General features: G+C 37.7%; 8 protein-coding genes and 1 long non-coding RNA gene across 14 annotated transcripts; 8 read left to right on the plus strand and 1 right to left on the minus strand.

Annotated features, from left to right (window-relative positions):
• Positions 1–1,586: 1,586 nt before the first annotated feature.
• On the plus strand, positions 1,587–7,889 carry LOC121974608 (probable potassium transporter 11). Its single transcript, XM_042525754.1, has 9 exons — positions 1,587–2,424; positions 3,164–3,389; positions 4,019–4,264; positions 4,679–4,729; positions 4,927–5,187; positions 5,299–5,351; positions 5,427–5,541; positions 5,615–5,869; positions 6,439–7,889. Exons 1-9 carry the CDS (start codon positions 2,305–2,307, stop codon positions 7,479–7,481), a joined length of 2,370 nt encoding a protein of 789 aa, XP_042381688.1. The 5' UTR covers positions 1,587–2,304; the 3' UTR covers positions 7,482–7,889.
• A 993-nt stretch (positions 7,890–8,882) lies between these two features.
• On the plus strand, positions 8,883–13,942 carry LOC121974609 (glyceraldehyde-3-phosphate dehydrogenase GAPCP1, chloroplastic-like). 2 transcript variants are annotated; one of them, XM_042525755.1, is made up of 14 exons: positions 8,883–9,100; positions 9,198–9,280; positions 9,358–9,428; positions 9,528–9,566; positions 9,982–10,082; positions 11,081–11,193; positions 11,551–11,650; positions 11,741–11,887; positions 12,156–12,216; positions 12,521–12,618; positions 12,699–12,841; positions 13,213–13,296; positions 13,384–13,473; positions 13,562–13,942. In XM_042525755.1, the coding sequence occupies exons 1-14, from the start codon at positions 9,020–9,022 to the stop codon at positions 13,614–13,616; spliced, it is 1,266 nt and encodes a 421-aa protein (XP_042381689.1). In that variant the 5' UTR covers positions 8,883–9,019; the 3' UTR covers positions 13,617–13,942. The 2 variants fall into 2 exon arrangements, with proteins under 2 accessions (XP_042381689.1, XP_042381690.1); XM_042525756.1 differs by having other exon boundaries at positions 8,883–9,076.
• A 2,401-nt stretch (positions 13,943–16,343) lies between these two features.
• LOC121974610 (protein SUPPRESSOR OF FRI 4-like) lies at positions 16,344–22,419 on the plus strand. 4 transcript variants are annotated; one of them, XR_006110058.1, is made up of 8 exons: positions 16,344–16,688; positions 17,234–17,331; positions 19,271–19,397; positions 19,542–19,930; positions 20,773–20,930; positions 21,046–21,721; positions 21,794–21,868; positions 22,000–22,419. XR_006110058.1 is itself a non-coding variant. In XM_042525757.1 (7 exons), exons 1-7 carry the CDS (start codon positions 16,498–16,500, stop codon positions 22,069–22,071), a joined length of 1,089 nt encoding a protein of 362 aa, XP_042381691.1. In that variant the 5' UTR covers positions 16,344–16,497; the 3' UTR covers positions 22,072–22,419. The 4 variants fall into 4 exon arrangements, 1 of the variants encoding a protein (XP_042381691.1); XR_006110056.1 differs by lacking the exon at positions 21,794–21,868 and having other exon boundaries at positions 21,046–21,099; positions 22,000–22,144; positions 22,213–22,419; XR_006110057.1 differs by having other exon boundaries at positions 21,046–21,868.
• A 935-nt stretch (positions 22,420–23,354) lies between these two features.
• Positions 23,355–27,239, plus strand: LOC121974612 (ribosomal RNA large subunit methyltransferase I-like). 2 transcript variants are annotated; one of them, XM_042525758.1, is made up of 8 exons: positions 23,355–23,731; positions 23,980–24,205; positions 24,274–24,408; positions 24,684–24,906; positions 25,198–25,384; positions 25,662–25,846; positions 26,221–26,358; positions 26,868–27,239. In XM_042525758.1, exons 1-8 carry the CDS (start codon positions 23,587–23,589, stop codon positions 26,994–26,996), a joined length of 1,368 nt encoding a protein of 455 aa, XP_042381692.1. In that variant the 5' UTR covers positions 23,355–23,586; the 3' UTR covers positions 26,997–27,239. The 2 variants fall into 2 exon arrangements, with proteins under 2 accessions (XP_042381692.1, XP_042381693.1); XM_042525759.1 differs by having other exon boundaries at positions 23,606–23,731; positions 24,050–24,205.
• Positions 27,240–28,463: 1,224 nt separating this feature from the next.
• LOC121974613 lies at positions 28,464–38,533 on the minus strand. The gene is made up of 2 exons (XM_042525761.1): positions 38,294–38,533; positions 28,464–32,029 (listed from the first exon to the last, which is right to left on the minus strand). Exon 2 carries the CDS (start codon positions 31,812–31,814, stop codon positions 28,758–28,760), a length of 3,057 nt encoding a protein of 1,018 aa, XP_042381695.1. The 5' UTR covers positions 31,815–32,029; positions 38,294–38,533; the 3' UTR covers positions 28,464–28,757.
• On the plus strand, positions 34,790–35,555 carry LOC121974614. Its single transcript, XR_006110059.1, has 3 exons — positions 34,790–35,073; positions 35,158–35,236; positions 35,419–35,555. It is a non-coding gene; the product is annotated as an uncharacterized LOC121974614 (long non-coding RNA).
• An 8,291-nt stretch (positions 38,534–46,824) lies between the features above and the next one.
• Positions 46,825–47,752, plus strand: LOC121977348 (CASP-like protein 1D1). The gene is made up of 3 exons (XM_042529930.1): positions 46,825–47,109; positions 47,223–47,349; positions 47,441–47,752. The coding sequence occupies exons 1-3, from the start codon at positions 46,841–46,843 to the stop codon at positions 47,660–47,662; spliced, it is 618 nt and encodes a 205-aa protein (XP_042385864.1). The 5' UTR covers positions 46,825–46,840; the 3' UTR covers positions 47,663–47,752.
• Positions 47,753–56,305: 8,553 nt separating this feature from the next.
• LOC121977349 (CASP-like protein 1D1) lies at positions 56,306–57,171 on the plus strand. Its single transcript, XM_042529932.1, has 3 exons — positions 56,306–56,594; positions 56,708–56,834; positions 56,926–57,171. Exons 1-3 carry the CDS (start codon positions 56,329–56,331, stop codon positions 57,145–57,147), a joined length of 615 nt encoding a protein of 204 aa, XP_042385866.1. The 5' UTR covers positions 56,306–56,328; the 3' UTR covers positions 57,148–57,171.
• A 9,276-nt stretch (positions 57,172–66,447) lies between these two features.
• Positions 66,448–67,526, plus strand: LOC121977350 (CASP-like protein 1D1). Its single transcript, XM_042529933.1, has 3 exons — positions 66,448–66,820; positions 66,934–67,060; positions 67,156–67,526. The coding sequence occupies exons 1-3, from the start codon at positions 66,555–66,557 to the stop codon at positions 67,375–67,377; spliced, it is 615 nt and encodes a 204-aa protein (XP_042385867.1). The 5' UTR covers positions 66,448–66,554; the 3' UTR covers positions 67,378–67,526.
• The last annotated feature ends 1,527 nt before the right edge of the window (positions 67,527–69,053 follow it).

Raw genomic sequence — 69,053 nt, forward strand, 5'->3', positions numbered from 1 at the left:
TGATATCGAATGACATGGAAATCGATAGTTACCTAATTCAATTCCCTCTTCAGTCAACATCTTCAATGATAAGGATTATAATGCTGGCGGCTGCACATTGGAATACTGTCACCCGAATACGTGGAGCTGTCTCGGATGTGTCGCTAAGATGACAATTTCATATTTTGCTCCAATAATATTAGCGATTGCATATTCGAATATTATAATCAGAATATCCGTGGAGTTAGGGAGTCGTGGTTGACTGTGTTTAAAATGAGTATTCAATTAAAAGTAAATTAATTAAATAGAATTGAATTGAAATTGAAATTAATTACAAATAAGTTCTAGGTTTGAAATGATTAACCGTGTCGATAATATCAATTTGAGAAACGAGGACGTGATCCTTAATAATTTAAAGTAAAGGTGTTATCCGATATTTCCCCTCCCATCGTGATCGTGCCAAATTATTCTTCCTCAACAAATTAATGACATTACCCCCGACACACCATCCGCCAACCACTACCGCTGTGGGCCCCACCACCTGATGAAATTATTTAGACACGTCTCTCCTCTGTCGCTGACACGTAGGCCCTGCCGGGGCCCACATTTTTATTTATTTATTTATTTTTTTAACACGGACGTGGTCGATCTTTCGCACATCTATAAACCATATAAATAAGCCCTTGCGCTTATCGGAATGAAATTTAATTAAGATTATAAAATTTATTACAACTATTTTTTTCTCAGTGTAAAAAAAAATAAAATTATTGTGGAGCTCTGTTTTCATCTCTGCTGTTCGTCACCAGCACCACAAACGTCGCGATAATTTTCCATTTTTTTTATTGAATAATTATTTCAAAATAGTGTCGCAAATCAGTACGAACATTTATTGTTTACGTGATTAGATCCAAGATTTCATTAAATTTTTTATTCTGAGAGAGATATTATAAGTTTTTTTTCCCCTTTTCATGATTGGCAAAGTCAACCCATTAGCGATGGATCAAAACGGCTCGTTTCAAATCCAAAAGTCAATTTCATTATAAGAATTATTTCTTTTTTTAAAAAAAATAAATGTAATCATTTCTAGGACAAGTTGACAGACACACATTGATAAAAATGATTTATTTTATTAAAATTATTTTAAAAAAACTTGCCAATTTCAACAATTACATCAACCAATACAATATGATTTTATATTTCACTTTTAAAAGAGTATTACGAACTTGAAAATAAAAAAGTAAAAGAATGAATAAACTTTTTTAAAAAAACATTATATATATAATTTTGAGGCGAAGACATCATTAAACTATTTTAGTTAAATACCTCTCCGATAATCTCATATTGCCAATTCGATCCATTAATATATTTTTAAACAAAAAAAGAAAACTATTAAGGTAATCTGCCTAAATATCTTAATGAACTTTATTGGTCAAAATTTAAAAAGTAAAACAACAAATAAATTTCCTAGAGTATTGTGATTATATTATTATTTTAATCACTTAAATAGTATGAAAATATTTGAATGAAATCAAATTAAAATAGTAACCTTCGAGGGTCCTTTGGTAAAATGTACGATTTACTTGTTTACATAAACGCCATTAATTCGGAGCTAAAAAGGCAGGGAAGTTGAGGACTTGAAGTATCTTCTTCCTCGCGTCTCGCTCGATAAATTGGAGAAAATCACAGCCAACGGCCGAGGAATTCCTCTCCGACTCTCTTCCTCCTTCCCTCTGGAATCGCCACACCAACGCCCTCCGTCGTTCCGTCCTCTCTTACCCGGCTTCCTAGATTCCGATTCCTGAATTCGCCCAATTTCAGTGGTGTCAGCTCGCCGCCCACCGAACCCTTTAATGGTATCGCCGCCTCTCTCCTAGACGTTGGTAGGCTTCTCTAGAGACTCCGGGGACACTTGGCCTATGAGTACTGCCGAAAAGCTGGATTTTTGGCATCTTCCGGAAAAAGGAAAATTTTGAAATCTATATTTTTTAACTCCAGCTTCGCGATCGAACTCGAGGAGCATTTTTCGCGTCGGGTCTCACTGGTTTATGCTGCCTTGATGTTTGTGAACGCGGTGCTCTGTGGATTTCACTTCTAGGATTGCCGGTTTACGGCAGTACTTTGTTTAAGTGTTCCAAAAAAGCTTCCTTGGTTTACGGATTCGAGCTCAAATAAGGAAGATGCTTTTTTTTTCTTTCTAATTTGTTCATTTGATGGTAAAGGATATCGCTTTTTAGCCAAACTGGGAGGTTGAAGTCCTCGGTATTTGTTTGGACTTCCCATAAATATCAGGAAATTGCACATTTTTGAAGATATCAGTAGTATTTGATGGCATCGGGTTCTGGAAATGAAGAGACGAATAGGGGGAGCATGTGGGAATTGGATCGGAATCTTGATCAACCCATGGATGAAGAAGCTGGCAAACTTAAAAACATGTACAAAGAAAAGGTGTGCCATTATTGATTTGAGTATTGTCAAAATATTTCTTTCTTTCTTCTTTTGGATGCTTCTTACATTCGACTCTAAAGATAAATGATCAAGCCATATCATACGCATCATCTTTCATCGTTTTTCTCTGCATCCCTAGTCGAAATAGATTTTTTTTTTCCCTGAAAATATCCGCTATCCAGGGGTCTCACTACCTTTTTGACAATTAGTTCAGTCCATTTCTGTCGAGGCATGTGATGATCAGTAATTAATAGTAATCCTTCATGTCACAGACCACGCTCCAATTAGATGTATAAGATTGGCAAAAGGGATTCTTTTAATCTGTTTCCACTTCCTAAGTAATTTGGACTTTAACTCTGAGAATTTATGGTTCTGTTTGGAATTTGATCATCTTTTGAGGAATTCTCTAAGCTTTCTCCTTTTGCTTAACCTTCTTCCTTCTTTTTTTTCAAGAAAAGAAAGATTGGCTAGGCCCATCTGTCATGGATTATCAATATTTTTCTCTCTTTCTTCTGATAATGATTTGGAGATTAAATCAAATTTGTGAGAGAAAAAAATAACACTTGCTATTCTCGAGTTTCTTCCTTATGTATTAGATTAAAGGAGCATATAGTCATATCACTAGTACAGCATCAGCACTAGGCTTATATTCATCTTTGCTTTATTTACTCTTGATGATGCAGACATGCATTGATGTTTTCATTTAGCAATTTGAAGTGATGATTATTCTTTTGTGCAGAAATTTTCAGCCATGTTGGTCACCAGACTTGCCTTTCAGAGTCTTGGGGTTGTGTTTGGAGATTTAGGAACCTCCCCACTCTACGTGTACTATAATACATTCCCTCGTGGTATTAATGATCCAGAAGATGTTATTGGAGCTCTTTCTTTGATCATCTACTCGCTCACACTAATACCCCTTCTTAAATATGTTTTTATCGTGCTTAGAGCAAATGATAACGGTCAAGGTAAGCTAACTCTGAAAATATTTTTTAATCAAATTTCTATATTAAGTAACATGATTCCCAATAAATTTTAATATCTGTGATAGCCATATTTGCAGAAGCTCATGTTTATCAAAATGGAAATATCAGAATAATTAATCTAACAAAGAGGAATGTGGAAATAGAGTATTACTCTTAAATTATGTACTAAATATTTGTAGTTATTACATGGTTGCCTTTAGTTTAGCTCATATCCATAGTTCTGTAATTTTCTGCGTGAAGTTCTTTCTTACTTTTATTCACAGTTTTTTTCATGCAGTCACACACATCAAATCAAATAGAATATAGAAGTTCCTTTTAGGAGATTTACTCCACATATCAGAATTATATGAAAATTTTCATTGTATTCTTTCATAACAGTAATGCTGAGTAAAAATCAACATAATTGTTTTATATGGGTAAACATTCTCCATTGCTAATATGTCCATTGATTTTGAACAATCCTGTAATTTCCACTTTAACATGTCAAAGAATGCATAGAAAAAACAAAAAGTCATCTTAGGATTAGTTATTATTTCATTGCAATTTAGTGTTCTATCCTGCTTTTTTATGTATCCTTTATAAATATAAGATTTTTTTACTTCCATGTACAGGTGGTACCTTTGCACTCTATTCACTACTTTGCCGACATGCAAAAGTGAATACTATTCCTAACCAGCATAGAACTGATGAACAACTCACAACTTACAGTCGCCATACATTTGACGAGAAGTCACTAGCTGCAAAAGTCAAGAGATGGTTAGAATCACATCCATTTAAAAAAAATGCTCTGCTTATTCTTGTTCTCGTTGGCACTTGTATGGCGATTGGTGATGGAATTCTCACTCCCGTCATCTCAGGTAAACTAATTCTGTATCATATCTTTAGTTTCAGAATATTTCTCTATTTGGATAGGATCCCTTTTAACTATTTATTTTTATTTATGCATTCGTTGCAATGATTTTCTGCCTTTCCTTTTGGTATTTTGCAGCTGATTCTTTTTGGTGTTCCCGGTGTAGCATTTTTTCTCTGTAAATTTAACTTATCGTGAATTGAAGAAGTATAATCCCTTTTACTGCTCATAATTTCCTATACAAAAGTTGGATTCTTTGTCATTTCATCTTTGTAAAATTAACTTCATCTCGAATTGAATATTCTTTATTAATTATTGCACTATATCACATCTATGGATGGAAATGAAGAATAAAATTTGTATGATAGTTACAATACATGTGATCTAAGTTGCATGCTAAAATGCTTGAATGCTTTTGCAGTTCTTTCTGCATCAGGTGGCATAAAGGTTAACAATCCAAAGATGAGCAATGGTAAATCTGCAACCTTGAGAATTTTTATTCCCAATCTTTTTCTTGTATCAGATGCTAAATCATAGATCAAGACATCTGTTTTAATTGAAGGCAAAATTCAAAAAGAATCTGTATTTAAGTAATTTGATCAAACAGGTGCTTCTGGACGTTTCACCACAAGCATCTTCATTAATTTCTTTTCTCCCTCAATGTTTCAGATGTTGTTGTGCTTGTTGCGGTGGCTATTTTGGTTTGCTTATTTAGTATGCAACACTATGGTACTGATAAAGTCGGATGGCTTTTTGCTCCTGTTGTGCTAGTCTGGTTTCTGTCAATTGGAGTTATTGGCATTCTGAATATATGGAAATTTGATAGCTCAGTTCTGAAGGCTTTCAATCCAGTTTACATCTGCAGATATTTTAGACGAGGGAAACAAAATAGTTGGGTTTCACTAGGTGGAATTCTGCTCAGTATAACAGGTTGCTCTGTGCAGATTCATTTCACACATGATGCACATTGATGCTAGATATTATAGACTTTCTGATTATGTTTAGAAGATCACTTTAGTCCGTCCTCTTTTTGTTTTGCAGGAACAGAAGCATTATTTGCCGACCTGTGTCATTTCCCTGTATTAGCTGTTCAGGTAAGTAGTAATTTTCTGTAATAATCATAGTCAATCTGCTGAGTTTCCTTTTACTAATACGATCTTTTCATGCAGATTGCTTTCACTACAGTTGTTTTCCCATGTCTTCTATTGGCATACACTGGACAAGCTGCATATCTTGTTCATCACACAGACCATGTTAATGATGCTTTCTTCAGATCCATTCCAGGTTTCTTGGCCTTTAATCTACCATTTGATTCCATGATTTTCCATGTGTTTGTCATGACATTTTGTTTTTCTAGATGGCATATACTGGCCCATGTTTATCGTAGCTACAGCAGCTGCAATTGTTGCTAGTCAAGCCACCATATCTGCAACATTTTCTATAATCAAACAAGCTCTTGCGCTTGGTTGCTTTCCGAGGGTCAAGATCGTGCACACGTCAAAGAAGTTTCTCGGTCAGATATATATTCCTGATATCAATTGGATTCTTATGATCCTCTGTATAGCGGTTACTGCTGGATTCAAAAATCAAAGTCAGATTGGAAATGCATATGGTAATCTGTTGCACTTTTATATATCATTCATTCATGAATGGAAACTACACGTTCTCTATTTGCCTTGAACGAAATGTCTACCTACTTTGTAAAATGTTAAAAGGTAGATGTTACCAGAGACTAATGGCACAACAAATATTTAATAAATGCACTGATCATCTGGGTAAGAGCGATAGCTTTGAAAATACTATTATATTGTTTCTCAAGAGTCTTTGTCCAGTAGCAAATGGGTGTTTTCAGCTCTAGTAGGTTGATGTATCTTTGCTGATTGATGCAGCTATGGTTGATTATCTTCATGCCGTAAATTATTGGTGAAAAACCTTACATTCTCTGTGGCACGGTCTCTAGTTCCTTGTCCTCTAAATCTGTATTTCTGCTTCAAAGTATCTTTGTTCTGTATCGCATATTGATTTCATTTTCTTGAATTGAGAATAGGTATGCATTTAAATGATTCTCATCATCTTCCTACATCAAGCTTCTCAAAGTAGTTTTATTGAAAGTTCTTGCTAACCTTTTTATTTGAAAATTATCACTAAAATATTGAAAACACTTTTTCTCATGGAAAACAGGAACTGCAGTTGTGATTGTTATGGTGGTGACAACATTTCTTATGATCCCAATCATGCTGTTGGTCTGGCGAAGCCATTGGTTCCTAGTCTGCATTTTCACTGCTTTATCTTTGTTGGTGGAGTTTCCCTACCTAACTGCTGTGCTTTTTAAGATAGATCAAGGTGGTTGGGTACCTCTTGTTATCGCTGCCACATTTCTCGTAATAATGTATGTCTGGCACTACGGCACAGTTAAGCGATATGAATTTGAGATGCATAGTAAAGTGTCCATGGCATGGATACTAGGCCTAGGACCAAGTCTTGGCTTAGTTCGTGTTCCTGGAATAGGATTTGTGTACACTGAACTGGCAAGTGGTGTCCCCCACATATTTTCCCATTTCATCACCCACCTTCCGGCCATCCACTCAGTCGTTGTATTTGTTTGTGTCAAGTACCTCCCAGTCTACACCGTGCCAATGGAAGAACGTTTCCTTATGAGAAGGATAGGGCCGAAAAATTTCCATATGTTTCGGTGTGTTGCACGATATGGATACAAGGATCTTCACAAGAAGGATGATGATTTTGAAAAGATGCTATTCGATAGCCTCTATCTCTTTGTTCGTTTAGAGAGCATGATGGAAGTGTATTCAGATTCAGAGGACTACAACGTACCAGCGCAGCGGATTGAAAATTCCTCTGACTTAACAACAAGAGAGAATGGCAATGAGAACACACTTTCCTCAATCATGGATCTCAGTTATGCATCTTCTAGTGATCTCATCCAACCTGCTCAATCCCAAGGAAGTAGTCTGGTGAGGTCATCGGGTCATGCAAGCGGCATGACCAGCGATGAATTGGAGTTCATGAACAGGTGCAAGGAGGCTGGGGTGGTGCACATTCTCGGGAACACTATCGTGAGGGCTCGTCGAGAATCCACAATCATAAAGAAGATTACTGTTGATTACATATATGCTTTCCTCAGGAAGATCTGCAGGGAGAACAGTGTGATCTTCAATGTTCCTCATGAAAGCCTACTGAATGTTGGACAGATCTTTTATATATAGTCATAACGTTCCAATTACGGTTCTTCATCAGACCTGATACCCTGCCAGTGGATGTGGAGCGAGCGTAAAGATTAGCGGAGGCACCTAGCTGATGCTATCGATCGATGCACATGTTGGCTATAAGATCCCAGAAAGCTGGAACAGCAGCAGATCAGAGCCTTAGTTATTTGCTTGGAATTCTAGTTTTTGCCAGTAAGATTAGTTTTGCCAGTATTATTTGTATGTTGGGTATGTAATTTTGAGATTATCATAGGAAGACGAACTCAGTTTATGACTGTACAGAAGAGGAGAAGTGTTTCTACTAGGACTTGCAGTTTTGTTGTGAGCTCTATCAAATAGGCTTCTATCTTTTGTACTATTATTGGTAATGGTTTTAATATCAATAAAATGATCGACTTCAATCCAAAATTTAGTTCAACTTGTTAAGTGTGATTCAACATGTCAATCCAAGATGATCGCATATCTTCTTCAGAACATATTCCTGGTGCGATTGTGAAACAGAAGCAAATTTATTCAAGTGCTAAATGTAAATGAAGAAAAGAATATGCGAAGTTAAAGTGCTTAATTGGACGGTCCTGGTCGTTCAAGCATCCGATTCCATGGGACCCATTTTCTACCCCAATGGCAAATGCCGGGTCCGTTTAGTTAAATCGGATCCGGGGCAGTGCATTCCATTTCGACTACGTTTGGTACGGTGTAATCTGTCTTATAATGTAATCAGGATTATATTACAAGGCTAATTACTTTGTTTGTTTTAACTTTAAATATATAATGTAAAGTAATCTCGATTATAAAAAGTAGTGAAGTTTTGTAATATGGATTACAAAGTAAATACTATGTAATCCGATTACATTACGAGGTCACCGTTTAACCAAAATTTGAATGCCGAATATATCCCTAATCCACCGTCGTTGCCGGCCGCCACCGTCGATCGCCGGCCGTCGCCGCCGATCGTCGGCTGGCTGCTGGTCGTCGGCTGGCCGCTGGTCGTCGGCTGACCGTCGGTCGCCGGTCGACACTGTCGCTGGTCGTCAGCTGGTCTTCGGCTGTCGTCGATCGTCGCCGTCGCTGGTCGCCGATCGTTGTCGGTCGTCGGTCGTCGCCGCCGCTGGTCGCCGACCGTCGCCGGTCGTCGGCCGTCGTCGTCGTTGGTCGCCAACCATCACCGGTCGTCGATCGCCGATGACTGCAAGCTCTGACAAAGTGCAACGACGGTCGATAGAAGTTTTTTATCATTCTATAATAATATGAATTATATTCCTTATAAAAAATAATATATACCAAATAAAAAAAATATAATCATCCTTATAATCAAATATTACATACATTATATTACTAGACATGATAATATAACCAAAATTACATTACATTATATTACAAATTTTATTACATTAGCCTTCATGTCGTTGCTTTCGAAAAACGAGAGAGAACATAAGACCTGGCTTGCTTTGTTCTTTCCTCCACCGCCTGCCATTGCGTTGGCCTCTAGTGTTTGTTAGGTTTGATCCGGAGAAAGAGGCGAGCTTTGGAAGTCTTTGATGGCGCACTCGGTTCTTCTCAGATCTGCGTCTCCCTTGATCGAAAGATCGCGAGAGGTATTAGCTTCCGATTCTGACAGGGTCTGTCTGATTTCGTTACTGTTCTTTCCAATTTGATTCTGTTTTTATTCTTATCTTGTTATTTAATTTTTGCATCTGTGATTTTGTTCCTGTTCAGGTGCCTGGTATCCACTCTTCTTACTCGGCTCAGACTCGGGCAAATTTTTTGGGTTCTGGAGTGACCTCTCCGCGCCGTTGTTCGTCAGTGATCATCATAGTCATTGCTGTCGACATAGACAATCTGAAGTTGTTGATTTGTTCTTTATATTTTCATGCAGTAAATATAATGGGAGCAAAAGCATTCAGCCACTTAAAGCCACAGTGACTGAAGCCCCTCAAATTGTTAAGGGTAACTCATGATATGGAGCGTTTTAGTTATAAACCAGTCAATTCTCTAGTCCGTATTTAACAATGCCAGGATTTCTAATCATTCATTTTTTGTATGTAGGATCTTCAAGTAGTGGAAAGACAAAGGTCGGAATTAATGGTGAGCTATCCTAGGATCTCTGACCTGTTTAGTTTGACTTTCATGTTAGTTCTTCAATTCCAACCGTTGTGATAATTTTTTGTTACTATTGACATGGAATGGATAAGTAGCCATCTAAGTTTCAACTCTACAACTAAAAATACGATGATGGAAAGTGTCTTTTTGTATATGCTACATTTTACTTTGTTATTGCTGTTGTAAGATAATAACTTTTTTTGTATTCCAAATCTTTCAAAATCATGTTAATCAAACAAATTATTCATGTTCCTGGATTCCTGGACCATAATCTTCATTTTATCTTAGCCTTGAATTATTGCATTTTAGTCTTCTGGATCATTGAGAGGTGATTCAAGATGGAAGGTAAGTCTGTCTAGACAGTGCTCAGAGTGATACTGAAATCTTTCTTGCACTGCAGGATTTGGTCGCATTGGTCGGCTTGTATTACGAATAGCAATGGCTAGAGATGACATCGATATTGTGGCTGTGAATGATCCCTTCATTGACTCTAAATATATGGTAAGGGTATTTTTCAATTGATTTAATAAATATTTATTAGGATAGGAATACTAAGTACTTTTGTTTCTTGACTCTAAAAAGTTATTTTGGTGGATAAATGTGTATACATGGTTTGTGTTTCTGAATCAAGTTTGACCTGAACAAAAAGGAGTGAAAATAAAAAATCGTGAGTTATATTTTTAGATTGATCATGGAGATTGATATTCAATTCACCTAACTTTGTTTAGAAAAAATAGATGAAACCTATAAGACCATAGTGTTGTTGAGTGGTTGTTTGGTGAATGGGAATGAAAGTTGAAAGTTTTGAGTCATAATCTAATTTTCTCACTTGGATTACCTACATTTGGTCTTAACAGAATAACCAACAATATGACTGCAATGCTCATGAGTGAACCTCTGGCTTGATGTTATTATATATTAATAAATTTTTAAGTGGGAATCATTTGAATTCCAAGTTTGTCAAATAAGGTTATCTTTTAATTGATTACTTCTTGTGTAGAGGACCAGACTCTTTTTAAAATGATTCTTTACTAACTTGTCTCTGGTATTTGTGGAAAATGCCAAATCATGTGGGAATTATGTGTATTTCTCTTTTTTTTTCAGCTATTATTTGTATCACTTTGTTGTATCAAAAGCTTGATATTTCTATAGCATCAATTTAAACTAATAAAGGACATGGAAGTATGCAATCAGTTAAAAGCTTCAAAACTGACACAACTGCTCTGGTATATAGTTTTCTGCTTCCACTAAGATTTTGCATTTACCTTTAGGTTCGATAAAATATGTGACTATGTAAGCAATTTTCCATGGAAGAAGAAGTAACCATATTCTGCTATGTATTGATGAAAGATATTTGAGGATAAAATTTTTGAAGATTTGATTTGTTGTTCCTTGATATCTTTATCATAGGAAACTGATTTCTGGTTTGCCTACAATTTTTTCTATTCTTAGTCATTATTATATTTCTTTCAATATAATGATCATATTCTTTTTGTTAGGCATACATGTTAAAGTATGATTCAACACATGGTACCTTCAGCGGATCCATCAAAGTTGTGGATGAGTCCAACTTAGAAATCAATGGTAAAAGAATTTCTGTTACTAGAAAAAGGTATTGCATTAATCTTTTCAGGCTAACCTTTGTCAATATCTTTATATTTTGATGTTAAGGTTTCTGAACAATATTTTATACCTTGGGTTCGTAAAATTTGAGTGGCCAGAATATAATTTGATGTTTTGTTGGATACAAATTAGATGGTCAAGATTGATGAAGGAATGTGTTCTTACTTGACTCTGAAAACCAATGATTTTTTTAATCTCATATAACATCTAGTAATCATTGTTACTGATGATCTATGTTTTATTTGTGTATGATTTGGTACATTATTGAATCTTCCAGTGTTTTGAGATATAATCAATCAAAGAGAACAAGGAAAGTAACCTAATTTTATGCATTTTTTTTTATCAGGGATCCAACTGAGGTTCCCTGGGGTGATTTTGGAGTAGAATATGTCGTTGAATCTTCTGGTGTTTTTACAACGATGGAGAAAGCATCAGCCCACCTAAAGGTATATTCTTCATATACTAGTTTCTCATATATAGCTGATTCACCTTTCTTGTATGAAAGTTTTGTTGATTATTTTGTCAATATTCAATAGGGAGGTGCAAAAAAAGTGGTAATATCAGCTCCATCTGCTGATGCTCCTATGTTTGTGATTGGTGTAAATGAGAAGACATATGAGTCCGGCATGAGTATTGTCTCAAATGCAAGTTGCACAACCAACTGTCTTGCTCCTCTTGCCAAGGTTTCATACTTAGAAGCATAATTGCTATAAAATCTATATCCTTCCATCCCCAAGGTCTATGGATCAGACATTAATTCTAATGCCCAAGTCAATAATTATTGAATGCACATGGAATTTCAATTTCCCAACTTCTCATTATGCTCTAGATATACCTTTTTTAGGCTGTTAGCGTGTACATGAATCTCTCTGTGCCTCGTAGGATGCCCAGTTTCATGTATCATGGATCATAGATCTCTTATGGGATAAATAACTATTGTCCTTCTTGAAGGTTGTCCATGAGGAGTTTGGCATTGTTGAGGGGCTCATGACTACTGTTCATGCGACCACAGGTTTTTTCCTTTCACTCTAAATTCTAAGATACTGAAAGAATAAAAAGGGTAGCTCGGTGCATGAAACTCCCGCTAATGCGGAGTCTTGGGAAGGGTCTATTGTACGCAACCTTACTTACTTTGCAAGAGGCTATTTCTAAGACTCAAACTCGTGACCTCCAGGTCACATGACAACAATTTTATCATTGACTAAGGCTCCCCTTCATAAGATACTGAACGCACGCTTAACATTGCACATATTATTATACTGTCATGCCTTGCATAATACCTTCAGACTGATTTTCTGAGACTGATGTCTTTACAGCGACACAGAAAACTGTTGATGGCCCTTCAATGAAAGATTGGCGTGGGGGGCGTGGTGCTGGACAGAACATCATCCCCAGTTCAACTGGTGCAGCTAAGGTGAGGTCATGGTGACAGTGATCAAGATATTACATTCTTCTGCTTAGTTTTAAATTTGAACTGATTCAATCCTGGATTAGGCTGTTGGAAGAGTCCTTCCGGACCTAAATGGGAAGCTCACTGGAATGGCTTTCAGGGTTCCTACACCTAATGTTTCTGTTGTAGACTTAACTTGCCGACTTCAAAAAAGTGCATCATACGAGGATGTCAAGGCAGCCATCAAGTGTGCATTTCCTTTTTTTTTTAAAAAAAAAAAAAAAATTATACTAGAAAGTTTCTTACAAATGTATAGTTGTTGAAATTTGATCCTTGGTTTTAGCCTATTTTTTCCCCTGAAGTTCCAATTATGCTACTTCAGCTGTTCAAAAGAAATCAACTATCTCAATGATTTCATCCAAATGCCCAAATTGTATTAGTTCAGCTACCATGATAGGGGGTTTGAACAAAATTGAGGCAGCCTACTGACTACTGAGCAAGCCCACCATTATAGTTCAGCTCATCTGTTTTATTTTAACTGAAGTATCTGTATGTTAGATTTTTTTTTTTTCTTTTTGCCCTTTAAATTTTATATTGTTTACTATGAGCACATTTCAGGTTTGCATCAGAGGGTACCCTGAATGGCATTCTTGGATACACTGAAGATGATGTCGTCTCAAATGATTTGGTCGGTGACTCAAGGTAAAACTTTCATGTACAAAATATCACAACCTTTTCTTCACTTTCATTACACTCATTTTCATTCTCTTTATTTCTGTTACATTTCAGATCTAGTATCTTTGATGCTAAAGCTGGTATTGGCTTAAGTGCTTCTTTCATGAAGCTGGTCTCATGGTATGACAACGAATGGGGCTACAGGTTTCAATCTTCTCCACCTTTCATCTCCATTCTCCACAAGCAAAGCAGACCATTTCCATCTTATGTACCACCTCTTTATTCTCTACAGCAACCGAGTGCTTGACCTCATCAAACACATGGCTCTGGTGAGTGCTCGCCATTGAATTGCGCCTGAAAACTTACCTAACGACATGCTGCTTCTTATGGATTGGAGACTTTCTAGTGCATGGAAAACCGATTTTGATGTGGTTGGCTGTTTTACATGTTGTTTTTAGTTGAATAAATGTAGCATGGGAACCTCATTTTGACATTGCTACGATTTACATAACAAGTGTTATGCCAATTGCCATGGAAGTTAAGATTGCTATGGGCAATTGGGAATATACGATGTAATTATTTATTATGGTTGCTAATAATCAAGGGTAGCAACAGCTGAATTTGGAAACATGAACATTGTATTACATTCAATGGGATTATTCATTGTAACAAAGTATACAGGAGTTGTATTTGTTTTTTTTTTAAATGTAGAATATATACTAAAATGATACGAAATCCATCACTCCAAATTATCTCATTAATTTTGAGTTAAACATAGATAATATATATTGTTTATATTTTATTTGTTATATGAGCTAAAAATATAGATCAAAATATGACCATACTCTTTGTTGGATAACAGAGAAGTTGCCCATTGAAATCTAGTGATTAGGAAAGCATCAGACTTGCCCGATTCAGCTTTGGGTTTTTACATACTTTTAGGTGCGTTTGGTTGGAGTTATCTTTAATAATTTTGGTTATTTATTTAAGATTATCAATGAAAATCCTATTTGATTTAGGTAATCGATATTTCTCGAGTAATGTTCCATATCTGACATGTCAACAAAAGGGACATGCAATCCGGAATCGGAAAATTGAAGTTTTATTTTAATTTCGGAGTTAATAAAATTTTTTTTACTAAAAATACTCTAAAATAAGTGAAAAATGTGATAAAAAAGAAAAATATAAATAATAAAATAAAATAATAAAATAAAATAAAAAACTTTAAAAAAATTTAAAAAACATTAAAAATTTTAAAAAAATAGAAAAAAAACATAAAAATATTTAAAAATAATAAAAAATGGGGGAAATAAAAAAATCATAAAAAATAGAAAAATTGTAAAAAATTTAAAAACATAAAAAATAATTTAAAAAACGTAAAAAATTTAAAAATATATATAAAAATATAAAAATAAAAAAATAGAAAAAGCAGAAAAAACATTAAAAAAAATTTTAAAACAAAAAATATAAAAAATATAAAAAATATAAAAACTTTAAAAAATTTTAAAAACAAAAATAAAAAATAAAAAACATATAAAAATAAAGGAAAACCTGAAAAAAAATATATAGAGTTTAAATAATAATAATAATAATAATAATAATAATTATTATTATTATTATTATTATTATTATTATATGATTGATTTTATAACTAAAAGTGATATAGTAAAATATTAAAGTAAATTATTCATTAAAAATTTTAAATAAATAAATTTTTATTTCATTATCTAGATTGAATCAAACAACATTTGGTTATATTTTATTCTCCGTAATTTTGATTATGTGATTACTCATCCATAATAATTTGAACACCCTTAAAATTTGAATTCAGATTCAAATTGCATACAGCTAGAAGCAATTGAAAATTTTTGATAATGTAATTTTTTAAACATTATATATTAAAATTTAGTTGAATGTAAAAATAAAATTAGTTGAGACATCGAGTTCGATATCCAGCTATCATTTTTTTATGATTTTTTTCAATGAGTAGCACAAATAAAAAATATTGGATAGAAAATTTTCGAAACTGAATCGATAACCTTAAAAATAATCATTAAGGTTAGTTAAAATTATCATTTATGTGGATTTAATAAGAGCGGCGCTAATTATTATTTTCTGAATCATTTAATATTTGAACCCGACGACCACGCATAATCATGTTTTCTGCGTCCATCGACCCCACAGGTCATCCGAGTTGGTATGTGATGGGATGCTTACCATATGAGGTTGCGGGGTCGAAATTCAGGGTAGTCGGGGCGTAAATCCCCGGTCTCTGTGCAACTCACCCCACCTGCCACATGCTCGCTCAGGATGGTGTGATTTACCTCCCTCGTGATGATCTTGGGTCGGGTGCGGCGGGGCGCTGGGGGCGAGCGATTTCGCCTTTTGCCATGTGTTTTCTGCATCCACCTCGTTATTTACTTGAACGGCCGGTTGCCTCCTTTCGTTTAGGGCTGTAAATAAATCAAACGTTCGTGAACAAGCTTGGTGTTCGCCTTGGTAAGAGATTGTTTATATTCGTTCAATATACATTAGATTAATTAAGCAAACAAGCTTGAACAACTCGTTAAGCTAAACAAACAAGCTTGAACATATATGTGTTCAGCTCGTTAACGTTCGTGAACAACATTTATGAACAATGTTCACGAACAATATTTATTAATAAAATTCTTTTAAATATGCTAAATAAACAATAAAATAAAATAAAATAAATAAATAAATTTAAATTATCAATCTTAATAACCAATCAAACAATCAAACAAGCTTGAATTTAGAGCTTGATAACATCTAAACGAACTAAGCTCAAACCAAACTCAAGCCAAGCCAAGCTTGAATTGAGAGCTTGATAACATCTAAACGAACAAAGCTCAAGCTCAAGCCAAGTTTCAAACAAGCTCAAGCTCATAAAAAATAAACCAAGCTAAGCTTGAACACTCATTTCAAAAGTTTGGTTCATTTTAAGCTCGGCTCGGCTCGACTCGATTATCTTATCAAACAAGTTTGAACATCCCAAATCTCGGCTCGGCTCGGCTCGGCTCGGCTCAGCTTTTCTACAACCCTACTTTCGTTGATCGGGTCCGTACTTTTTTATCTTCCATAGGCGACGAGCTTCAGAACCCTAACCTGGTTCTGCTTCCGCCATAGCTACGTTCGCTGCTCGATCGGAGGTGCATCGAGTAAAACTGACCTCTACAGGGCAAGGGCTGTGATCGCGCAGGGCGAGCGGCGATGGGGAAGAAGAAGAAGCGACCTTCGAAGGTGTGGTGCTACTACTGCGACAGGGAGTTCGACGACGAGAAGATCCTCGTCCAGCACCAGAAAGCCAAGCACTTCAAGTGCCATGTATGCCAAAAAAAACTCTCTACCGCTGGAGGCATGGCCATACACGTCCTCCAGGTCCATAAGGAGGCTGTGACCAAGTATGATCCATACTATACCAATCCCCAAACTTGAAGTTAATTGTATTTTTTTGTATGCACTGCCGGATTAGGTTTATGTATTCTTTTTTTACGATTGATGATCGCTGAAATTTTTCCGTGTTCGTGGGGTAGATCAAATACCTTCATTTATATTGGTAGCGTGGATGATGGTCGACGGATGTACCTGTTGGTTCTTTTCGCGATACAAGAAGTCTTGTTCCTGATTGACCATGGAAAATATTGACAGTATTTTTTTTTGGACCAAATGTATTCAAGTTAGTCTTTTACATTCTCATGAAAAACCATTTCCTAACGGTTCATGCTTGCCTTGAGGTTTCTAGTGTAGTCATTTGTTAGTGACATTTCCTAACGGTTCATGTTTTACATTCTCACTTTGTATATTACAATTGACAATGACCTTTTATGCCACTTCCTACATGGCTTAACGTTCGTTCCCCTTGTTTTTTGTTGCAGTCTTTTGTTAGTTTAATCATGGTCTCCCATTCATCTTGCATGTTTTTCTGATGTCATTTGCTTTAATCTAGGGTTCCTAATGCTATGGCTGACAGAGATTCAACAGACATTGAGATTTATGGTATGCAAGGAATTCCTCCTGATATCTTGGCAGCTCATTATGGGGAAGGTAAAATTTTTTATGGCTTTCTTTTCCTCTTAGCTATGCTTGCCCCAAATAATTGAAACTTTTTTGTTGTTGTCATTATTGATGATGTCTTCATTTATCATGCATCGCACAAATTGTCATTCTATGTCAATACACATATGTTCATATATTTGTTCAATGATACTAGAGTTTTTTTTTTTTTTTTGGCTCTATTAGATCTTTCTCTGTAGGAGAGCCTTGGCGCAATGGTAAAGTTATTGCTTTGTGACCAAAAGGTCACGGGTTTAAATCCTGGAAACAACCTCTTGCAAAAAGCAGGATAAGCCGGCATACAATGGATCTTTCTCGGACCTGCATAGCGGGAGCTTCGTGCACTGGGATGCTATTTTTTTATTAGATCTTTCTCTCTCCTTCTTTCACTTTAAGATTTTTACTGATATATCTTGTCTTCAACACACACAGGGATTCTTTTCATAGATCATACGATCAATTAATTGTGCATTTAGTTCATTCATTCTTTGACCCCACATCTTACATGGCAATACCTATGCCCAGGCATCATGCTTATGATCCTTTCAGTCTAATGGTTAAAAGTTGATTGGTTTCTGGTTTATGCCCACTTCTCTCTTCCATTCATTAATATTACTCATCTTGAAAAATGGTACTCTGTGCCTTAAGAGAAAGTTCCAACTATTATGGTGCTTTAAGTTTACATTGTGGTCCTGGTGAGCTGAAAAATTCAAACACCAGTATCATTTTGAAAGTTGGCTGGTTTCATTTTTAACTTTTGGATGTTGTCATAATAACATAAAAGCAACCCTACTCAACATGAATTTAATAATAATAATAATATGATATAATGAATATCTTTAAAAGAACCTAATTTGGCATAAACATATTGTAATAAAAGGGCAGCCGGTGCACAAAGCCTTTGCCAATGCAGGGTCGCGGGAAATGGTCTATTGTACACAGTCTTATTTTGTTTTGCAAGAGATTATTTCCAAGACTCGACCTGTGATCTCCAGGTCACACGGCAACAACTTTACTATTGTGTCAAGTCTCCCTCGGCATTAACAGATTGTAATATCATTTAAAAAAAGAAAAAAGTTGTGTGAGAAACAAATCAAAGAACTCATAAAAAGAGTTTGATTCCATGATTCCGTGGATAGGAAAATTTGAAACTCCAATGACAAAGATAATGTTTTTTCAAAAAATCTTTAGGTTTAGATTTGAGATATTTTCTCTTATTTGAAGGACACCAGCCTGGTTTTCCTCCAAACTAGACCTGACCTTCTAAAAGATCTCTTGGCAGCATGTATTCATTTCTCAACTAAAAGTTTATTATGATTCTTTAAATGCACGTGACATCAATATGCAGAAATCAGAATGGTTTGTTTAACAATTTATGGATTTGATTTATTTAAGTTGTTGTCTTTTATTGAAGGGCAAACTTCTTTATATTTATTTGATTTGCTGTAATACTGTTACTCGTAATAGAGCTTCGTTCATATACATGCTTATGCAATTGTTCAGAGAATCTCCGTGTTGTAAGCTGTTTCCAACTGCATGCTCAAATTTCACTATGTAAAAGCGAGTTATGCTGATTCATTATCTTTGTTCATTTCACTACTTTTATGCTTTCTGAGTGAGATGATCACCTTTTCACTGCCACCTTAGGCTTCTAGCACATGCCATTTGTTTGTACAAGCATGCACTGGCACTTACAGAGCATGATGTTAAAGCATACTTAAACCCTGTCAATATTGTCTCATTTGTTATGCCTCCTGTGAAATCTACTAGTATATGGGCCATTGCCAATCATTTTGCTCAGTGAATTGGATTCCACTTTGTGTGCGCATTTGAAGGATGCATTGTCAATTAACCTGAGCATTATTGTGTATTATCTGGATGCATTTTTTTTTTGTTTGTGGCTTGCTTTATTCAGTTAGTTTTGGTGCAGATGAAGATACAGTGGCAAAGACAGCTAAAGTGGAAGTTCCATCTACTGGTTTTGTTGGCGGAGCAATTCCTGGTGCATTTGGCATTAGATTTCCTCCCCCACCTGTATATGCTGGCGTTCCTCCTGTGTATGTGTAGATTATTGCATTGATCATTGGAAATTTAGTGTTTTTGAGTTTTGAATTAGTGTTTTTGCATGCAGTTTAGCTTTCAAGTTTTGCTGCTTTTGTGGTCTTATCGCTCATGTGCTTCCACGTTTCATTTTTTGTCAGTTTTAATCCAGCCCTTCCATTTCAGCGTCCAACATGGCCTATTCCAGCTATTCGTCCAAATCCTTGGTTTCCTTCACAAGTATCTGTTCCATTTCCCCCACCTGTTGTTGCTACACAGCAGCCCCTGTTTCCTATCCAGAGTGCAACAACTCCTTTGGCCTCCACTTCTACCTCTGGACTCCCGACACCTCCTCAAGCTGGTCCGCCCACAGCTACACCGCCTTTGGTATCTCAACCTCTATTTCCAATCAATAGTCCAGCTGGTGTACCTGCAAAATCATCACCAACAATCTCTTCAGCCTCCCCAACAATGTTGAAAGGTGTAGCTGATGCAAATTCAGGATTGCATACTGCTATAGAAGGTGGTTATGCCACTCAAAACAATCCAGGTGCAGTAACTTAAAAGGATCTACATCAATGTCATTTGTTGTGATTTACAATGTGATTATAGTTATCTCCCTTCCAAGTTTGATGATTAAATTGTTTATGCAATAATCATCAATGCATTTCTTTGATATATTTTTGCTAAATGGTTGCTCTACTCTCTTTGGCGTTTTATCAAAATGGTGGCCAATTGTACTGTCTCCCATATAAGCAGCAAAAAATCATCAAATTTTTTGATAGAAAGTCCAAATAAATTTCAAATACACTAAAATTTGGCATACAATTCGTCATGCACATGGTCAGTAGAGAGGTTTATGTTCAAATATGTCATAAATACAAAATTAGTAACTCAAATTGTACTTTTGCTTCCAGGTTGAATCAATATTGTTCTCTCTCAGAGCATCCATAGGTAGCCAACCTAAACATTATTTGTTTTTTTTTATTGAAAGTTGATGTTTTTTGAAGATATAATTTTCTTTAAAAAAAGTGAATAAGGTTCTGTTTTGTTAAAGTTAAGAAAAATTGCATTTCTTGCATAACATCAAATAATATAATGCCACAACATTTTGCTTTAATGATGTGTTGAGCCATGACACATGATAGGACATGCAGAGGATGCAAAGTGAATCAATTACAAAGATTTGTTAGAAGTTCACTAGTGTTTCTTTGTGGTGTTTGTTCTTATCTGTTTTCACTATTGAATCTCTGTTTCTTCAATATTGTATTCTTCCTGCAACATTTGCTATTGTTCGAAAAGCCGGATGCAATTTGTGACTTATTCTCATGCAGCCTTAGCATGATACGACATTTACATATATGTTCCAAGTAAATATTTTTGCTTTTTTAGGTGGTGTTTCATATGCAAACTCACATATGTATGCTTCTGGTCCAAATACTGGAAACCCTTCAATTGGGCCACCTCCTGTGATGTCAAATAAACCCCAAGCTTCCCATCCTACTACAACTGAGGTCTACTTGGCCTGGGATGACGAGGCAATGTCAATGGCAAGTTTCTAACTACTGCTATCAGTTAATTGGTTGAACATTTTTGTTTGGACCTTCCTACTAGATGCAGCATTATTCTTTATTAATATATGATTAATATGGAATTGTTGAGCAGGAAGAAAGAAGAATGTCCCTAACAAAGTATCAGGTGCATGATGAAACTAGCCAGGTAAGTTATTACTGGCTTCTGTTATTCATTCTTATTTATGTCAAATAGATTTGCAATTAGGGTGCAGATTCTGAAGGTAGGAACAAAATGAAAACTTTTTTTTTTAACTTCTTTGTGCTATATATCATGTTCTTATTGTTGGGTTAATCCCATTCCAATTTAAATGGTACACTCTAATATGTATGAATAAAGCTTTTATGGACTACGGCCCTTTGTAATAAGTTTTCTTACTAGGTAGTGTCAATTTGAAGAGGAGCCTTGGCGCAACGGTAAAGTTGTTGCTTTGTGACCAAAAGGTCACGGATTCGAATCCCGGAAGCAGCCTCTTGTAAAAAGCAGGATAAGACTGTATACAATAAATCCTTCCCCGGAATCTCGCATGGCGGGAGTTTTGTGTACCGGGCTATCATTTTTTTTTTTACTAGGTAGTGTCAATTTAATTTTGACCTTGGGATGAGTAAGAAAAACATATCTTGATTTCTTACCAATTCTTTGGAACCTCCAAAGTTTTCAAATACCTTTTCACATTATTTCTTCTGCAAGTAAGTTTTACAAAACTAACAAGCTTGTGCTGCAAATCAACGAGGGGTCTCAACCTAGCACCAGGCCTATGCGAAAATGCGTATGTACCAAGTTCTGATTTAGTTTTTGATTTTCTGTGTTGTATTTCTTATCGTTATTGCTTTTCAATAAGTGTGGGGCTTGAGTGGGACAACAAGAATTTCTTGTTTACTGTTTTTGATCACATTGGCGACCAGAATTGGTTCAGGTCAGCATTCGTTCAGAAGCAAGTTTGCTAACTGCAGTGTTGTTTGGTTGCTAAGCATATAGAATAGCAATAATCTTCTTGATGCTTTCTTAACCTGCCTGATTGATTTTTATGGATACCCATTGAACTAGATGAACTCCATTGATGCGGCCATAGACAGAAGGATATCTGAAAGCCAACTTGCTGGCCATATGACATTCTAAACCCCATGTTATCGTGGGGAGTTAGCGAGATTACTTGGCATTCTCAGAACAGCTCAAATCATGGAGCTACAAGGTGTGTTTTCTATCCAGTGTTAGATGATCAGATTACTTGGAGGCTGATTGGGTTTGTGCCTTCTGCAGGCATTCATACGAAGAATATAGATTCCAATTTGATGTCTATAATCTAGAATAGGTTGTTGCTGAAAAGATTGTTTCTGTTGTGAGTTCTTGAGTAAGGTGTCTATTCTTAAATTTGTCTCGTCATCTTATATAAACCGCAGGTTAGGTGCTGAAAATATTTTGGAATGGCTGGTAACTGTGATTGTAATACATTTCTAATTTTCCTTTTCTGGCCCGTTACAAATCTTAGGCGGTTCAAATACAAGAACACACGGAGCTAATTTTACAAATTCTTAATATCTTATAAAAATTTCTATAAATATATTATAGCTAAGAATTGAATCGATGTCGTATCGACTTTAAAGCAGGCAAGATAATGATTGAGATTCATTTTTAGAAAAAGGCTCTTTTTGTTAATAATATTATATTGATATTATCAAAATTGATGTATGTTCATATGTTGGGCATCACGATGAATGATAATTTTATTATATATATAGAGAAAATTATATTTCTATCCGTTAATTGAAGTTATTGTGTAAAAGTTTTAAAATATAAAATTTTGAAGAGCAATCATAAAGTAATTATTTCATGGTACTTTATAATTATAAGATTTTATATTTTTATATTTGATTAATTATATTATATTATATTATTATTTATAGAATTAAGATCGTAGTTCCATTTCCATTTGAGATGAAAAATTTAAGGACATTAGCCGCTCTAGATATGATTTACTTGATTATCTGATTTACTTGATTGGTGGAATGTGCGAGGAGAATCTCGAGACTCTATTTCTAGATTAGTTAGATGATAAAATCTAATATATATATATATAATTTAAAATATTAAATATTTATGAAAAAAATTTGAATATACTCGTTCCTAATGTCTGTCAATCCGTCGAAGAATACGAGATATTCTCAGATAGGGGTTAAGTCTAACACTGCCGTATATGAGGAGGGATGGTATGTTGTGTCTGCACATCCATCCACCAGCACCAGTCACCACATGACTCGTGTTATTTTTTTTTAAATTTTCGCTCCTTCCACTTAAATACTATAATTAAATTTTTAACCCTATACCACTCAGTGTTCACAGTTGGACGTGCAATATAACATATCCTTATGTTTAAATACTTGTCGGATTTTTTTTTTTTGCCTTGAAATATCCTTTAACGTGTCAATCCAGTGCCAGTTTATCGACGGATCATAAGCGGATCAATTGTTACGACCCAATCTTATGATGGAGCAGCCGTCAGAATCCTCCCGCACTATTTTTACTGATTTAATTTCGGCCGTCGACTCGCAAGGATCTTCCGCGTGAAATCCATGCATTTTAAAATACTAAAGTTCCTCTAGGCAAAGATATCAGATATAGGAGGATCGAGCTACCATGCTCCGTATGCAACTACTCCCCTCTCGATTCTTGAAACCCTGGAGCATCTCCTCTCGCCGGCCTGCTCTCTCGTCGGCCGCCGCCGCCGCCGCCGCCCTCGCCGCCGGACCCACCTTGGAAGATGTCGCCGCCAACCACAAAGGTTGTCTTTTTCACTCACTGCGATGTTCTTTGCTACTTTCTCTGAACGACCGTTACATCTTTTGCTCCGATTGGGATCTCGGAGGTTAATTGGCTCTCCATTTGTTTTACAATACTTTTGCGCTTCTCCTGTTCGATGTTATGCGCGAGCAGGATTCATTTGTAGCTTGTTGGCCTAATACAAGTAGGAGATGTGGAAAAGGAACATGCTTTTTTGCGCATTGCTTGAATTGTTTTATGACTTATTAGGTTTGGCAAAAGTTGTCTTGAAGAAAGGGAAGACACAGGTCTTTAAAGATGGAAATCCTATGGTTTACAGTGGTGCAGTTGACAGAATCATAGGTCGCCCCCCTCCTAAGACTGGAGATGTTGTTCTCGTTGCTGATGGGTTGGAGAGGACAATTGGTTGGGGTCTATATAATTCGGTGTCTATGTTCTGTGTTAGACTTATGCAGCTGGAAGAAGAGGTGACAAAGTAAGTTTATTTCTTCCTATGTGAGGCAGTTGATGTTTGTGCTGCTCTTCATTGTTAAATATTCACAGGGATCCAAGCTATGCACTAAACATGGAGAAGCTGCTTGAAGCAAGACTTTATGATGCTATAAATCTACGTAGGAGCATGGGGCTTCCTTCGCCTGATACAAATGCATATCGTCTGGTCAACAGCGAGGGGGATAGGTAGGAGAATTCTAGGCTTATGATGCTTTCAACCAATGTATGAGTGTCAGGATTATTGTCGCGTTGTTCTTCACATGGTGTTGATTACTGAAATTAAAATGTTAGAACTAGTATAAAGGTCAAATTGATTGAACTAACCTAACCTATTGATGTTTTGTAGCTCTCTGAACCTTCCTTGTCTTCTTTATTTGCAAATTACATTTCTCTACTTGCACATAGTAGCTGAAGTATTTGTTTAGAGTTCTGTTTCTTGATTGTTGGGTGGATGAATGCAGGTTGTCAGGTTTGATTGTGGATGTTTTTGGTGATGTTGCGGTAATAGCCTCATCGGCTGCATGGGTTGAGAAATATAAACAAGAAATTGAGTTCCTTGTTGGCGGAGTTAGAGATGTAAACCATATAAAATGGAGACCTTCTATTGATATACTAAAAGAGGAAGGATTGGAAATCTCTTCTAATGGGGAACATATCTCTTCTTCATGCCCTGGAAGAATAAAGGCAAGTAAAAGATATCTCATTTGCTACTTACACTGGAGATTCAAAGGCTTTTCATGTCATAAAATCTGTATATGTTAATAAACAACTTTCCTTTCCAATGATGTGGCCTTAAACCCAAGTAACAAGAATCTGGATTGGAATCAATTATAATTCCCTTCATAAAGGTTCCCAGTGACATGACGGCAATGTATATACTTATTCATTGTCACATATTCATTCCATTCGTGGGCCTTTTTTTTGTCTCGTTGTGTTTGTTCATCTTGATTAGATTGTGCAACTTGTTTACTGTAGGTGCTGGAGAATGGCATATGTTACCTAGTCTCACTAGATGGTCAAAAAACAGGTTTCTATGCTGATCAGCGTGATAGTCGTCTCTTAGTTTCATCAATTTCAAGAGATCGTACAGTGCTTGATGTTTGCTGTTATAGTGGTGGCTTTGCATTGAATGCTGCACTCGGTGGTGCTAGTAATGTTCTTGGTAAAATACTGTAAGCTGATATACCATATAATGATAGTTCCTCACTTATTCCCTAATCTGTTCGACAATGTACATTACTGTATGATGTGTTGAAAGTATTTCTTTACTTACACCATAATTCTAGGTTATTTATATGGTTATTTTATTGATATTATTTGCTTACATGTTCTCAAGTGATGCCATAATATAACTTGCAATTATAAACAATGTCATGTACTTGAAAACTGTTTTTTTCCCATAAATGCATATGTGACTGTCTTGATCTTGCCATTTTCAGGAATTGATTCTTCATTGCCAGCCTTAGAACTGGCAAAAGAGAATATCTCGCTTAACAAATTGGATCCAGGAAAAATCTCATTTGTAAGGGAAGATGCAACAGCATTCATGAAAAGTGCTGCTGCCAGAGATGAATCATGGGATATAGTAATTTTAGATCCACCAAAATTAGCACCTAGAAGAAAGGTAACTTTTGTTCTTCTACTACCAAATAACCCTTACATCAAATGCCAAACCAGACCTAATTTCATTTGTAGTACAGCTTTCTAATTTAGTTTGAAGCTTCTTAATTGAGAAATAGTGAACATTAACCAGATGTTTGACAGTACATCAGCTTGTATAAACTGTGAGAAGCCTGCTGTCTGTGCTTGGATCCACATGAATATCCAATTAGACTAGTTGGATTGATGGATCGGTTAGGGAACATCTGATTTCTATTTATGAAAATTCTTGTTCTATGGCAATGTATGCCTAAAAAAACTTTTGTTGAAGTATGAAGTTTTGCTGCCCTATAGAATGATTATCTCTTTTTTGTCCGTCTAAGACTTCAACTTCTGTAGGTACTACAAAGCGCATCTGGCATGTACAGAAATCTAAACTCCTTGGCCATGCAAATCACAAAGAAGGGTGGTTTACTGATGACATGTTCTTGTTCTGGAGCCATGACACAAAGTGGATCGTTCTTACATATCCTTCAGGTAGGTCACAGTTCCCTTTTTCATGTATATATATATATATATATATATATTCACATTCTAACTCTTGAGAGTCTACGTTCCAATTTTCATCTACGCGATACTACAATGCTTTTCTGATTTAATTCTTACCTGGTTAATAAACTAGATGTATTTTTAAGGTTTTACTCTTGAAAACCCTTTGTTGACTGCCAGCAGAAATGCCAAATGCTTAAATATAAGTAAGATTTAAGATTATAGACTGTCGTTGACATTTTAGACACTAAAATATTTAGCCTTCGTGAGACTTGTCTGAGGCCAGTTTTGTTCTATCAGTCATTTTTTCTGACTATCATGTTGACATAGCTATCCAGTTGGTTTGTTAACATAGTTAACTATCATGTCGACATAACTACTGAACATCATAAATATTGTTAAACAGTAGATACCTCTATCCACAATTATTTAGTTATTACTATTTCTAATAGCAATCGACTAAAAGTTAACTGAAAGAAGTGTTTCCTTTTTGGCAGGGTGCTGCATCTTCCGCTCGACGAAGAATCACAGTTCTGCGGCAAGCCGGTGCATCATGTGACCATCCCATTGATCCCGCCTATCCAGAAGGCGGATACCTCACCAACATCTTGCTTCGGGTGCTCTGAACAAATAGTTTCCCTTGTGCAGACAACTAGAACATGACTTATGCACAAGTAGATCTTCAGCTCACTATAAACATTCTGAATGACACCGTGTTGTGATGGTACCAGCTCCAGGTGTTAAGAGTGTAAAAAAATTATGGAATAGTTGAATTGTTGTGGTCCATGTCTAAGAAGAAATGTAAGCATATGCATATACTAAGGATCATATTTGCGAGATAAAATATCTTTTTTAGGTATTGGCCGCCTCCATTGCACCAAAGCTTTGGGGTGCATTGATCTTCAATTTGCATCTAGTATTAATGATCATAATTGGGAATCAATTTTTGACGGACATGCCTTCAGAAAAAAAAAAAAAAACTACTCTCACCCTTTAATCGTTTGGCATATGATTAAAAATTAATTTTATAATTTACCTTCTTTCATATAATTTAAAAATGACATATAATTAGGGGTGTCAAAAATGAACCCGACCCGACGACCCAACCCGAATCGACCCGAAAAAAATCAGGTTCGGGTTGGACATTTTCGGGTTCGGGTCGGGTTCGGGTTGGAGGGTATTCGGGTTGAAGATTTTCGGGTTGGGTCGGGTCGGGTTCGGGTTGACCCAAATATAGGGTTTAGTGGGGTTTTTTTAGGGTTAAATCAAATTTTATTTTGAAAATTAAGATGTTTTATGTATATTAATATCAAGTTAGTATGATAATAATGAAATATTGAGATAAAAGTGAAGAATTATAGGGAAAATAGCTCCAAAAAGTCATTTTGAATCGAATTTTCGGGTTACACGGGTTGGGTTCGGGTTGGGCGGGTTGGGCGGGTTCGGGTTCGGGTTTAGGAGTTTCGGGTTGAATTCAGGTTCGGGTCGGGTTCGGGTTGGGTTATAAAAAAAAAAAAAAAAATTAACCCGACCCAACCCGACCCGACCCACCCGAATTGACACCCTTACATATAATCACTTACAATAATTGAGAATAAAAAATTTCCGATGATTAAAAATGGTGGATGATTCAGCTTCATTTTAGTAGGATTTAAACTAAAAGTTTAATTAAAAATCACAAAATAAAGGCATACCACTAATAAACTACTAAATAATACATCCTTAGATTAGCATCTATTATTAGAATTTCTACTGATAATTTTAAATCGTAAAAAAAATATAGATAATAATCAAATGATATTGGAATTGAGACATTTAGTAACATCAAATAGAACATTAAAAAGCCAAACAAACTTTCCAACATAATTCACTCCATCTTGCAGCTAAACTCGCACCCCAAAGCCTCATTATGCCCGAGCCAGTATCTATTCTTCAACCAGTATCTAGCATCTAGAACAAGAGTTCATTAGGTAGCTCAGAGAAATAAAGATCAGGCCATAAGCATCATTAACTCCTGTGTGATGATACAAACAAATGGAGTGACATGTAACAGTGATGAAGTCCAACAACATAGATTTCACTAAAGTGCAAGATTGCATCTAAATTTTTTTTTCTTTTTTGAATAAACCTGCTTACATTTTTACAGACATTCATAGTGCCAACCATAGATAGCAGATCTTACTCAAAAAATGAAATATAAAGCCAGCTCTGCAACATATAACGCAGCAGCAAATGGTTACACCTGCAAAACTAGAGGGGAAGAAGAGAATCTGTATCAGCATGATCAGTACAAGTTCAAATTTTCATCTTCAACACCCCCAAACCATTAAAACTGCATCGTGGCCAAAATGCTTAAAGGGTTACGAAATAGAGTGGGCATTCAAACATCAGTTGGGAACAGATGCAACATCCAGTTGCCAGCAATCCTGCAGTACTTCCCCTGTTTCGATACTAAGGGGGAATGAAGGTATCTTATGAGAGAATCTAATACATTCATCCATAGGTATCTCCACAGGTTTTCCTTCTATCTCAGGTTTAAAAACAGCTTTGTAGCCATTAATGCTCTTCAATAGTTTAACTCCGAAGCCAGCATCAGTGCGTTCACCAATTTCAACCACATCATACTCGCAGGTATTCAAATTTGAAAGTCTCCATCCAACAGTCCAGTTTTTGTACACAGCCCAAATCTCACCACAGCTAGGAAGAATGAGATATTTCTTTCTCCTCTCAATTAGTTTGGCTTGCACAGGATGAGAAAGCATATCAAGTTTCACAGTTATCGTGCTCTGTTGTTCCACCTTAAATTTTCCACATGAAATTGGCATGCCCTCTTCCACCCATCGCATCTCCTCCTGAAAAACAGGGCAGACCTCAAGGCATCCCATGTGCAGTATACGTTCTTCTGGAAAGATTTTCTTTACCCATGCATAGTTTTGGGGATACTTATTTGTGTCACTGTGTAAAGCCCAAATCTGTCCACGTTGGAGGTTTTTGATCGACTTCCCTTCACCAAAATTGTTGAATATTGCTTCATGAAATTTGAAAGCAGGCAGTTTGAAATTTTCCATTGAACTATAGTTTAGGTCCCTATCATCCAAACTATCTTTCTCCTTGATCTCTACTTTAGCTTGCAGTGGGTCACTTTTGGTGTTCCTCAAGGGGGAAAAATGGTGATTCTCACTTTCTTGATTCTGTTTTACCTGTTTTTCAGTTTGTTGAATCTGTTTCATATCAGGAAACCATTCTTCATTTAAACTGCACTCTACATTATGGACCATATTGATCCTAGGTTCCTCTTGAGATATAGAATTCAAACATGAATCACCAAACTGATCCAAATTCCCAATTCTCTCTGAAAGACTAACAGAAGGAAATGTATCTGAAAAATTGAGAGGTAAAGATGCAGGATCAAGTTCCAGGCAACCTTCAGGAATACCTTCTTTTTCCTTCCCAGTCAACCTGTAAGAAGGGATTTTATGAGAGAACCTAAGTGTTTCATTGGGCGGTATGACAAATGATTTATCTTTTGCTTGCACAAACAAACTTAAAAATCCTTCTATTTTAAGTAAGGGAGCCACACAAATTCCAGATCCATCAAAATCTGAAAGGAGTAGTACAACTTCGTATTCAAACAACCGGTTGTCAGCTACCAAGCTCCACTCAATGCTCCAGTCCTTGAACAGAGCCCAAGCCTCACCCTTTCTAGGATGTATACTATATGACTTCTTCCTTTTCCCCTTTTCCCAAGAGATAATGTGAGAGAACATTAATCGATCTTCAGCGAATTGAGAAGATCCTAGTTCATAATTCCCACAACCAACTGGCAAATCTGCATCAGACCAGGTTGTCTCATCTTCATTCAAGGGGGTATGTTCAAGCCAGGTAAACCGAAACTTGAACTGTTGAGCGTAGATATGACGGATTTGAGCATAGAATCGAGGCATCCCATCTAGATTATCATAGACCGCCCATATCTGATCAACGGCAAACTCATTTACATCCCTCAGCTTCTCAAAATCAAAAAATTGTGTATCAGGATATGTAAATGTGCGTTGTTCAGGGATGGTGCTAGAGACAGAATCAGACTGAGACTTAGAACCAGTCCCTGGTTTTTTTTCTTCCATAGTATCTTCTTTGTTTCCTGATATTGGATCTTTGTCAGCCCTTTTACTCTCATATGACACCTCCTCCTTTGCTAGGGCACCTTTATTTTGCTTGTTCTCCTTACTGAGATCAGCAGAGTTAGTGAATTCAGATCCTAATTTAAGGTTTTTGCTAGCAGAACAAAAATACTCTGTTTTGTGCACCCCACTGGATGTGTCACACCTCGACTTTTTGTGACGATGATGATTTACAAAGTCATCATCATCTTCGCTTTGAACTTCATTGAAGTTAATGTTCTGCTTGCGCCTAGCAGACTTTGACACTGGCAATGAAGAAATCTGTGCTAGAGGATCATCTTCATCATTAGTTTTATCTGAATATCTGGACTTCACATCCTTCTTTCTGCCCCTATCCATATTCACATTTCCTTTTGAAGGCTTAGGTTCCTCCTCATGCTGATGCAACTCACTCGATTTAATCTTTACAAACTTAACCTTATTATTTGAACCCACTCCATCTGTCGTCACATTTTTAGTTCTATCTCCATGCTCAAAGTGAGCCCTCGATTCTCCAGCTATATATTCCTTAGAAGGGGGGTTTCCAGTTTGACCTTTTGGTTTAGCATTATCGGTTTTCTGAACTGGATCCTGCTGATGTATTCCAAATCCATCTTTTGTGTTCAACTGAAATGCAACAAAGGGAATCAAACAATTCTGACAGCGAATAGATTTTTTCAAAATGCTGCAGAAGAACTGGTATCTCGTGCTACAACCAGGGCAAATGGTCCAGAAAGTCTGAGAAGTACCAAATGATGAAAGTGGTGGTGATGGTTGTTGATGATGATGGGGGCCCTTACTGTGCTGTGCATTAAAGTCCCTTTTAGAAATAGAGCTCTTCTCTGATTGTGGAGCAAACTGCTTGGAATGGGCAGGTTTGGTGATGGCATTTCGTCTAGTGTCATAAAGTTGTCGTCTTGTTCGATCAGACAAGATTGTATGTGCTTCGCCAATTATCTTGAATGCAGCTTCGGCACCTGCAAATTGATTTTTATCAGGATGAAGTAGAAGTGCGAGCTTTCGGTATTGTTTCTTGATGGATGAGTCATCTGCTGTTGGACCTAGTTGTAAAATCCCATACCAATCTACATGTCCATTAACTTTAATATTAGCAGCACAGTGAACTTCACAGACAGTTAGCATCTGCAAAATGTTCTCAACCTCAGGGAACAAATGTTGGGCTTTTTCAGCAATCTTTAGTGCACCACTAAAATCACTGTTTTGCATCTTCTTTTCTGCCATTTCTCGGGCCCTATAAGCCTCTTCCTTGTTGCATTCCATCATGCAAATCTCAGAAATATTTTATTTCTTTCACTTTAGGTGCTAGAATAAACAAGAACATGCTTCCTTTCCATGCTCAGTTCTGTATACAAATCATGCAGGAAAAGAAAAGGAATTTTTTTTTATCTAGAATCCAGTAACCATCTTCTCTGTATCACTTTAGGCCATGGATAACAATAGACTTCACTTCAAGTCAATTGAGCCACAGCTCCTGCAAGCTGGAAGAAAACATTGCAGGATAAAATATAGCCTGTAAAATACAAAGGCTCTCCAAAAATAAGCATGAAGTAGAAAATAACAGAAATATATGAATCGAGTACCAAACTTTACATTCTTCCAGAATCATAAGTTTCCTGAATGTCGACCCCTATAGAAAAAATTAAGCTAAGCTCCAACTAAAAACTTACAGCACATATCACATCTTGTTCTTATGTTTGGATGTGTTATCACTGATAATATAAGTAACTATTGAACTATTAAATTCCTATCAAGTGTGTTATAGGTGATAAATATTAGTATCACTGTATATTTTAAGAGTTTGAAGTGATTTCTCCAGTAATATCTATTGATAAGAAAATCACTCCTTTTCTCCATGCATCTTTTCCGAAGGCTCTATCTCCTCCTCAAATTGGAGAAACCCAAGATCAGAGGGTCAACTTACTACCTACTTAAAAAACCAACTGCCTTTTCAACTCAATGAGAAACAAGTAGTTAAGTTGTTAGTGAATGACATTAGGGAGCCCTTTCCAACACAAGAAGCTTTGACATACTTTATGTAACCAATCACAAACTCCCATGGTAAATTACTGCCTGTAGCATTTGAAGCTGGAACTTGAAATCAATTGTTGTGTATTTACATTCATCTTTCTACCTTAACTTGAGGACAAGAAAACTCATATTGCTAACCAGAGTACAAAGGCTTAGAATCTCAAATTTTGCGAACAAAGCCTCAAATGTTGATTTGGCAATACTGATAAAGCAATACTTCAATATTCCAATATGTAGAACTTCAATATTCCAATATGTTGGGTTCTGGTCAGAAAAGAGTATGAAAGAAGACACAATGGTGCACATACTAGAACCCCCTCTATCCTTTTAATCCTCTGATTTTAAGTGTCTTTTAGGCCAATCAGACTACCTCAGTAATATCATTCAAAAATGAAGTTTTTAGACCATTAGAATTATAATAGACATGGAGCAAGCATATACGAGATGGATATAAATAATTTGCGTTCACAATAATAAACAATAGAGGAAGGAATGGAAGAATTTTTTATGGAAATGTATAAAAATAAAAATGGGATTCACTATCGTTTTTTTTATAAAAAAGAATGCATTAAGCTAGCTAATCCTATTGTGAAATTTTCAGAAGAACAAAAATGAAAAAAGCATTACTGAAAATCAATTTGGTAGGCAGCCCATAAGATTATGAAGAAATGCAGAGAAAACTGTTTGCATAAGGAAAAGGCAAAAATAGAATGATTAGACAATTATTGTGGTGGGAAGAGAGAAATATCTACCAATTATGCTGATGTGAATATGCGATAAAGAGCATATAAATAATGAAGTTACTACAATTACAGCTACTATGAGTGCAACAAATGCACTTCCTGTACTTGCAAATCAACATCAACAGTCAGCTTCAAGCTACTGTCTTTTTGTACTAATACAAATGAAGACATCAAACGGATTCATGACATTTATTATTAACCTTAAGCCTCAAAAGTTTGTTATTCAACCATCTAAGTCTATAAATCTTCTTCATTACTTTAAGTGTAATTAAACTAAATTTAGCCATTTTCCTCATTTAAGATTTGACACTCCAGTCTTCCCAAACACCTTAGCACATTCATGATTAGATCTATTATGGAACCAAAGTATTATGAGAATATTGATTAATTAATTATATTAGTCTCAGCAATGAACTGTAAATCCCCTTCATTAGTCACAGTTCTAGGAGTGAAACTAAACTAGGTTATAATAAAACAAGTATCATAAAAAAATTTAAACCAAACAAGTAAGGAATTGGCAGGGCAACAAAGTAGAACCCAAGAAATTTATGTTGGAATTTTAAAAAGTAAAACTGATTTCAAAAGATTTTCTATATATAGATAAGGAAAAATAGAAGAAAGAGAGCTACCGAAGCTCTTAGGATTCTCATAGGTTCTTTAGTCCCACATCAAACCATGTTGTGCAACTCATTGACCTGACAAGTCTAGGTGATGAACTAGTTCTTTGAACTGATGGAACCTAGATCATCCAAGTGATCAAATGGCTCAAAATAAATTTGGATAGGTACAACCAAGATATATAGCCTAAATAAAAAGTGTGGATTGGTCTATATAAGGCTCAAGAATGGGATAGGTAAATCACCCCAAATTCAATTATAAATTAATAGCTACTAGTGAGACTCCTCTCTGTAAAATATCGAAAAAGGACGAATAACCTTAAGGAAAATTTTAGGAATTTTTAGAAATTTTATGAAAAATTTTCAGAGCTCGTATGGCGTATGTTAAGGGGATAAATTATTGGGCTAGGGGAAAACCTGTTTAAGCTACTCTATTTGAACGAGGAAATGTTTAATTTCTTTATTTCTTTTCTTTTCTTTTTCTTTTCGTTCGTTTCTTACCCGTGCCCTAAGCCTCGCCCGACGCCGCCTCTCCCCTCTCCCGACGTTGATCCTCTTAGGCTTCCCTAACCGACACCGCCTCACGACGTTTCTTCTCCCCACGTACAAAACGGCGGCCAAGGGAGATCGGGCACAACTCCTCCCTCTTCCATCCTTCTCCACCTCATGCTGATTCCTCTCTTTTCCCCTCTCTGTGCTGCCGCCGGCCATCCGTCGCTCGTCGCCAGCGATCACGAGAACCACCCCCTCTCTTCATCTCCGGCGCAGACCTAGATCGAGTATTTTCCCGATCGCAGGGGAGGCCATCCATCGCTGAGGCGTACCCTAGCTTGGATCCACTACCCCTCTTCGGATCACCCACTTCGAGCTCGCCGACATCGCTCACCCCACACCGGCTGAGCCTCCCATCTTCACCACAGATTGCCGTTGAAGTTGCTTCGCCGTTGGGTGCTGTTGTCACAGGAGAAAGGATCGATGCAAAAGGGAGCCTAGGGCTTACTCTCTTCCTCACTCACGGACCCGAGCGACGCCAACATCTTCCTATCCCTGTCGCCACCTCGTGCCCTATTTTGGTCTTCACTGTCGTGCCCTAGCTCTGGTCGTTGCAGCCACCAGCAACCACTTCAGTTTTGGGTAAGATATATTTGGGCATTTGATCTTTGCTTAGTGTTGATTTGGGTATCTAGCTTGGAGGTCAGCTGCTTCTTACTGCTCCAGCCACAGCTCCGGCAGCAAGAGTCCCTCCAGCCACAATTTCGGCAAATCGCGAGCCAACAGTAGAGTGCGTTGGAATTAGGTGAGTTTTGGGTTGCCTTACGCTTGTAGTAAATCCTAATCGGAAGGTGAAATAGTTAGGGTTGTTTAATCTATTGGATTATGGTTTAGAGATTTATGTATGGGTTGGTTACTAATTCGATTAGTTGGGGATTAAATTTAGCTAATTGTTGTAATTTGAATTAGCTAAATATGTTGATGCAGGACTCTGTTGAGACAGCATCACTACGTGGGATTTGTTCTGATACGATCTTCATTTTTTAGGCGGGTGCCTTTGACTTATCTCTTTTTATATTGTCATTATGATATGCGTAGTAATTTATAGCTCGTAGTAATGGTTGTGTTTTTATCTACCATTGGTATGTCACTACTTGATACCTATAGCATGTCTTTGTTTGTTATTATCTGTTATGTATTTAGACTTATATTCTTTTGTTCTTACCATGTGTACTTATGATCATATAAGTAGTGACATACATTGCCTTACTGTTTACAGGACTAGTTACTAGACATATCTGACATGTGTACCTAGTTTCATGATACTTAGATCCTTGTTGGATTTCTTTACCTTCTGGTATATATTATTGAGGTGTCAGGATTTACATGCTGTAGTGTCATGCATCATCTTGCATGATTGCATGCTGAGCGATTGTCGGCTCCATTGTTGTTGAGCACATCACCAGTTACATGATATGCACACACACCCACTCATGGGTTAGTGGTACATCAGGTAGGTCTGTGCAGTTTACTCTGTCAGGGCTTCGCTGGTCTGCTCATGGGTAGCGATAACTCCAACGTGTAGCGGGCAGGGATCCCTCCCCTTGACTATGATACAGGGAGATGAGAGCTTAGGCTCCCCCACTATGTTTGGAGTAGGAGGATAGGTGTACTCCGACAGCATTCTATCCACTCGATCACTCAGGAGTAGTGATGACAGAGTGCACAGTTGTCATAGCCCTACCCACTCGGTCTCACCATCGTGTGTGAGATGTCTGACTGGCGTCAAGGGTGACCATGTCATTTGCATCATATGCATGGATTGCATTTATTGCTTGTGATTGCTACATATTGGATGCTGTATTTCTGTGGTTGCATATGATTGACATGCATACAGGAGATATGATGGTTTGGTCTGACGACCTTTATGTCATGATAGGAGATCCAGGTGAGTACAGTTATTCTCTTGTCTTTCAGTTTTGCATTTCCAATTATTGTCCAGAGACTGTACTGTATGATTATTACTATTGATAATATTTTACTATGTATGTCAGCTTGATACTCGCTGAGTCATTGAACTCACATCGTTGCTTTATTTTCCTATTTCAGGTTGAAGCCGTCAGGAGGTTCCAGTCGCTAGTCCCCACTAAGAGTCGAGATGGTTATCTCTTTTCGGACTTGTGTTTCCTTGTTAGTGAACTACATACTTGTGATGTGTGTGTTTGCACTCTTGAATTTTATATCGTGATTCGGGTATGCTGCCCATATTTTCCATTGCGAAGGTTTTACGTTGTAGTGGTGTAGGTTTTTATTAAACTGCGTGGTTGTGATTGTCAGCCGGAGGCTGTACTATATAAACTGCGTGGATGTTTGTTTATTTTATTGTATATGTTCCGGCCGTGTTAGCCGAGGATTGAGGGGCCCTGAGGGTTTGTAGATAAGTTTCAGATTGTCACCCGTAGGGAGATGCTGCCGGAATTTCCTCTAGCAGGGACTCCCCCGGGGCGTGACACTCTCTCCCTCTAAGCAATCCTTCTCCCTCTTTGCAGCAACCAGATTTGAGTGCCCCGTCAGGGGAATTCTGACCACCTGTCTCCAGTTGCTAGACCTTGGACTATTTGTTGATAGTGCAAGTCACCAAAAAGTGGGCATTTTGTTGTATCATAGAGGAAATTCATTGCATCCCAGTTGCATCTGATTGGTGGGGTGAATTAATCCTTAAGGAAAGTGATTGTGTTCTAGGATCATTGGTTGCTACGAGTTGAGTCATAATTCTGAGCCACCGCAATCAACAAATTTTCAACAATGTAGTTGCAGATTACTCTCCTTTGGAGGAATGCATTGTGATTGATTCACTTAAGTGAAGGACAAAATTTGATCTTAGGAGAAATCAATAGAAGGGAATCGGATAATAAAATAGAAAACATGAGTTTCTTAAATGAAAGGAGGAAAGATATGCTCAATAGGAAGTGACAAAAAGAGAGCATTCATTCAATTTACTGGCAAAGACTTTAAACTTGGCGCTGATCCACAGACATTCATTAGCATGTACATTAACCAGCAAACTCAGTTGTAAACTTGTAATGTGTAACTAGGTGCAAGACAATATCAAAGTTGCTACTTTGGTCTGGTGCCTAGCTGGGGAATGACATGAAAATTGTACACCTAACAAAATAGATGTTATCGACCGAAAGAGGAACAATCAAGACAGCAACCACCAACTATTATTAACTGAAAACAGCCATCCTATTTGTTGTATTGTAGCACTAGCTAAAAGTATTTGCCTTTAGTTTCTGTTGGTATAAGTTTTAGGTTCAGAATATGCATCTAACTGCAGTTCTTTTTTGACTTGGCATTTCAAAATAGTGACCGTGCCAAAGATTATATCAATGCCAAAAGCTTTATATTAACCAACTAATGTGCTTGAGGACAAGTATTAACTATCTAACAAAACAAACTGCATTGTTTTTTTTTCTATTGTACTTGCATAAAATTAACCTATTAGCAAAAGTTAATTGCAGGTATAAAGCATTTTCATTCAAAACTAGAGAACATAAGCATTTGAGCCCCAAAATGCAGAACCATAAGCCACACAATCTGTAATAAACCCATAAAGAGAAAAGTAAGAAAGAACAACAAAATATCCATATCGGCATTTTGGCCAAGATAGAAAAAAAGAAAAGTCGACGACGCAATATTTTCCTATAAACAGAATAATGAGCATCAGATATTCACTTTAAGTAGAGAACAACCAGAAAGGAGAAGCCAGAAACCCCCACCAACTTAGAACGAGTGAGGAAAAACAGAGTTCACAATGCCAAAAAAGAAAAAGCAGACGACGCCGTGGGAGAAAAAGGTTTACCACGAGGGCGCACTGAAGGGGGACCTAACAACCACGAGGCGAACGAAAACCCCAAACGGAGAGTGCGCACTGAGACAGCTCCACAGGACGTAGAGTTGAGGCGTGGACACGAGTAGAGAGAAGTGCACTTCCTCCGCGGCCGGGACCCTAACGGCGGTGAGGCTGCGCTGCACGAGAACAGAGGCGGCGGAGGTCGCGATCGGTGGTGGCACTTTGAACAACTTGATAAGATTAAGAAAGTTTCAATAGAAAATTTCATATTTGCCCTATGCGTTTTTATCTTTTTGTCGCTTTATTTTAAAAAATAATAATCGGAATAGTCGAAGGACGTATAACAAAATCCTAAATTCTAAAAATTAAATCCTGAATTATAAATAAAAAATTAAAAGACAAAATATACTCGGTGCTCACACCTTGTGAGCACCATAAAGTAATATCGTAATATTCTTTAGAAAGAGAAATGAGACACTTGGAGATAGAGGGAGAAAAGAGAAGAATGATAAGTACAAACCTTATGTTGTATAACTTGTATAATTTTTTTTCCTTAAACTCCAAATCTTAAGTTTTAAGTTTTAAATTTTTTTTTAAAATAAACATGTGCAATATATAATTCATTTACATATATAGTAAAATGTTAATCTACTTAGCTTATATTACATATCATGTACAATAATGGTATACTTAGTAAGATATAATCCATCTAATAATGTTATGTTTAGTAAGATATAATCCATCTTTGTAATATAATCAAGATTACATTACAAAATTAATTATTTTATTTAGTATAATTTTAAAGTTGTAATATAATATAATCTAGATTACAAAAGATAATTAAATTTTGTAATTGTATTACAAAGCAAATACCATGTAATTTAATTACATTACAAAGTCATCGTTTAACTACAATTTAAATGTCAAATATATCCCTAATTCATTTTCGCCATCAACTGATCATCGATGGTCGTCATCAACTGATCATCGACCGCCGACTATCGCCTCCGGTAGAGGTACGGCGGTAACTTCCGGTAGAGATCGCAAGATATTTTTATCATTTTATAATAATACGAATTACATTCCTTATAAAAAGTATTAGACACCAAACTCTTGTAATCAAAGATTACATAAATTATATTACCAAACGTAGTAATGTAATCAAGATTACATTACATTAAATTATAAAGTTTATTATATTACAAGTTTAATTATATTACCCCCAACCAAAACATAGCCCAAATGTAATTTTTTTTCACTTCCTTAATTTACACACCGTTTGGAAGGAGGTGAGGGAAAAGGAGGGAATGGTAGGGAAGGAGGAGGTAGACTTGAAACCAGAGCTGACCCTGGGCTAGGGCTCCTGCCCAGGGCCCATAAATACCTATGTGTGTGTGCATGCGTGCGTGCGTGTGTGCGTGTGTAGCTAACTCCTCATCGTTGATCCTCGCCAGCGTCCTCCTCGACCTTGGAGACAAAATCTACAAGAAGCAAAAGAACGCTGCTCATGAGGTAAGCCTATCTCAATCCATTTCCCCACTTAGCCGGGAAGATGATTCTTTATTGTTTGTGAATAATGAATGGATTTGGCTATATTGAAATGATTCAAGACCATAGATCGAAGGTATCATCCTACAAATCGAAGGTATCATCAAACAATTCGTACTTTCTTGGGAGCATGATAAGATTTCGATTGCGATCAACCTACTAACCTTGGAATTTGCTTGCTTACAGCAAGCGAACCTTAGGAAGGTCAGTTCACCATTATATAGGCAATCATGACATTCTATTTCTATGTAATCAAAAATGTATTTCTTCAGACTTGAAAAGTTTAATAGTTGATGTTGCGTGAATACACATTCTAGTTTTCACTTACAGGGCAGGTTAATAGGACTTGCAACGGCTACTGTTGGTTTGGGAATAGATGACACTCGACGTCTATGAGTAAGATTTAATTTGCATATTATATTTTCCAAGTTAAAGTTTGTTAACGGGTGTATTTTATACAAATTTGTTGCTAACTATTTTTTTTATAATATCAAAGCAAATTATACTACCAATACTTAAACGTTCTACTGACCAAGATAACAAAGTTCAATATTAGAGTATCCACATCAATTACAGTTCAGATCCTCTGTCCCCGTGTCCCCTGTCGATCGGACGGACTAGATTACATCTCAAGGCATCATGACATCTTTAAGATGTGTGTAGTATCCTCGTGATGTGCAAGGCATCCTTGGGATGTAATCTGGTCCGTCCGATCAGCAAGGGGACACGGGGACAGAGAAATTTGGGGACAGAGGATCCGAACTCCATCAATTATTCTATCTAAAAATTTTACCCTAAATTTTAGATAGTTAGCTAAAAAATCTATGCATCAACTACCCTATACATTTTCTAAATTTTACATTTATGAATAATATTTTTCTAAATTTAGGAAATAGATTTCATTCACTAAACATTATAGAGGAGAGAGAAAAAAATATGGAAGCTGATACATGGTGTAGTGAAAAGTAGATATCTAAATTTAATAAAGTAATTTTTTATCCTAAATTATACCTTTTGGATAAGAAAGCTGGTGTAATGCTCTTATGCTTGTGAAATACTATTTACTATTGCAAAGGTGATTAATTATGAATATATTTGTCTTATTTACCTGAAAGAATATTTTTTTATCTTTTTTGTTAATGGTTTGTAACAATAATTTCTTTATTATATATCACAGGTTCTAAAAGAAAATTTTATCATATTCTTTAAAGGGATATTTGATAAAGTTTGTAAGGTTCTAGTAAATTCTTATCCTAGAGTGTAATTTATATTCATAGTTTAAAATTGATGTTTCATTCTTATTTCTATATTAGAATTGTAGAAATTCATGCATAAATAAAAAAAGAACAACCGTTCTAAGATAAAAAAAAATTGTGTTACCTTATCCCATTTCTAGAAATAAAATTTTATATATTAAAATAATTATTACTTAGATTGATGGAAGAATAAAATTAGGATATAATTAATAGTTTAAAAACAAGGATTGGCTCGGCTTGAAACCCTATTTAGGAGGAATTGAGCTATGAAAAGGATAGATAAGATAAGAAAGATTTTTTTAAAGGAAAGGTAAGGAAAGTTAAAGTAGGGTACGAATTACACCCTGCTTTAACCTTCTTTATTTATGAAACGAAAGAATTTCTTACATTCCGATTTGAGGTGTAAGGAAATGTAAGGAAAACTAAAAATATTTATGTTCTAATTTTATTATTATTTTATTATATTAATTCTAAAAATAATTGTTTAAGGTATTCTTTGCGTCGTGATGAAAAGCACTCGCACCACCCGACACTTGCACTTGGTCGACGCCAACTTTGACACCAACGTCGACTCCAAATTCGGTGCCTGCTTCGATGCCAATACCGACTTCGACGCTAACACTGGCTTTTACACCAAAGTCGATGTTGACTTTAACAAATGAGCTATAATTGATTGAACGCACAAGTTTTAATCAATAAATGTATGTAAGATATATTAGGTTCTTGAAGGCTTAAGTCCTTAACAAAGGTGAGGATAATTTTACAACTTTATCTAATTAATCTTCATTATCCTCACCTTCCTCCTAACACACATGTTACGTTAATAAACCTTTCCTCCTTCCCAAATAAAGAAAATATAAATACTTTATTTCCCCTTCCTTTTCCTCCTTACCTGTACTCACTCCATCCACACAAAAGGTTAGGATTTAGGGTATATATATATAAAGGTGTCTCATCCCATGGACTTCTATAAAATTACATAACATCCTTAAATGTAGTGTTTGGTCATAATCCGTTTTGATTTTTTTGCAGGTCGATTTCAAGTTTAAATACTGTACTGTTTGGATGGACTTGACATATTTAATAATATTAATATTGTAGTAGTATGATTTTATGATTACTACCATGGTCCATGTATACTCAACATATTCAAAAAAAATCATGTTATATTAGTTACTATTTTGTAGTTACTACCATGTGAATTTAACTTGTTCATCTAATATTTACGTAATAGTTACAACTTATAAAATCATAATTATTATAATTTAAATTTATTGTGTTCAACAACATTCACATTATAACAATTATAAATCAGCTATTGTAATTTAAAGTTGTCTTATTCAATAATATTGATATTGTAATAACTATGAAACTTAATACAAGTACAATAGTAATTATCGTAGCTATTATAATATAGACTTGCATTCATACCACTTTTTAATCGATTTAAAATTTAATACGGTATAATAAGAGATAATAATGTTAGATAATTTTCTTGAGGACGACTATAACATCTTAGGAGGAGGCTAATGACACACTTCTTCTTTATTTTAATTAAAATTTACATAAAAAGAAGTTAAATACATAGTAAAATAGAAAAGGTAAATCAAATCAAATAATTTTTTTTCTAAAGTAAACAAAAAAATTATTCCTGGCAAAAATTAAGAAAGACTCCGGAAAGAGTCGCTTTCCTAGAATTTTATATTAAATAATAGTTTTTATTTTAAAAAATAAATGAGTAACAAAATTGTCTTTTTTTCTAGAAATCATGACAATTCTACACAATTATATAGGAGATTTCAATCTTCACATATTCCTGTGATTCTTGGAAAATAAATAGAAAGTTATTAAAAAAATACAATTAATCGAAATAGAAAGTATAGAAATCTCATTAAAACTTGGACTTTATTGGTATTTTGACAATGACACTAAATATAACAAATATCTCAAACCAAATAACAAAAATAGAAAATTTAAATGAAAATGGAAGCTTCTTTTCTGGGACATCCAAGTCTCGTCTTCATCACGTGCGTTTAAAAATTCACACTTGAGGGGAACAAGCTTGAAAACTGAGGCCGAATCATTTTGATTTATCAAATGCATGCTATATTCTGAGAATTATCGTCACGTCAACTAATAATATAATTTAATTACAATGATTAACGTATCAGCGCATGCAGTTAATATGTCTATCCATCGCATCGATTAATTAGACTATTATCTTTTTGTTTTGCCTTGTTTTGTGGTGTTGAGAAAATTGTCAACCCACACAAAGGCGTTGACTTTTTCGTAGTAAATTTCTATTGGTTATTTGGCAGCGGATAAGATACTATTGGCATCGATACATAGTTAACGAGGGGATGACAGCCGCCTACAAGTATACGCGGTTCCAACGAGTCGGTTTTATTTTAGTCATTTAAGTTATAATTTATCTCATTTTATATAATTTGAGATAGCTATTGAGATGATAGATTTATAAGATCGTAAGGAGTCGTGCTCTTTATTATTTATTCCAAACTCCTTAAATATACTTTAGCATTATGTTAATTTTTAGCTAAAACATTTACACCTAGTCTTTGGGAGATTGGGCTAAAGCTTTCTAGCAAAAATATTTTTCTTCTTGATACTATTAGGGAAGTCCAAAAATAATAATAGAAGATATATTTGGACTTCTTAATATTTTAAAAATTCATATAACTTAAAATGAATATAATTGAAACCTATATATCGATCAATGAATTTTGATCGAAATTTATTAATGGACACTGATCCCGTCCGGAAGCTAAGTCGGATGGAGGCGGACCTTGATGTACTGGAAGTTGACGGAAAGTCATTGCGGCGTCGGATCTATTTGGCACCCTCCAGAAAGGTTCACACGGACGGCTGACGAAGGAAGATGACCAGGGCGATGACACTACGGCTCTGCGCACACTCAGATGATCCCACGAGTCGTTAGAGACCAGAAACCAGGGAAAAAGTCCCCGGATCAGGCCCTCCGACGCTAAAGTCAGGTACTTTTTCCCCATAAAACACAGAGAAAGGACGAAAAAGTAAAGACTGATGAGAAATGACGAGTGAGCGTACATGCATAAGGGACAAAAACATCCCTTTTTATATTGCAACGAATGTTTCTGGGACTTGGCGAGTGTCAGGGAATGTCGGCTGTCAGACTTTGTCTGGCGGTGATTGACACGTGGCTCTTCTTAATAAGCCGGCGACAAAACCAAAGGCGTAGTGAGCCCCGACTGTTAGCATATTCCCTGACACATCGATTATTCTCTGACACTCTCTAATAATCGGTTACGATTCCTTTGCTTATTTGTCCTGTAGTGCCTGAACGTTGGGTCTGTATTCCGAGATCTGTACTCCAACTTGCTTTTATATGCTGTTATCCGTGGTTCGTATGTCTCGATCTGTGCGTTAGACTTGTATCCCGACCTGCCTTTGTCAGTTGTTATCCATGACCTATACGTTCCGACCTGTACGCTAGAGCTGTGTCCCGACCTGCTTTTGTCTACTGTTATCCATGACTTGTACGTCCCGACTTGTACAATAGAGCTATGTCCCGGCCTGCTTCTGTCTACTGTTATCCATGACCTGTACGTTCCGACCTGTATGCCAAGTCTATATCCCGACCTGTATATGTCGTTATCCATGGCGTGTACGTCCCGACCTGCACGCTAGATCTGTATCCCGACCTGCTTCTGTCTACTGTTATCCATGACATGTACGTTCCGACCTGTATGCCAGGTCTGTATCCCGACCTGTATCTGTCGTTATCCATGACGTGTATGTTCCGACCTGCACGTTAGGTCTGTGTCCCGACCTGCTTCTACCTACTGTTATCCATAGCTTGTACGTCCTGACCTGTACGCCAGGTCTGTATCCTGATCTTCTGGGTTTCGCCCAAGGCCTTTCCTTCTGCGTCTCTATTTGGCCTGTGGGCCTCCTCCTCAGCTATGCCTGGCCTGTAGGTCTAGCTTTCAGCTGTACCTGGCTTGTGGGTTCAGTTCTCAGCTGTACTTGGCCTGTGAGCCCAATTCTTGATCACTATCGAGGTCGGCTATTGTCCGACTCGCCTTGTTAGCTGAGACTCTGACCCTGACCACACAAACTTGACTTTGGGCCTCCACGTAAACTTGACTTTTGACCGGCCACGGAGGTTAGACTTCTGACCCTCTTGAGCTCCACGTCAGTTTGACTTCTGACCGACCACGGAGGCTAGACTTCTGACCCTCTTGAGCTCCACATCAGCCTGACTTCTGACCGACCAAGGAGGCTAGACTTCTGATCCTCCTGAGCTCTACGTCAGCTTGACTTCTGACCATCTTGTAATCTTGACTTCTAGCCATATCATTTTACTGCCCCCACGAACATGCGCCGTATCAAACACTATTTAGATTTATATGAATTTATAATTCCATACAAATGTAAAATGTGTAAAGACAGCCTGACTTCTGACCGACCAAGGAGGCTAGACTTCTGATCCTCCTGAGCTCTACGTCAGCTTGACTTCTAACCATCTTGTAATCTTGACTTCTAGCCATTATCATTTTACTGCCCCCACAAACATGCGCCGTATCAAACACTATTTAGATTTATATGAATTTATAATTCCATACAAATGTAAAATGTGTAAAGATAGAATTTGATGTCGAATTTTAATCCTCATTTTAGTAGTTAAATTAAAAAAATATAAATTCAAGTGGTATAAATCGACAAGTGAGATGAAGAGAGAGATTTAATTACCATAAGTGGAGAGAAAAAGAGAAAGACGTTGAGATTGTATGCATCTGAATCAATAAAATTATTTTGAAATTTAAATATTTTAAATCAATATGTGAAAAATTAATATTGGTGGGAGAGATAGAACGGAAATATCATTAAAATTAATACATCCTTAATACGTTATTTAAAAATTTCTTAAATTTGCACGCACCCTTTCATAAATTTCCGATCTTTTTATATATATATATTTTTTATCTAATTAGCCTCGAGTTAGAGAATTCCACAGTGCACGGTGGCTAATGTGAATCTTTGTGAACGCTTAGCACATTATGTCAAAAATTCCTGGGAAAGAATATATAAAAAATATATTGATATCCCATTTTCGAGTCATTAAATATTCTCAAAATTTTGCATGCTCCTTTCAGCGTCCACACGGTTGGTGCTATATGATAATCCCAGTTATTGATTATCTTTTTGATGGTGACTGATTTGGTTTTTAGAAAAATTTTTTATCGGTCAATAAATCAGAAAATATGCATTCAAAAGTCAAACATCTTTTTATTATACCCTTATTTAAAAAAATAAAAAAATTTATAAATATATTATAATTAATTGAGGATAAATATCTCGATGATAATCTCAATGTCACTATACAGTTAATTTTATGATCATCTCATCTCAGAGAAAGTAAATTAGATAGGTATAATTGCTCAGTATAGGGTATAGGAGACTGTTTTTTTTTTTAATCTATTTTATTAATATTTAAATTCTGGTCCTATAATAATAATAATTGTGTCCCACGCTAACCAATTAAATTCTAAAAGAAATATTAATAGGACTTTTGTACCAGAATATAATATGACTAGGGGACGTCTGAAATGTCTGGAACGAGAGTAGTCAACTTTGTTCCACTGAATCTACGTCCCTGCAGCCTCTCTTCGGCTCTTCCTATTTAAAGAGAGCTCATCTTTCCCTGATTCCAGCCTAATCAGTCCCTTTGAGAAAGAGGAGAAGTGGTGTGGCCATGGCGACGACAGAACAGAGCTCATCCACCTACGGCAAGACGGTGCCGGAGACAGGCAACGGCGGAGCCGCCTTCGCAGAGCGTCGTACTCCTCCGACGAACCTGTTCCGTGTCGATTTCTTTCTGAGGCTGTTGCTGTTGGCGTCGTCGGTGTCGGCTATCGCGGTGCTGGTGACGAGCAAGCAGAGCAGCGATATCCGGACCGGCCTCCCGCCGCCATTCGCCGTCGTCTCCAGGGCGGCCAAGTTCCAGCACGTCCCTGCCTTCATGTAAGTTCGTTAATTACTTTGCAAATTAACGTAGTTAATTAAAATTCATAATCATGGTTGAAGCAATCTGTAGCTTAATTACTAACTCGTGTAATTAATTATATCTTCATTAGATATCTCTTGGCGGCCCTCTGCGTCTCCAGTCTGTACAGCATCGTCACCATGTTCGCCTCCTTCTTCTCCATCTCGAGCCCCTCGCCATCCACCAGAATCCTCTTCCTTCTCACCGTCTGCGACGTGGTAAGTTAATCCTAATTATAATTGATTAACTTCTTAATTTGTGTTTATTTAATTTGGAAAATTAATTGATTAGCTATATGTGCATGCGCAGTTGATGGCCGGAGTGATGGCGTCGGCGATGGGGAGCGCCGGGTCGATTGGGTACCTGGGGCTGTGGGGGAACTCGCACGCCAACTGGGCAAAGATCTGCAACAACTACGGCAAGTTCTGCCGATATGCCGGCAGCTCCGTCGTCCTCTCGTCCGTAGCCGCAGGCGTCCTCGTCCAACTCGTCATCCTCTCCTCCTACTCGCTCTATCGCCGGACTCTGTAGTTAAAACAAACATATTTTACTGCACTCAGGGGGCTAAGTTTATATGTTATCTTCTTAAGCTTGTAGCGAATTAAATTAACAGTGTGTATTTAGTATATATGTATACGGGTGGTTAATTATCTTCGATCGGCGTTAATCCAATTTCATGGTTCTTTGCGTTGTTTAATTATAGATTTAAACAAAAAAAAAATATATGGACCAGATAGCATATTTGGGACGGCTTGATTCCACAGAAAATTTTCACCTGCAGCCCCAGAAGTCCAACATTATATAATTTTAAGCTCCAATTTACCACGGTGTTGTATGTATATAACTAGCTCAAGATCTACCCTTGATCTCGTTATTTCTGCCTATTATTTTTATTTTTTAAAATGAAAACTAAAATATAAAACTTTTATGAAACAAAATAAAGATCTAAGATTTACCATCTTGTTTCCATCCAATTTCTAGCGTCATATGAAGATTTTTTTAATAAAATATTTAAAAAGGAAAGGAGTTTATATAAAGCTTCCCATAACCGTACGTCCAAATTTGCCCGTAAATCACGAATTTGGTTATCAGCAGTTCGATACTTTACCAGCCACTTGTTTCGTAGAGGTTCCACCAAACGAGTTGAGATCCTCTGTCCATAAAATGGTATATTCTTATGTCTCCTCGTCGATTGGACAGGTTAAATCATATCTCAAAGATGCAGTGCACATCACGAGCCCATCATGATCGTCTGATCGACGAGGGGACATGGAGGCACACCATTTTGAGGACAGAGGATCTCAACTTCCACCAAACAGGGTTGATAGATTGTCACGTCGATAAAAATACTCAGATTTATCCAGAATCATCTCTGATTAAAAATTTCATTGTAACTGAAATATCGGCCATACGAGTGGCCAGATCTTCTGAGCATTTTATGAATTAGGGATGATCCATTTATATGTATTACGGATCCACTTACATGTATTGCATTTTATAGATGAAGGGGGTACAGATCCTGGACTGAAAGTGCCACATTATTGATAAGTGAAATTTCATGTACCCAATTTATTATACAGGTGTGATTCTTGAAATTTCACATCACTCATAGGTGGAATTTTATGGACCTCATCCATTATATAGACAGGAATCATGAAATTCTACCTATAAACAACCTCTGATCCAAAGCAGACCAAGGACGTCTAAACCTCAACGTTTTCAGTGAGATGGACGTCCATGCCGTGATGTGCATCGCCGGCGAACTGTCAAGGGCACCACCATTGACAAGAACGCCAGCAAGAAGCCTTCTTGGAAGGCCACCACACTCCGCTTTTTCTTCCCCGTCAACGCGGTCGCCGCTGCCGGCCTCATCGTCGATCGAAGCACATCCTCGACGATCGGGACATTGGGAATATCCACAACCCCGTCTTTTTTCTGAAAATCAAAACATTCTATAGGAGATTTCAATCTTATTAAATCCCCGTTATTCTAGGAAATTAAATAAATAGAAAGTTATTTAAAAATTAAATAACTTGTATTTTATTGTTATTTTGATAATGACAATAAATATAACTGATCCTGTCCGAGAGTGAGTCGACGAACGTTGGGGAGATGACGCTCATGTTGGCTGGATGTAGACTGAAGATGACGTGTGTTCGTTGGTCCTAGGAAGATCGTACCGGTTCCACTGTACAAAAATTTTATACAAGTGTCAAACCTTTTCTAAACAACCTATTATGTTCTATAGAAATTAAATTAGGAATTGCAAATGGAACTTAACATTATTGATTCCAAATTTAACTTATCTGTTCTTAATGGTTTAGATTTGGATCGCAAACGGTGTTTAACATTATTGATCCAAATCCACCTATGTTATAAATTTAATTAAATATTAATTTCTAAAATTGACTTCCAGGACTGCATGACGATGCACTAGTCCTTCTTGGAATCTTGGGTATGTGATCATCCACCACCGCCTAGACAAAGTCTTTTAAGGAAAACTAATATTTAATTTCCTTATATAACTTTAGGTTTAACCAAAAAGAACAATCGAATCACAAATTCAAAAAATAAAAGAAACACGAATTCGAAACTCTAGAATCATATGTCTCTTGTGTTTAGAATTCATACAAAGAAAAACTAGCATGATGCGGAAAATAAATTACTAATTATACCTTTTCTTTGTATGCTAATAGCCTCGAGATCTTCTACCGTATTTCTCGCCTCCTTTTGGACGTCGTGTGGGCGACGATCGTCCAAGATGAATACCACCCAAAAGCTCCTCCTCCTTCTCTAGAATTCGGCCACCACCACCACCAAGGAACAAAAGAGAGCAAGGGGAAAGGAAAAGGAGAGGGGCCGACCACAATAAAGAGAACCAACAAGAGAATAATTATTAATCTATCATGAGGCATCTTCTCCCCTTCTTTTATAATACTTGCCCAAGGCAAATAAAGAATGATTTTTACAAAAATTAAAATCTTCCTCTTGTTTTTCCTTTCTTCCTTTTTAATTTCTTTTTCTCCTCTTTGACTCAATTGATTGGCCAACCCATTACTTGGGCACCAAGCAAGGGTGGTCGGCCCTAAGAGGAAAGAAATAAAAATCTTGTAAAAATTTTATAAGCAAACAAGCTCTCTTTTAATTTCCTAATGTGGATTTTAAAAAAAGAAAGTTCTAAAAATTAAAACTAAATTTTAAAATTTAAAACATCTCTTCTAAAATTTCCTTTTTTAACATGGTTACAAAAAAAGAAAGTTTCAAATTTAAAACTCTCTTTTAAAAATCATGAGGATGGTTAAAAAAGGGAAGTTTTAAAACTTTTAAAACTTTCTTTTAAACCATGTGACCTAATTCAAATAAGGAAAATTTTATAATTTTAAAATATCTCTTTTAAAACTTGTAGATATCTACAAAGAGAAGATTTTAAAAATTCAAAACAACCTTCATATTTTGAATTATGTTGGTCAGCCCCTACTTGCTTGGGCACCAAGCATAGGGCCGGCCCCTTTGAGAAGGAAGTGGCCGACCCCTATGGCTTGGTCACCAAGCCATGGGTCAACCCCCTCTTGGACACCAAGATGAACTTTTCATGAGTGGATATGCGGTATTAATAAGGCTACGATAGGGACCTAGAGGAGAAATTTGTTTTGGCCTTCCGACGAGCTCGAGTATCCCGTGTTCTCCCCGAACACACAACTCAATTTCATCAATAATAACTCATTCCACTAGAGAGTTATTATTGCACTACCGCACCAATCCCAAATTACATTATGTGCTCATACTTATCATGAGTGTGTTAGTCTCCCTGTGTTTAAGATATCGAATGTCCATTAATTTAATTGAGTTACTGACAACTCGCTTTAATTAATATCTTAGTCCAAGAGTAGTACCACTCAACCTCATTGTCATGTCGGATTAAGTCCATCTGTAGGGTTTAACATGACAATCCTTATGAGCTCCTCTTGGGGACATTCTCAACCTAGATGACTAGGACACAGTTTCCTTCTATAATCAACAACACATACTATAAATAATATTATTTCCCAACTTATCGGGCCTATTGATTTATCGAGCTAAATCTCACCCTTTGATAATTCAAAGAAAAAAAAAACTAAATCGATGTGTTTGTTATTATATTAGGATTAAGAGCACACACTTCTATAATAACTTAAGGTCTTGTTCTTTTATTAAGTCAGTATAAAAAGAACTTACCTTAAATGGTCATACTCAATACACTAAAAGTGTACTAGTGTAATTTATTAGTCAAGATAAACTAATACCTAATTACACTACGACTATTCCAATGGTTTGTTCCTTTCCATCTTAGTCGTGAGCAACTGTTTATAATTTATAAAGAACTGATAACATGATCTTCTATGTGTGACACCACACACCATGTTATCTACAATATAAATTAATTGAACAACTACACTTAGCAAATAAATGTATACATTTGACTAATGTGATTCTTTTATTTCAAAAATAAATGTTTACAAAAGCTAGGCTTTTAGTATACACTCTAACAACGTGGACCTCCAACGAGCTAAGCCTGCAACCACAAGTCGTAAGTGCCGAGCCAGGGAGGGGTTCCCCGGCGATGGTCCTTCGATGTTCAAGTCAGTCACCGACGGCAAGCGAACGAAGTAGAGAAGGGAAAAGAGCAGCAGCGTAATTGTAACTATAGTAGTCAAAAATATACCTCTGTCGAAGTCTAGGGGTCCTTATATAGAGCTCTCGTGATGCATGTGCATGCTTCCCAAGGCATGCACATTTCTCGGAGCATACCTGAAAAAGATGTGTCAGAAAAACATGTCTAACGTCATACCTTAACAACCCGAGCATATCCCTGATGTGACAGTGGAAGCTTCCACCATACGATTCTCTGTCTGACCATGCCGCCGACCACGCCGTTTGCCAGTAGCACGAGTTCCCAGAAGGATATCACCAGCTACTCCTTTTGTCTGTTATTGGACTGAGCGGGGGACTCGCTCGGCCAGTCTGTCGTCCGACTGATATCGCGACCGGGCCGAGCGGGATGTCCACTCGGCTAATGGTCTGTTATCTTGGCTCTGTCCTGTTGAACGAGGGAGCCATGCCTGCCTGGTCGGGGATGTGTCCGCTGTTCGGTCGAGCGGGATGGCCGCTCAGCCCCCGTTCCTCCATACTTGAGCCTTTTGACCGTCGGAAGCTCGGTATATGGCTGAGCTGTCGTATTGTCGGGTCGGGTATTCCCCATGCCGATCTGGCAGATGGGTCGCCCGATCGGACAAACTCCTGGGGCGCTGACCACCTTGACCTTCTGCCGGGCGGGCGAGCCCCACCTTACCACTGGATCATGTGTCTCCCCCTCAAGTCTAGTCGAAGGAGGTTGCAAGTCCAATTGACTGGACAAATAGTCTGGTGACCGATTGGCTGATTGGCTAATGGGCTGGTTGTGTCCCAATTGTCCCCGTAGGGTTGATCTCCTAGGTCGTTTGGCACACTGAGGACTTGGGAAATTTCTCCTTCGGCATCTTTAGCTGGACGCGACCCGCGCAGTCAATGCTGATGTCACCTGAATCTTCTCGAAATTCATGCAAATCACTCCCATTAAGGCCGAGCACACGCCTACGACCATTAAATGCTGTCCTGTGGGAAGGCGCCACGTGTCATCGCCGCAGCCGCCGCACGTCCGAGGTGACAACTGCAGATGTGACATTTGGTGGTTTGAATTCAACGGCTGGATGTGCGCTTCGATTCTCGTGCCATAGATCGGACGGTTTCAGTAAGCCGAGCCCATCTTTATAAAGTCGCCGCGTACCCTTCTTTTCGCCTTGTGCCTTCTTCCCCGATTGCAGCAAGCATTTCCAGTGCGACTAGTATTCCGATGATCCAGTGCTCCTTGGCGGCGATCTTCTTTCCCTTGTAAGCTTCCCTGTCCCTTCTGTTCTTCAATCCTTCTCGATTCTTTTCGCTATTCAGTTGCTTTCTGTCCCACACTGTCTTTGCTTGCTGAAACTTTTTTTCTCTGTCGGCCCTGTTCATTGATTTTTCCGGCGATGGCGAGTTCATCGCGGCTGTCCGACCCCGCTCCCGATCTCTGGTACAACACCATGGAGACTCGGTTCGACGCGGGCGATGCTGCGAGCCTCGTCAACGCCTTTGACATTCCTCCTGATCACGAGATAGTCTTAGCCTCCCCGTCTGATCGGCCCAATGACCCGTTGATCGGCACTGTCTATTTTTTCCGTGAACAATTCGTGGCCGGTCTGCGCTTCCCTATCCATCCTTTAATAACCGAAGTCTACAACTATTTTCGTGTCCCTTTGGCGCAGCTCGTCCCTAATTCTTTTCACCTCTTGTGTGGTGTGGTTGTACTGTTCAAGGTGCACGGTATTCCCCTCACACCTCAGGTATTCCATTACTTCTATTACCCCAAGCAGTTCGAGCTGGGTACCTATCTCTTCCAGTCTCGGGTCGGCTTAGTTTTCTTTAACAAAATGTCGTCTTCCAATAAACATTGGAAAGATTACTTTTTCTATATGCGTCTCCCTGAGCGGCCGAGCTTCCATACCAAGTGGCAGGTCGGGCTCGCGTCTCAACTGGAGCTGCTGAAATATAAGAGCCGCTCGGACTATCTCTATGCAGCCAACCTGCTGGCCAGCCAGAAATTCAACATCCATAAGCTGCTGCCAGAGGGGGTGTTGTATACGTTCGGGTTGAGTCCGATCCGGACTAATCTCCCGAACAACCTAGGTATGAAATTTTCTCATCTTTCTTCTTTTGAATCTAACTGATTCTTTCTCTCTTTTGCAGTCAATATCATGATGTGCTCTTTAGCCACCGGGATCATGAAGGCCAAGCAGGTCGAGATCGAAGCAGTAGCAGCAAAAGAAATGGCGAGCCTTGGTCTGACTCCGGTCGGCTCTCACGAAGGTGAGAGCGAGGCAGCGCCAACTAAAGGAGAGGGGCCTGTCGGTCAGACGCCCCACACAGAACCAGCCGAGGGTTCGCTTCCCTCTTAGTCCCAGCCTGTCGCCCAAGTCGAGGGCTCGGGTTCTTTTGGTGAAGTTCCCTTACTCCAGCGCAAGAGACGCCACACGACCACCCCATCCCGCTCGGCTACTTCGGTGGTGCACTCTCCCGAGCGAGGTGGCACCTCCTCTCTGGTCATTCCTGAGACAGTCGAGGCCATCTCCTCCGATCGGACTCCCTCATTGTCCGATCTGCCGCCGGACCCGATTGCGCCTCAACCTCTAGCGTCTCTTCCTCCAGTTCGGTGGAGGGTCCTTCGATCCGACATCCTTCCTGCCTCACCCTCTCAAGCTTCTGGCCCCGCGCTTCTTCCCAATCAGCCCTGAGCGGGCGCTGGTCCGTGACAACCATTCTCCACCTTCCAACGGAGGAGCTCCTGGCGGCCGGCAATCAATCGCAAACTCCCGAACACCAGATACACATCCGTGGGCCGCTCGCTAAGGTCTAGAAGGAAGCCAGAGAACACGCCGCGACAATGCCGCCCGGGCTGCTCGCCAACGACCATCTACAAATGTCCACCAGGGTAAGTTTGTCATCTATTCATACTTTACTTTCGTTCGGTACTAACACTCATCCGTTCGGATGTAGTATTAGGTGGGTGGAGAGTGTGGCGATGTGCAACCGCCTGGCGATGGTAGAGGGGGAGCTTAAGAAGCTCAAGATTTCTGGAGGAGTTTCTTCCTCCCAAGGGCCCTCGCTCGCCAAGCTGCAGGCCGATCTGGCCAAGACCAAGAAGCTCCTGGAGGCCGAGCAGAAGATCTCTTCTGACGGGGCAATCATGATGGGTCGGCTCGAGACCCAAGTAAAATCCTATGACCAGAAGATCGAGCTGGCCACCACCAGAAAGAATCGAGCTATAGTTGACCTAGATCTGAAGAACCAGGAAGCTCGAAGCTTGGCCGAGAAGCTCAAGAAGGCAGAGAACTTTCTGATTGCCGAGTGGGAGAGCCGTTCAGCTCGGGAGACCGATCTTCAATGGCAAGTGAAGGCCCTAGAGGATTCATTGGAGGCCTCTCGCACGGCCTTGAAGGCCTACCAGGACGCCAAGCCGAGCTGTTTCGCGGCCATGAAGCAAAGATACCTCCGCTCAGACCAGTCCCTCGCGAAGGCGATCGCACGGATTGTCCAGTCGTTTGAATTGGCCATCGACGCGACGGTCACCCATCTGAAGGCAAATGACCATCTCCATGAAGCCTTGCCTGCCAACCGTGTCCAACTCCTCGACTCCATACCTGATGAAGCTTTCGATTACATTGAAAAAATCATTAATATAAAAATTAATATTGGTGGGAGAGATAGAACGGAAATATCATTAAATTTAATACATCCTTAATACGTTATTTAGAAATTTCTTAAATTTGCACGCACCCTTTCATAAATTTCCGATCTTTTTATATAATTTTTTTTTAATCTAATTAGCCTCGAGTTAGAGAATTCCACAGTGCACGGTGGCTAATGTGAATCTTTGTGAACGCTTAGCACATTATGTCAAAAATTCCTGGGAAAGAATATATAAAAAATATATTGATATCCCATTTTCGAGTCATTAAATATTCTCAAAATTTTGCATGCTCCTTTCAGCGTCCACACGGTTGGTGCTATATGATAATCCCAGTTTTGATTATCTTTTTGAAGGTGACTGATTTGGTTTTTAGAAATTTTTTTATCGGTCAATAAATCAGAAAATATACATTCAAAAGTCAAACATCTTTTTATTATACCCTTATTTAAAAAAAGAAAAAAAATTATAAATATATTATAATTAATTGAGGATAAATATCTCGATGATAATCTCAATGTCACTATACAGTTAATTTTATGATCATCTCATCTCGGAGAAAGTAAATTAGATAGGTATGATTGCTTAGTATAGGGTATAGGGAGACTGTTTTTTTTTTTCTCTATTTTATTAATATTTAAATTCTGGTCCTATAATAATAATAATTGTGTCCCACGCTAACAAATTAAATTCTAAAAGAAATATTAATAGGACTTTGTACCAGAATATAATATGACAAGGGGACGTCTGAAATGTCTGGAACGAGTGTAGTCAACTTTGTTCCACTGAATCTACGTCCCTGCAGCCTCTCTTCGGCTCTTCCTATTTAAAGAGAGCTCATCTTTCCCTGATCATTCCAGCCTAATCAGTCCCTTTGCGAAAGAGGAGAAGTGGTGTGGCCATGGCGACGACAGAACAGAGGCCATCCACCTACGGCAAGACGGTGCCGGAGACAGGCAACGGCGGAGCCGCCTTCGCAGAGCGTCGTCCTCCGACGAACCTGTTCCGCGTCGATTTCTTTCTGAGGCTGTTGCTGTTGGCGTCTTCGGTGTCGGCTATCGCGGTGCTGGTGACGAGCAAGCAGAGCAGCGATATCCGGACCGGCCTCCCGCCGCCATTCGCCGTCGTCTCCAGGGCGGCCAAGTTCCAGCACGTCCCTGCCTTCATGTAAGTTCGTTCGTTAATTACTTTTCAAATTAACGTAGTTAAAATTCATAATCATGGTTGAAACAATCTGTAGCTTAATTACTAACTCGTGTAATTAATTATATCTTCATTAGATATCTCTTGGCGGCCCTCTGCGTCTCCAGTCTGTACAGCATCGTCACCATGTTCGTCTCCTTCTTCTCCATCTCGAGCCCCTCGCCATCCACCAGAATCCTCTTCCTTCTCACCGTCTGCGACGTGGTAAGTTAATCCTAATTATAATTGATTAACTTCTTAATTAGTGTTTATTTAATTTGGAAAATTAATTGATTAGCTATATGTGCATGCGCAGTTGATGGCCGGAGTGATGGCGTCGGCGATGGGGAGCGCCGGGTCGATTGGGTACCTGGGGCTGTGGGGGAACTCGCACGCCAACTGGGCAAAGATCTGCAACAACTACGGCAAGTTCTGCCGATATGCCGGCAGCTCCGTCGTCCTCTCGTCCGTAGCCGCAGGCGTCCTCGTCCAACTCGTCATCCTCTCCTCCTACTCACTCTATCGCCGGACTCTGTAGTTAAAACATACATATTTTACTGCACTCAGGGCGCTAATTTTATCTGTTATCTTCTTAAGCTTGTTTCCATCCAATTTCTAGCGTCATATGAATATTTTTTAATAAAATATTTAATAAGGAAAGGAGTTTATATAAAACTTCCCATAACCGTACGTCCAAATTTGCCAGTAAATTACGAATTTGGTTATCAGGTCACTTTACCAGTCAATTGATTCGTAGAGGTTCCACCAAACAGGCCTGATAGATTGCCACGTCGATAAAAATACCCGGGTTTACCCACAATCGTCGTCTCTGATTAAAAATTTCATTGCAACTAAAATATCAATAGGGTCCGTATTTTATAAGATCGGATCAGGAGATAATCCGTTTACATATTAATGAAAATTCATGGTCTCCGTTTATTTTATAGGTGGAGGGACATAGGTCCTCTAGACTGAAAGTGCTATCCAAGAAGATGGATTAATTTTATGGACCTCATCTATTATACAAAATCAAAATTTTATGGACCTCACCTATATACAAATAGAAATTATGAAATCCCACCTATAGTCCATCAATCTCATCTCACGCTAATCTCCGCCAAGGACCTCAAAACGTCAACGTTTTCGGCAAGATGGACGTCCATGCCGTGGTGTGCATCGCCGGCGAATTGTCAAGGACACCGCCATTGACAAGAACGCCGGCAAGAAGCCTTCTTGGAAGGCCACCACACTCCGCTTTTTCTTCCCCGTCAACGCGGCTGCCGCTGCCGGCCTCGTCGATCGAAGCGCATCCTCAGCGATCGGGACATTGGCAATGTCCGCAACCCGTCTTTTTTCTAAAAACCAAAACATTCTATATAGGAGATTTCAATCTTATCAAATCCCCATTATTCTCGGAAATTAATAAATAGAGAGTTATTTAAAAATTAAATAACTTGTATTTTATTCTTATTTTGACAATGGCAATAAATATAACTAAATACATCTCACACAAAATAGCAGAAATAAAAAAATTAAATAAAATGGAAGCTTCTTTTCTGGGATTTCGAAGTCTCGTCTCCATCACGTGTTTAAAATTCACACTTGAGGGGAACAAGCTTGAAAACTGAAGCCACGTAATTTTGATTTATCAAATCCACGCTATATACCGAGAGTTAACGTCACGTATGCTGCTCGGGTAACTCTCCAATCCCGCTTCGATTCAAAGAAGCCCAAGTGAAGAGAGCACATATCTTTTTTTATGGTCTAAGGGATGTACCACTTGTATTTACGATTAGATCGTGATCACGATCCGATCGTAAATTGTTATGATCCCTTCTTGGATTCACCGTCCCCGGTCGTAATAGTTTTTATTTGGAGCAGGCAGTCGGAGGCGTCCGGTGGTGGATAATTGGCCAGGTTACTAGGCATCGAGCGAGGGTGTCCTCCGGACGGCTTCCGACCGCCCATTCCGAACAAAAACTATAACCTGATAGGGACAGTGAACCCAAGAAGGGATCATAACCATTTGCGGCCGGATCATGACCACGATCCGACCACAAATATGAGTAGCACATCTCCTGGATTACAAAAAGTGGTCTAGAAGATTCTGCCTCAAGTGAAGGAGCCCCGTTGAGTTGGCTTTTATGAGGGATCACTTCTCATCGTCTCTGAGTCAGTATCCGTCAGCGGCCTTCTAGAGAAAGTGACATCAATCAGATTGACAACTAGACAAAACCGACGTCACGGATCAAGGATTATCACTGCAAGAAAGAAGGCTCACTTGTGTGGTTAGTCACTCATTTCTATGATAGACAGCTTACTAATTAAGGATATCACCAAATCCCTTTAACTAAGGTAGATCAAAACAAAATCAATTTCATTATGGCAAATGCCACTTTTTGTTATGTTGTCATGCCGTTCGAGTTAAATAATGCGGGAATTACATATCAAAGACTCATGAACCAAGTATTTGTGGACCAACTTGGAAGAAAAATGTAAAAGTACACGTGAATGACATCCTCATCAAATCCTTGATGCTGGAGAACCTGATTCCCGACTTGAAAAAAACTGTCGCAACTCTATGAAAATATCAAATGAAGCTCAATCCAAAAAAAAATACGGCTGGGTTTAAAGTGAACTTCACAGACAGACAGCATCTGCAAAATGTTCTCAGGCTCAGGGAACAAATGTTGGGGTTTTTCAGCAACCTTTCTTGCACAACTAATATCACTGTTTTGCATCTTTTCTGCAATTTCTCTGCTCTATGAACCACTTTCTTGTTGCATTCTATCATGCAAATCTCAGAAGTATTTTATTTCTTTCACTTTAGGTGGTAGAATAAACAAGAACATGCTTCCTTTCCATGCTCAGTTCTGTATACAAATCATGAAGGGAAAGAAAAGGAAAGTTTTACCTAGAATCTACTAGCATCTTCTCTAACAATAGACTTCACTTCAAATCAATTGAGCCTCAGGCCCACAGCTCCTGCAAGCTGGAAGAAAACATTTCAGGATAAAATATAGCCTGTAAAATACAAAGGCTCTCCAAAAATAAGCATGAAGTAGAAAATAACAGGAATATATGAATAGAGTACCCAACTTTACATTCTTCCAGAACCACAAGTTTTCTGAATGTCAATCCTGATAGAAAAAATTAAGCTAAGCTCCAACTAAAATCTTAAAGTACATCACTTTTTTCTTTTTTCTAATAATCCAAGTATCCAGCTTTATGAATTGACTAAGTCTTGGAAGTGACCGGCTCAACTCCACGAAAGCCCATCAAGGTAAATTCGGAAGCGCTCATGGCTCCTAGTCCAACAGCCAACACCCCAAATTTTTCATCCTACTAGAAAAAAATATCCTACAATACGCCATAGCTAAGATTCAATTCACCATAGCTAAGAATCCATTCATGAGTGGTTGGTTAATTTGCCAATCGCCTTGCCGTTGCACCATTGTCCGAAGGGAATATCACTTCTTGTTCTTGTGTTTGGATGTGTTGTCACTTATAATTTAAGTAACTATTGAACTATTAAATTCCTATCAAGTGTGTTATAGATGATAAATATTAGTATAACCGTATAAGAATTTTAAGAGTTTGAAGTTCCTTCTCCAGTAATAACTATTGATAAGAAAATCATTCCTTTTCTCCATGCATCTTCTCAGAAGGTTCTATCTCCTCCTCAAATTGGAGAAACCCAAGATCAGAGGGTCAACTTATACAACCTATTTAAGAAACCAAATGCCTTTTCAACTCATTGAGAAACAAGTAGTTAAGTTGTTAGTGAATGACATTAGCGAGCCCTTTCCAACACAAGAAGCTTTGACATACTTTATCTTACCAATCACAAACTCCCATGGTGCATTACTACCTGTAGCATTTGAAGCTGGAACATGAAATCAATTGTTGTGTACTTATATTCATCTTTCTACTTAACTTAAGGACAAGAGAACTCATATTGCTAACTAGAGTACAAAGGTTTAGAATCTCAAAATTTTCAAACAAAGCCTCAAATGTTGATTTGGCAATACTGATAAACCAATACTTCAATATTCCAATATGTAGAACTGTTGGTAAGTTGGGTTCTGGTCAGAAAAGAGTATGAAAGAAGAGACACAATGGTGCACATACTAGAACCCCTCTATCCTTTTAATCTTCTGATTCTAACTGTCTTTTAGGCCAATCAGACTACCTCAGTAATATCATTCAAAAATGGAGCTTTTAGACCATTAGAATTATAATAGACATGGAGCAAGGAATGGAAATTTTTTTTTTGGAAATGTATAAAAATAAAAATGGGATTCAATATTGTTTTTTTTTTATAAAAAAGAATGCATTAAGCTAGCTATTCCTATTGTGAAATTTTCAGAAGAACATTGAGAGAAGAACAAAAATGAAATAAGCATTACTGAAAATCAATTTGGTACGAAGCCCATAATATTATAATGAAGAAATGTAGAGAAAATTGTTTGCACAAGGAAAAGACACAAATAAAATGATTAGACAATTATTGTGGTGGGAAGAGAGAAATATCTGCCAATTATACTGATGCGAATATGTGATAAAGAACATATAAATAATAATGAAGTTACTACAATTACAGCTACTATGAGTGCAACAAATGCACTTCCTGTAATTACAAATCAACATCAACAGTCAGCTTCAAGCTGCTGTCTTTTTGCACCAATACAAATGAAGACATCAAACACATTCATGATGTTTATTATTAATCTTAAGCCCCAAAAGTTTGTTATTCAATCATCTAAGTCTATAAATCTTCTTCATTACTTTAAGTGTAATTAAACTAAATTTAGCCATTTTCCTCATTTAAGATTTGACACTCCAGTCTTCCCAAACACCTTAGCACATTCATGATTAGATCTATTATGGAACCAAAGTATTATGAGAAAATATTGATTAACTAATTATATTAGTCTCAGCACTGAACTGTAAATCCCCTTCATTAGTCACAGTTCTAGGAGTGATAACTAAACTAGGTTATAATAAAACAAGTATCATAAAAAAAATTAAAACCATGCGCAGTGAGCAGTGTAAGGATGTAAAACAAGTATGGAATTGGCAGGCAAAAAAAAGTAGAACCCAAGAATTTATGTTGGAATTTTAAAAAATAAAACTGATATCAAAAGATTTTCTATATATAGATAAGGAAAAATAGAAGAAAGAGAGCTACTGAAGCTCTTAGGATTCTCATAGGTACTTTAGTCTCACATCAAACCATGTTTTGCAACATTGAGCCAATAAGTCTAGGTGGTGAACTAGTTCTTTGAACTGATGGGACCTAGATCATCCAAGTGATCAAATGACTCAAAATAAATTTGGGTAGGTACAACCAAGATATATAGCCTAAGAGCATTCACAATAGCTTGGGATATTTCTCCCAAGTATTTGTGGACCCCACTTCCACATCATCTTTCAAATATCTCAACTTTCATAATGAAATATCCCACCAATCAAATATTTATGGGTCCCACTCATCAAATATTCACTCTCAAATATCCTCAATTCCACAATTAAATATCTCATCAACCAAATATTTATAGGGCCCACGACCATTTAATTAACTTACATTTAATTTTAACAAAAATATAATAGAAATATAAATTTAAGTTCATACAAATACAAATATTTTATAAATTTAAAATTAAAATACAGACATACAAACCATATTTAATTAATAAAATACATAATGATAAACTACAATTAATAAAATAAACATGGAGCAGATAAAATAAAGAATAGAAATTAACTACATGTTCAATTTTTTCTTCAGTTGTTCACATATCGCTAGATGATTTTGAAGTTGTTCATCAGTTATACCTCGTGTGTCCATTACGAGGAGTTGATGTGCTTGGATGAGTTGATCAACTTTCTTATTGTTATTATACTCTTCCAAATGCGTCATTGATTGTTGCATAGCCTGATTCAATTCATCAAGTAGGCCTGCTCTTTCTTTGTCTTTCCTCTTTGCTGCCTTCTATCCAATTGGACGAGATCGGATTTCTGTATCATCTATATCAGCAGTTGTGTTAGGATTAGAAGAGTCACTATGTGCACCTGATGATTTTGATGTTCTTGCTTTTTTTGTAGTCCGTCGATCTGAGGATTGAGGAGCATACATAGGACTATCTTTCACGATTCTCCACACATGTTCATATTGGAAAGTAGTTTTAAAAGTACTCTTGTATTCTTCATGAGCTCGCACCATCAAATCCTCATCACTCCATCCGCTTAGTCGATCATTATACCATTTAGTGTAGATTCCATTGTATCTATTTAGATCTTTTTCAATGAAGCCCAATGTGATTTTGCTTTCTCCGCAGTTCTCTTTTTAGCTCCCTTAGCTCGATTGGTATTGAAGTATGTCACAACTTGTTTCCAAAATGACTCACTCTTCTGCGCATTACCAACTACTGAATCTTCACTCATAATTGTGTAGGCCGCTGCAAGGAGCTTATCATCTGCCACTGTCCATACTGTTCGCTTGCTATGGTCTTCATCTGATTCGTTGCCCATCTCTGGTGCTTGATTGAGAATAATATCGGCGGACCCTATTTCAGATGAAAATGGAGGAAATTGTGAATCGGAGACTGCATAAGGTGTACCTTTATCACTATCAATTGTATCAACACTAGCTCTTCTCGATTCATTTGATTGAATCTCTAGTGATTGAAGCTGATTAATTCCATGAAATGTGCCTTGCATGAAATACTGATTACTCTACCAATATTCTGGAGGATATGTATAAAACGGAGCTCGAGGGTCGCCACTCAAAGAATTTGGATAACTTTGGAAATTATGGTAATATGGTGGTGGGTATGGAAAAGGTTGGAAATTTGGTGGATGTTGAGTGAGAAATGGAAATTGAGGATTGAAGAAATTAGGACGGACTCGAGAACTTTCTTCACTAGAATTTTCGTCGATATTTGGAGAGTTGAACAAATTCCTAAAATAATGACCAGAATTTTTATCCATCTCTCTAAATTTTTGGTAGACAATAGGTATGGAAATGATGAAAATAGATGAAAGAAATGATGTATATATAGGGAGAAATTGAACGTTACCCAACGTTTAACTTTTCGAACGTTTAATTTTCTGAACGTTTGATTCCTCAAACCTCTAATTTTTCCAACGTACTCTTCCTTTTAATGTTTTAATAGTCTTTTTTTAATTAAATTAAAAACAAAAAATAAAGTCACGGCGGCCCAATTTTAGGTGGGGCCCACCATATTCAATTTAAAAAATAAAAAAACCAAAAAGTAGTGGCAGCCCACTTTTTGTGGGCCCCACATGAGGAAATCACGGGGCACACATCTGTGCCCGGTGATTTCCATTAATCCCTCAAATATCCCCCACAATGGGGGATATTTGAGAGGAGAGGAAGGGGGGGATATTTGGAGAAATATCCCTTCCAAATATCTTCCATTGGAGATACCCTAAATAAAAAGTGTGGATTGGTCTATATAAGGCTCAAGAATGGGATAGGTAGAATCACCCCAAATTCAATTAGAAATTAATAGCTACTAGAAAGACTCCTCTCTCCCTCTAACCAATCCTTCTCCCTCTTTGCAGCAACCAGATTTGAGTGCCCCAGGTGAATTCTGACCACCTTGTCTCCAGTTGGCAGACCTTGGACTATTTTTTGATAGTGCAAGTCACAAAAAAAAGTGGACACTTTTGTTGTATCATAGAGGAAATTCATTTCAACCCAGTTGCATATGATTGGTGGGGTGAATTAAGCCTTAAGGAAAGTGACTACGTGTTCTGGGATCATTTGGTTGCTACGAGTTGAAATGATAATTCTAATTCTAAGCCGCCGCAACCAACAAATTTTCATCAATACATATGAATCAATATAAACCAATCAATATATCTTGAAATTCTCAATGTAGGACTAAAGTCCCATTCATAATGGAGCCTCATACCTCTTCCACCTCTTCTCCATTCACATATATCCAACAATGAGTTTCTTAAATGAAAGGAGGAAAGAAATGCTCAAGTAGGAAAAACATCAGTGGGCGACAAAGAGAAAGCATTCATTCAATTTACTGGCAAAGACTTTAAACTTGGTGCTGATCCACAGACATTCATTCGTATATTAACCAGCAAACTCAGTTGTAAATTTGTAATGCCTAACTAGGTGCAAGCCAAATATCAACTTTGCTGCTTTGGTCTGGTGCCTAGCTGGGGAATGACATGAAAATTGTAAGCCTAACAAAATAGATGTTATCAACCGAAAGAGGAACAATCAAGACAACAACCACCAATTATTATTAACTGAAAACAGTCATCCTCTTCATTGTATTGTAGCACTAACTAAAGGTTTTTGCCTTTAGTTTGTGTTGGTATAAGTTTAAGGTTAGAATATGCATCTAAATGCAGTTCTTTTTTGACTTGTCATTTCAAAATAATGACTGTGCCAAAGATTATATCAATGCCAAAAGCTTTATATCAATCAACTAATGTCCTCGAGGACGAGTATTAACTATCTAACAAAACAAACTGCATTGTTTTTTTTTTCTATTCTACTTGCATAAAATTAACCTATTAGCAAAAGTTAATTGCAGGTATAAAGTATTTTCGTTCAAAACTAGAGAACATAAGCATCAGAGCCCCAAAATATAGAACCGTAAGTCACACAATCCCTAATAAACCGATAAAGAGAAAAGTAAAAACGAACAACAAAATATCCATATCGGCCTTTTGACCAAACAAAAAGAAAAGAAAAAATTCGACGACACAATATTTTCTTTTAAACAGAAAATTGGGCATCAAATATTCACTTTAAGTAGAGAACAACCAGAAAGGAGAAGCCAGAAATCCCCACCAGCTTAGAAAGAGTGAGGAAAAACAGAGTTCACAATCTCCAAAAAGAAAAAGCAGGCGACGCCGTGGGAGCAAAACATTTTATACAGGAGACTTGAAGCTTATCAAATCCCCATGCTTCTTGAAAAATAAATAGAAAGTTATTTAAAAATTTAAATAACTTGGATTTTACTGTTATTTTGACTATATATAAAAAAGATTTTACTAGACCAGTCTTGATATTCAATTACTGGAATACTCATATTGGACTATTCAATTATTTAAATGGATAAAAAACTTTCTTTATATCATCCTTCATTCCGGGATATCGAATCCTCCATCCAAATATCCGAAATAAAAAATTTAAATAAAATGGAAGCTTCTTTTCTGGCATATCGAAGTCTCGTCTCCATTACATGCGTTTAAAAGTCACACTTAAAGGGAACAAGTTTGAAAACTCATTTTTTTGTTGCCATCCCTTCTTTCGGGACGATTTTTTTTTTTATTTACGATAAATTATTTTCGTCGTTATATTTTTTTAGTGTGAAGCCTCGTAATTTTGATTTATCAAATTCAATCAATATACTGAGAGTTAGCGTCACGTCAAATGTCATCTAATTTAATCAGAAGGCTTAACGTATCAGCATGTCTATCCATCGGATTGATTAATTTGACTATTTCCTCTTGTTTTGACTTGCTTTGTGGTGTTAAGGAGAGTCTTTGAATTTTCAACCCCCAAAAGGCGTTGACTGTTGCTTTGCTTGATTGGCAGCGGATAAGATGATGAATAGTCAACGGGGAAGACAGCTGCCCGCGTTCAATTAAGTGTTCTTGATCAATCTAATTAGAGGATTCACATTGGCTGATGTGAATCTTTGTGAACGCTAGCTGACAACATTATGTCAATAATTCCGGGAAAAGAATCTATAAAAATATTCTCAAAACTTTGCATTTTCCTAGCAGCGTTCTGTTTATGTTCATACCATTACTACTTAATTTTGTACCAGAAGCGTGAAGCTTCGTCTCTGCAGCCTCTCTTCCTATTTAAAGAGCTCCCCTTTCCCTTCCGATTCCAGCGACTCGCTAATTAGTCCTTTGGGAAAGAGGAAAAGTGGTGTGGCCATGGCGACGACAGAACAGAGCTCATCCACCTACGGCAAGACGGGGCCGGAGACGGGCAACGGCGGAGCCGCCTTCGCGCACCGGCGTCCTCCGACCAACCTGTTCCGTGTTGATTTCTTGCTGAGGCTGTTGCTGTTGGCGTCGTCGGTGTCGGCTCTGGTGGTGCTGGTGACGAGCAATCAGAGCAGGGATTTCCGGACCGGCCTCCCGCCGCCATTGGCCGTCGTCTCCAGGGCGGCCAAGTTCCAGCACGTCCCTGCCTTCATGTGAGTTCGTTAATTACTTTGCAAATTAACGTAGTTAAAATTCATAATCATGGTTGAAACAATCTGTAGCTTAATTAGTAACTCGTGTAATTAATTAATTATATCTTCATTAGATATCTCTTGGCGGCCCTCTGCGTCTCCAGTCTGTACAGCTTCGTCACCATGTTCGCCTCCTTCTTCTCCATCTCGAACCCCTCGCCGTCCGCCAGAATCCTCTTCCTTCTCATCCTCTGCGACGCGGTAAGTTAATCCTAAAATTTATGTGTAACTTGATTAACTTCTTAATTTGTGTTTGCTTTGGATAATTAATCGATTAGTTATATGTGCATGCGCAGTTGATGGCCGGAGTGATGGCGTCGGCGATGGGGAGCGCCGGGTCGATCGCGTACCTGGGGCTGAGGGGGAACTCGCACGCCAACTGGTTAAAGATCTGCAACACCTACGGCAAGTTCTGCCGCCACATCGGGAGCTCCGTCGCCGTCTCGCTCGTCGCCACCGTCGTCCTCGTCCAACTCGTCGTCCTCTCCTCCTACTCACTCTATCGCCGGACTCTGTAGTTAAAACATATATTTAATTTAATTACTGCACTTGGGTCGTTAATTTTATCTGTTATTTTCTTAAGCAATTGTAGCTAGCGAATTAAATTAACAGCGTGTTCTGTATTTAGTATGTATACGGGTGGTTAATTATCTTCGGCGTTAATCCACTTTCACGGTTCTTTGCGTTGTTTAATTATAGATTAAACAAGGTAGACCACGGTGTTCGATGTATTACAATAAAAGGATTGGATTTGGTTCGTCGTGAAAACACGTCCTACTCCATTGCTACCATAGCAGGTCTCGCCTCTTCTCCAATCTCGGTAGGTCGGACCGATTGAGGAAAGGTGAAGGAGATCCGAGCAACGTTTTCCGCTGGATGGACGTTTATGCCGTGGTCTGCATCGCCGGCGAGCCTCGATCTGTCCAGCGCACCCCCGTTGACAAGAACACCGGCAAGAAGACTTCTTGGGATGCCGCACTCCGCTTCTTCTTCCCCGTCGGCCCGGCCGTCGTCGCCGGCCTCTTCGTCTACGTCGCCCTCCGATCGAAGCGCATCCTCGACGATCAGGACATTGGCGATGTCCACATCCCCCGTCTAGGAGCTCCTTGACGAGGAGTTCAAATTCTCTATCCTCAATATTACCTGTCCTCGTGTCTCACTCATCGTCCCAGTCCATTATCGGCGGCCTCCGTCCACTGTCTCGATCAATACTATAACCCTTGGGACGATGTGTAAGACATGGGACAGAAAAATATGGGGACAGAGAATTTGATTTCCTTGACGAGGGAGGAGACAAGCATTTGGAATCGCCTCAGATTGTTAGCTTAGCTTCCAGGTCCACAAGCCCAAATCCCAGAATCCCAAGGGCGTTATTTACATCTCCTGAGAGTTTAATGATCCGCATGCCGCGCCAGTAACGGATTTCGATATTGCTGATCGGGAATCCCCTTGTCCATAATTTCAGGTTCCCTCCTTATCTACTACTTGGATTTTAACTCCTTTCATCTGGTGAATTTATCTATCAAATTTATTATTTAAATTATCTTAATTCCATGCCTAAATTTTATATATATATATATATATTTTAATCTTTTCAATGTATTTAATTAAATTTCTTTTCTTAACTTTGATCTCTTAAAAAAAAAATCCAAATAAATATATTGATAAAGTAAAAAAAATACAAAAAGGAATTATAATTTAGGTACGAAATAGAGGCAATTTAAATGATAATTTTTTTCGGATGAATTCCTGTAATGAATCAGGAGGAGATCAAAAATTATGGATCAGAAGATCTGAACTCTCCTGCTATTGGAGCAGCACTATAGCCTACCCATGGCCTCACCCTCAATACAAGCCAGCTTCGCCCCCATTATGGGTACGCACCTTCAGCCGCGGGTTATGACTACGCGCCACTGCCCAGTACAATTACGGGTCGATTGCACCTGCGAAGCATTGCTACTTTGGGGCCGAAAATTAATTATAAGATTTCCACTACTCTTTTAAATTTTTTTACCAATATATATAATATATTATATATAATATATTTTATAAATAATAATAAGACCGATTAACCAGTTTATTGGTTAACCAATTAAACCGGTAAAAAAAAATTCTAAATCGAAAATTGGACTGGTAAACTAATAAAAAACAATTAACCGTTAAATCAAAATTGGTGAGCTACCAATTTCAGTCT

Source organism: Zingiber officinale, chromosome 4B, assembly GCF_018446385.1.
Source record: "Zingiber officinale cultivar Zhangliang chromosome 4B, Zo_v1.1, whole genome shotgun sequence".
In the NCBI taxonomy this organism is placed as follows: Eukaryota; Viridiplantae; Streptophyta; class Magnoliopsida; order Zingiberales; family Zingiberaceae; genus Zingiber; species Zingiber officinale.

What these genes read in the sequence shown, in the direction of transcription:
- LOC121974608 (XM_042525754.1), top strand. Translation starts at nt 2,305, where the DNA reads ATGGCATCGGGTTCTGGAAATGAAGAGACGAATAGGGGGAGCATGTGG. An exon ending in TCTCACTCCCGTCATCTCAG is followed by an intron (nt 4,265 to 4,678) that starts GTAAACTAATTC and finishes ATGCTTTTGCAG; the next exon opens with TTCTTTCTGCATCAGGTGGC. An exon ending in TTTCTTCAGATCCATTCCAG is followed by an intron (nt 5,542 to 5,614) that starts GTTTCTTGGCCT and finishes TTGTTTTTCTAG; the next exon opens with ATGGCATATACTGGCCCATG.
- LOC121974609 (XM_042525755.1), top strand. Translation starts at nt 9,020, where the DNA reads ATGGCGCACTCGGTTCTTCTCAGATCTGCGTCTCCCTTGATCGAAAGA. An exon ending in ACCTCTCCGCGCCGTTGTTC is followed by an intron (nt 9,281 to 9,357) that starts GTCAGTGATCAT and finishes ATTTTCATGCAG; the next exon opens with TAAATATAATGGGAGCAAAA. An exon ending in GTTCAACTGGTGCAGCTAAG is followed by an intron (nt 12,619 to 12,698) that starts GTGAGGTCATGG and finishes ATCCTGGATTAG; the next exon opens with GCTGTTGGAAGAGTCCTTCC.
- LOC121974610 (XM_042525757.1), top strand. Translation starts at nt 16,498, where the DNA reads ATGGGGAAGAAGAAGAAGCGACCTTCGAAGGTGTGGTGCTACTACTGC. An exon ending in CATAAGGAGGCTGTGACCAA is followed by an intron (nt 16,689 to 17,233) that starts GTATGATCCATA and finishes GCTTTAATCTAG; the next exon opens with GGTTCCTAATGCTATGGCTG. An exon ending in TGCATGATGAAACTAGCCAG is followed by an intron (nt 21,100 to 21,999) that starts GTAAGTTATTAC and finishes CCATTGAACTAG; the next exon opens with ATGAACTCCATTGATGCGGC.
- LOC121974612 (XM_042525758.1), top strand. Translation starts at nt 23,587, where the DNA reads ATGCTCCGTATGCAACTACTCCCCTCTCGATTCTTGAAACCCTGGAGC. An exon ending in CTGGAAGAAGAGGTGACAAA is followed by an intron (nt 24,206 to 24,273) that starts GTAAGTTTATTT and finishes AAATATTCACAG; the next exon opens with GGATCCAAGCTATGCACTAA. An exon ending in TGGTGCTAGTAATGTTCTTG is followed by an intron (nt 25,385 to 25,661) that starts GTAAAATACTGT and finishes TGCCATTTTCAG; the next exon opens with GAATTGATTCTTCATTGCCA.
- LOC121974613 (XM_042525761.1), bottom strand. Translation starts at nt 31,814, where the DNA reads ATGATGGAATGCAACAAGGAAGAGGCTTATAGGGCCCGAGAAATGGCA.
- LOC121977348 (XM_042529930.1), top strand. Translation starts at nt 46,841, where the DNA reads ATGGCGACGACAGAACAGAGCTCATCCACCTACGGCAAGACGGTGCCG. An exon ending in CAGCACGTCCCTGCCTTCAT is followed by an intron (nt 47,110 to 47,222) that starts GTAAGTTCGTTA and finishes TATCTTCATTAG; the next exon opens with ATATCTCTTGGCGGCCCTCT. An exon ending in TTCTCACCGTCTGCGACGTG is followed by an intron (nt 47,350 to 47,440) that starts GTAAGTTAATCC and finishes GTGCATGCGCAG; the next exon opens with TTGATGGCCGGAGTGATGGC.
- LOC121977349 (XM_042529932.1), top strand. Translation starts at nt 56,329, where the DNA reads ATGGCGACGACAGAACAGAGGCCATCCACCTACGGCAAGACGGTGCCG. An exon ending in CAGCACGTCCCTGCCTTCAT is followed by an intron (nt 56,595 to 56,707) that starts GTAAGTTCGTTC and finishes TATCTTCATTAG; the next exon opens with ATATCTCTTGGCGGCCCTCT. An exon ending in TTCTCACCGTCTGCGACGTG is followed by an intron (nt 56,835 to 56,925) that starts GTAAGTTAATCC and finishes GTGCATGCGCAG; the next exon opens with TTGATGGCCGGAGTGATGGC.
- LOC121977350 (XM_042529933.1), top strand. Translation starts at nt 66,555, where the DNA reads ATGGCGACGACAGAACAGAGCTCATCCACCTACGGCAAGACGGGGCCG. An exon ending in CAGCACGTCCCTGCCTTCAT is followed by an intron (nt 66,821 to 66,933) that starts GTGAGTTCGTTA and finishes TATCTTCATTAG; the next exon opens with ATATCTCTTGGCGGCCCTCT. An exon ending in TTCTCATCCTCTGCGACGCG is followed by an intron (nt 67,061 to 67,155) that starts GTAAGTTAATCC and finishes GTGCATGCGCAG; the next exon opens with TTGATGGCCGGAGTGATGGC.